The sequence below is a fragment of the Cryptomeria japonica genome, chromosome 1 (genome assembly GCF_030272615.1).
Source record: "Cryptomeria japonica chromosome 1, Sugi_1.0, whole genome shotgun sequence".
Taxonomy (NCBI): domain Eukaryota; kingdom Viridiplantae; phylum Streptophyta; class Pinopsida; order Cupressales; family Cupressaceae; genus Cryptomeria; species Cryptomeria japonica.
The window spans coordinates 301,811,575-301,883,663 of NC_081405.1; the positions used below are offsets into that span (position 1 = coordinate 301,811,575).

Here is a 72,089-nt window from a genome sequence, read left to right on the forward strand (position 1 = left end):
TTGAGTCAACTTTCAAGAAGATAGTGGCAAACAAAATAATAACAATTCCAGATATGCCTCCATATGAGCCAAAGGTCAAACCAAATTGGTGGAATGATGATGAATACTGTGAATATCACAAGAGAAAGGGCCGTAAAATAGGAAATTGTCATCAACTGAAGAACATTATACAAGATCTTATTGATAGAGGAGACATTGAGATCGAGGAACACTCATCTAACCAAGAACATGAAATGTTTAAAGAACCATTCCCAAAACATGACAAGGGAAAAGCCAAAGCTACAAATGACCAAACCAACTATAACAGAGCATCCTATAACTATGATTCAATTGTCAATCACATTTCAATGGACAAATATGTCTCTACCATTATCATCAAGGACAAAACGCCTGAAAATTCTACCCAAAGACCCAAGGTTGTCCTAAAAGGCATCGGATCTTCTTCTGAATCTACCTCTGAATGTAATGTTACAACTCGTTGAGGTAAATTCACTTTGCAAGGTGCTTCAGCTAAAAACACTGCTTCCTCATCAACCAAACTTGAGTATGACCTTGTAGAACAGTTAGGGAAGACACCCACACTTATCTCAATCCTTGAGCTCTTACGCATATCCCCTGCACATAAGGCCATTCTTGAAAAAACTTTGAGAGACACTTTCGTCCCCACTGATCTGAACGTAGACCAGTTTCAAGCCATGGTGGGATACCTTTCTGCTCCACATTCTCTTACATTCACAGAAGCTGACGATGCCTCCATGATCCAACCACATAATGCACCTTTACACATTGAAGCCTTCCTACACAAACATCGAATAAAATGAAACCTGATAGATGGAGGAGCTGGTCTCAATATATGTACTTTGAACAAAATAATACAATTGGGATATTCAAACAAAGTTGTGAATGCTACAAACAAAATTACCATTAAGGCATATGATGATGAAGAGCATTCATCCAAAGGCACAGACACCTTGCCTCTCAGAGTTGGACCAGTTACAAAGAATGTGGTTTGTCAAGTCCTAGACCTAAGTCTCACATACAACATATTGCTAGGACGTCCTTGGATTCATGAGATGAGGGAAATCCCATCTACATACCACCAATACATTAAGTTTCCTCAAAATGGAGTTGAAGTAATAGTTAATGGTGATCCTAATCCATTTATATACTACAATAACTTAAGACCAAAAGCTGAGACAATCATTCCAATTAATAGAGAAGATATCCATTCTTCTACATACATTGACCCTGAATCATTAAAACCTTCAACATGAAAGAAAGGTGAACTTAAAGGTAAATATCAGGACAAAGGCATGGGTGAAAACACTTTGAATCAAACCATGTGCTTACGACAAGTTATGAGTTCATCAAAAGAATATGGATGACCACATCCTTCTAAATGGGTATCTATCATTACACTCAAATGGGACCCTACTATCTTCCAAAAGTGGGGTGAAATGGAAGAAGAAGACTTATACAAAATGGTTTACAAAGACCCTGAAGATGGTACACAAGATCACATCAGCATACCATGTGAAAAATATGGCAAAGGATTCAAGATCCTATCAAAGTTTGTGTATGATGGTAAAAGTCCTCTCAACTTAATAAAGGAAGGTATCATTCAACCTTTGCAACCATAATTGACATTTAAAAAAGAGTGCTCAAAAGGGCTTGGTTTCATATCTTCCAGGGTAAATACTCAAAAGGCAGAAGAAGCATTACAAATCAAGGCTTCCAAAGATCAACAAGAGAAACGCTATTCCACTGACTCTAATGAATGGGAATGGGGTTCAGACAAATCCTCCAACGACTATGAACTCATCGAGACATTCAGAGAACCAGGTGAACCCACAGAAGAAGAAGAATTTTATAGAAAATTCAAAGTTGGTCAAGAAACAACCCTTGAGGATCCCACACAGTCTTTGCCTCTAGGTTCTAGGTTAAAATCATGAAGGATGAGGATACCCATCCCCGAATGCACTTTTAGTGATGACAATTTGGACTCGTTCACGATCAACATAGATGAGGAGAGTGCCAATGATAACCTTGACAACTACCTTGACATACCTAAATATAACTGCATCTTCACCCTTAGTCCCGCTGACTTTGAAAACATTGAAGGCCTTTCCCTTGTTCACCACCAACTTATTGACTGGGACCATGAAGGACCTGTATAGTTTGACACATTCCAAAATGATGAAGCCTTTATTGACTATCTAGGCATACAAGATGATCTTCCACTTGGGGACCATAAGTCAGGATACACTATGAGACTCAATAGTGTGGCATATTTTGGTGAGGGTGTTGGGCCTTCTAGTCGCAAAAATGTAAAAATAAAAACAAATCATGGGTCTTATGGTGAAAACCACATTGTGGCATTGTTTGACCCCAAAAAAGTAAAAAGAAAGGACGTATCTAAGGGTGAAAACCTCTCTAAGGCACCCGAAAATGGAAGGCTCGACATTCTCCTGGCATCATATGAAGAAAAATCATCTATGTTAGTAGAGAAGACCATCAAAACAAACATTGGTACAGAAGAAATTCCACATAACATATTCCTGGCACAATCTCTGACAGAAATAGAAAGATCGAAGTTCATAAGTTTCTTCACAGAGCAACAAATCAATTTTGCATGGTCATATGTTGATACACCTGGACTGGATCTGGATTTAGTAATGCATCATTTGACAGTTAAACTGGGGGCAAAACTAGTGAAACAAAAATTAAGAAAGATGCATCCACAAGTGGCATTATTAGTCAAGGCAGAGCTTGGAAAATTATTGGATGTCGGATTCATACGCCTAATTGATTATCCTAAATGGATCTCCAACTTAATACCAGTCAGTAAGCCAGATCGTAGCATTAGAATATGCACAGATTTTAGAGACATCAACAAATTTTGTCCTAAGGATGATTTTCCATTGCCAAATATCGACCTGATTGTAGATCTCACAGTAGGTCATGCGATGTTATCTTTGATGGATGGATTCTCTGGATACAATCAAATAAAAATTGCATCCAAGGATCAACACAAAACAACATTTACTTGTCCCTGGGGAACTTTCTGCTGGAATGTCATGCCCTTCAGGCTAAAGAATGTAGGCGCTACATATCAAAGAGCCATGACTACTATCTTTCATGATCTCATGCACGTAACTGTAGAAGACTATGTTGATGACCTCTTGGGAAAATTAATAGACAGAGATACACATTTGGACATACTTTTAGTCATTTTTGATCTGTTAGAAAAATACAAAGTAAGATTAAACCCCAAGAAATGTGTCTTTGGAGTAACCTTCGGGAAGCTCCTGGGATCATTGTCTCAAAAAGAGGAATTGAAGCCAATCCAACAAAAGTCAAGGTGATCCTAGAGATGCCACCACCATGAAATATTAGTCAACTTCAATCTTTGCAAGGAAGACTCCAATCCATACGAAGATTCATAGAACAACTTGCAGATAAATGTCATCCTTTTCAGCACTTGCTACACAAAAACATCAAATTCAAATGGGATGATAACTATCAACAGGATTTTTAGATACTCAAAGATTATCTTCTGAATCCACCAGTCTTGATGCCACCAGTTCTGGAACAACCCCTATTACTCTACATATTAGCTACATCAACAACACTGGGGGTACTCTTAGCGCAACAAGATGTTGAGGGCAAAGAAAAAGCAGTCTACTACATCAGTCGTACTTTGGTAGGCTATGAGCTAAACTATACACCAATTGAGCGTGCATGTCTCGATGTGGTCTTTGCTTCACAAAAATTATGACACTACATGCTAACTCATAAAACTAAGTTGGTTGCAAGTATCGATCCATCGAAGTACCTTCTCAATAAAGCAACGCTTACTAGTCGACTAGCCAAATGGGTGATGCTCTTGAGTGAATTCGACATTGAATATGTGGATAGAAAAGCAATAAAAGGACAAGCTATCGCATATTAGTTAGCAGATACCCCCATGATAGATGATGCTCCTCTAACTTTAGAATTTCCAGATGAATCCATCTTGATGGTATCACACATGAAGCCTTGGCAACTGTACTTTGACAGCTCATACACACAGCATGGTGCAGGCGTTGGCATCCTCTTCATCACGCCTCAAGGGGATTCCATTCCAAAATCATATCAATTATTATTTCCTTGCACTGATAACATAGCAGAATATGAGGCATTAACAATTGGATTACGAATTGCAGTTTAGTGGAAGATCTAGGAACTTCATGTTTTTGGGGACTCTCAACTTGTAATTCGTTAAGAAACTGATGACTACCAAACAAAGGATGAAAAATTAATGCCTTACAAAAGAATGGTGGATGAACTAAAGCAACATTTCTTGAAGTTAACCTTTGAGCAGATACCAAGAGAGCAGAATTGAGCCGCAGATGCCATGGCTACTATTGCCTTGTTGATCGATCTACCACAAAATAAAACCCGCTATGAGTTCTTGGTGGATAACCTTTTGGTTCCATCATATGAGATCACTCCTACTGAGATGATATGTGTTGTTGGTCTTGATTCCCAGTTATACGGTTCCATTTCCACATACCTTCATCATAATACCCTTCCTCTTGACTTATCCAACAACCAACGTCACACTTTCATTTGCCAATCTTCTCGATACATCATTTTAGCCGATATCTTATATCGTCGAGTTCTAGATGGAACTCTTCTTAGATGTTTAGAAAGGGATGAAGCTCAGATTGCGTTACGTGAAGTTCATGAAGAGATATGTGGTCCACATTCTAGTGGTCCTACCTTAGCCAAGAAACTCATCAGGACTGGATATTATTGGCCCAATATGGAAAAAGACTCATATCAGTTTATCAAGAAATGTAAGCAATGTCAAATTCATGTAGACCTTATTCATGCACCAACACAAGAACTTCAACCGATTATGACTCCTTGGCCCTTTTGTTAATGGGGACTCGATCTCATAGGCAAGATTCACCCTCCTTCAAATGGCCACAAATTCATCATCACTACCACAGAGTATTTCACAAAATGGATTGAAGTCGTGCCTCTTACACAAGTCACTGGAAAATAGATTGCTAAATTCATTCTCAACTACATCATTTGTCAGTACGGTATTCCTATTTCCATCATCACCGATAACAGACGTCCCTTCAAAAATCAAGATGTTCATGAACTTTGTGATCGCTTCCATATTACCCATCATTTCTCCAAGCCCTATTACCCCCAAGGTAATGGTTAAGCTGAGGCATCTAATAAAACCATTCTTAAAATCCTAAAAAAGACAGTCAATGATGCTGGCCGCAATTGGCATATCCAACTTAATCCCGCACTTTGGGCTTATCGCACAAGTGTTTGCACACCTACAAGAGCCACACCTTATTCACTTGTCTATGGCGCTGAAGCTATCTTGCCTATTGAGGTCAAGTTACCATCTTTACGAGTCTCTTTGCAAAACATTATCAGTGATGAAGACTATAGGGTCTCTCACTTGCAAGAACTAGAACTATTGGATGAATGAAGACAAATTGCTTTTAATCATTTCAAGGCTTATCAACAATGAATGAGTCGCAGTTACAATCACAAGGTGAAGCCTCACACATTTGAGGTAGGTGACTTAGTTCTCAAAGAAAGCCCCAAAAATCAGCAAGACAGAGAGAAGAAGGGCAAGTTCGAACCAAATTGGCTTGGTCCTTACATCATTACATCAACCTATGGATCTGGTGCATATCAACTCTCAACTCCAAATGGTGAACCTTTGAAGGATCCTATCAACAACATGCACCTTCGCAGGTTTTACACATAGCTCTTCAGAGTATCCTAATTCAAAAATACAAAAAAATTAAAAAATTAAAAAATACAAAAAAATTAAAAATACAAAACTACAAAAAAATCATAAAAATAAAAAATCGTTACTTGGTGAAAACCTGGGAAACAGGTGCCTTGTGACACAAAAAACAAAAAAAAACAAAATAAAATAAAATAAAGTAAAGAGAAATAAATTCGTCCAACGGTGAAAACCACTTCAATGGCACCCTAGGCAAGTACCATGGTGAAAATCGGGTCATCAGCGCCATGGGTACAGACATTCCTCCTCCCTCCTTCAGGATTCAATCTCATCCTTTCACTTAACACACACTCACAACCTCTTCATCCATAATAAACTTTACACATTCTCATCATGGCTTGTTATTGATCTACCTAAGATTGGTTAGCCATTCATAATAATCCTTTCTTTTCAACCCTTTCCATCCAAAATAAATCAGCTCCTATCTGTGGCTAAGGAAAATCCTGTGTCTAGTGATGGGTGTGGAACTAAGAGCATCACACGTTCTGAGGAGTACAGTTTCTTCCAATTCTCTTCAGTCTATCCGCACACAATCCGCAATAAAGCAATACTTGCATTGCCAATCCGTAATCAAGTTTTTTCTTCTCCATAATAAAGTATCAGTTTCATGGATTTAGTTAGTTTCAGATGAGACACAACAGCAACAACAAACTTCAACAAATCAAATCTTTCAATAGACTCAGACAACATTATGGTTCAGTGCTATCTATCCTTTTGTGAAAGTAAACATTATGACCACAATCAAATTGACTTATACAAGTGACAAGAGACACTAAACTTGAGGACTACAGTGGATGTTGGTGTCGAGTCTTGGTTTTCTTTTTGATTTTATCTTTTTGGTGACATGTCTTTCAGCTTTTCCGGGATGTCTCTGACTAGAGATTTTATCTCCAGGATGTCTTTGACTAGAAAGGCGAGGATGGGGTATCATCACCTATTTTTTCTTTGTTGTTTGTAAATTGTCTCTTAGTAATGCTATGACTTGTCCAAGGATATGAGGACACTGTGAGTCTAGTGTGAACTGGGTCATTCCTTGTTTGCAACTGTCTGATCTCCATGCAAATGGGTACAATGACTTTCTAGATTGAACTTATGTCTGGATTGTCATAACCTATTTGCCATAATAAAGCTCAATGATGATAACGCACAAGAAGCTCTTTCACTTTAATATCTTCTACCTTCCATCCCCCTTTCTTGATTGACCTCCATCGTCCTTCCTGAGTCCGTGTAGCCTACTATCACATGACTGAGTATAATGACACACCAAAAATGTTTGCATTTCATGTAGTTGCGCTTGCATTATCACATGTTAGCATCTCATACATGCATATAGATATCACAATTACATCATATCCTGCACACAACACATGTTAGCACATCCTACATTCTCATCATATCCATTTGCATTTCATACATTCACACAGGCATAACATATTAAAAACATAAAAGAACAAAAATATTGCATTTCCTCATATACATATTTGCATCCATATCATAAGCATCACATAGGTACACATGCATATAGCTGTCGTAAGGATGAATCATCTCATATATATATATATATATATATATATATATATATATATATATATATATATCAAAATCATATGTGTCATGATACAATGATGTCAAAATATATATGGCTACAATCACCCGAAGGTGTCTACATCATAATACAAAAATGGTATAAAAACTAATACATAGGGAGCCCTCCAAGGCTATGATGAACTCCCTCCCTCGGAGCCGGGTGGTCTCGACAGAGTCTGAGCCCTGGAAGGACCCACCCTAGGATCATCTCTCCTGCCCCCTCTATCTGATGGTGATAGAGGACCCATGACCCCACCGCTAGATGCCTATCTCCTATCTCTTCCTCTAGTGGTGGTCGTCGTCCATGATGGTCTCTAGAAGCTCCTAGCCCACTGATCTGGTGGTACCACTCGATAGTAGATGTCTCTCCAATAGGCTATCTCCTCCCCTACTCGTAGAACATAGGCATATCTGACCCTTGTGTCCTTTGCTGCCTGCCCACCCTATCTACTAACTGCCTCTTAATAACATACGGTGTCCGAACAATCAGATACCTACTCTGGAATACATACGACAGCTCCACTGCATCATCCTCTCACTCCTCATAGTCTAAGTAAGGCCTCCATATCACACTATCTATCTCATTGATAACCCTGCGCCAATACTCCATTCTCCCAATCCATGACTATGATGTAATCATATCATACAAGAGTACATAGCTACGCCTATGTCCTTTGCCCCTGAAGTGTATCAAACGTGTAACCGGCAGATGCTCATATGCCCACACCTGCAGCAATGTCACTTCGCATCCCAATCCTGTTGATCCATGATACACAAATTGATGCAACTCATAATACAAGTGTGCCAGCAGAAATGACCCCCATGCAAACCTGGTGTGCTCAGTCACCAATGTCTCCAGAGTCCTCCCCCATCCCACAACCAACCCTCGTGTCGCCCTATCCGGACAGAGGAATCCACTGATCACTCCTGCCAGCACCGTCGGTAGCGCCAATCCTGTCTGTGTCATGGTCTCCCAAGCCACATGTCCAGCCCTCATCTCCAATCCTGGATCTTGAAACACTCATCTCAGTGCATCCTTGTCTCCCTCTCGATCATAAGGAACTAACACCCCATCAATCGGTATCCTCAGTATCCTATACACATCCTCCTCTAAGGTGACTGTCATCTCACCCATCGTCAAATGAAAAGTGCAAGTCTCTGAGTGCCATATCTCGGCTAATACAGTCAACAATCCCATGTTCGCCTGAAACTCAGGCACACACATAATATATCGCAAGCCCATAGCCTGAATTGCTGCTCTATCCTCGAATGTTAGCTCTGCTCATAAACTCTGAGTCGACAGGAATCTCTCTCGTGACTCCAACATAGGTAGGTCCTCCTGTAGTCAAGCAAATCAACTGTGTCAATCCTAGTGGCATTCCCTGTTCATCACAAAGTGTTATTTTTTTTTTTATCTTAGTGCTTATATCTATCATATGGCACTCTATCCTAGTGGTACTCCCTGTTCATCACAAAGTACTACTTCCTATCCTAGTGGCATTCCTTGTTCATCACAAAGTGTTGCTTTCTATCCTAGTGGCATTCCCTGTTCATCACAAAGTGTTGCTTTGATTCTATCTTTAGGGCACCTTCTTGAGTGTATCCTCTTGAGTAGCTTATCCAATTGACAATGTATGTTCTATCACAAAATTGTCAATTTCAGCCTAATCCAATTGACAGCGTATGTTCTATCACAGAATTGCCAATTTCTATGGTACTCTTTGTTCATCACAAAGTGCCTCGATCTATCCTATCCTAGGGCTCTACTTGAGTGTATACTCTTGAGTAGTTTCCTGATTGGCAACGTATGTTCTATCACAGAATTGTCAATCCCAGCCCTATCTGTTATCCTAGTCTTCCCTAGAGGACCTTCTTGATTGTATCCTCTCAGCAGCTTATCCAATCGACAACGTATGTTTATCACAGAACTGTCGATTCGACCTTGAAGACATAAACATGCATTCATGACACAAATGCGCTTGCATACTGCACATACACGCCTGCTCTGCACATACGCGCCTGAATCACATAGACATGCTTCTGCTATGCATAGACGTGTCTGTCTTTCATAAACACGCCTGAATACACAGACATGCTCGCATCTGACATAGACGCTATTACAATCGTAGACGCGTCTGGCACCAACACAGACGCGCCTTAGCGTTTTTACCCTATTTGACATTTTTCTAAGACATACCTAAAGCACATTTATTACCCTACCTGACTTGCATTTATGACAACAATTAATGCAACAAAGTACAAGGAGGTTTTGTGGTACTCACTGGCTCTCCTGCATCTATTGGCCTCTAATATCGGTGAATGCGATCGAATCTATGCACCAACACCATCGCTGCTGACTGATGATTTCTCTCTGCTCTCTCTGCACTCTAATCTCTTGGATGTGTGGATGACAATGAGGATGTTTTCCCTCGTAGTCTATCTTATAGACTACCCTAGCTCTAGTTTCCCGAGTCAGTATTCTTTATCTCGTGACTTTGTCACTCTATCCTATCCGGTCAGTCTATTCTACCCTTTCTTTCTTATCGAGAGATTGTCTGTGATCTTTTCAGACATTTTCATCCAATCTCTCGAGGGGGCATATTATTCTCATCTTGGGGCAACTTTGTATCAGTTCATCTTATCTTCTTTGAAACAACGCGACAAGCTACATTGTCTCAAAGAGGGGCAAAATGTAGACACCTAAAATTGTCCAGTCTAATTAAATAAATATTTTATTTATTTAATTATTTTAAGCCTAACTCTTCTATTAATTAAATAAATCTTTATTTATTTAATTAATTCATTTACCCTCTTCTAGCCTTATTTCTCATTTAAATAAATATCTTTATTTATTTAAATTATCCTTTCCTAAATTAAATAAATATCTTATTTATTTAATTGATCCCACTTCCTCTATTAATTCAATGAATCTTTAATTATTTAATTAATTCATTAGCCTTTTCTACCCATGACACATGTCATTCATCTCTTAATTCCTACAATACCTACCCTCTCATTATTTTCTTATTTTCTCTACCTACCCTCTAATCCTAGCTGACCATTTATCTTTTACACCTCTTAATCTTATCCCTCCATTTCTTATAGTGTCTTCTATATAAGGAGATGCTTCCTTCATTATCAATCCTAATCACCTAATCAGCTAATCAACCCCCAACTACGCTTTCAAACTTTCACATGTGATCAAGTCTACTTGCAACCACATTTCCGTTCTTTGTTGAGCTCTTGTGCACACATAAAATCTGAGAGCAAATATATCAAACAAGATCAATGGAGATAGGAAGAATGGAGATCCAAACCCTATTGGACATGTGATGGTATATCTTTGTGATTTCATTTGATTTGCATTGTCTTAGGTAATCTTCATATGTGATGGTAGATCTTTGTTGTTGTTAGGCTAGGGTTTTGTGGTTGAATTCATTTAGTCTTTCAATATTGTTGTTTCCATTTTACCATAAACAGTAGCAATATGCTTTCTAAATGCATTTCACCATTCAAGATGAGTTGGCTTTCAATCATCCACAAGAAGCTTGTAAGATGATCTTTTCTCTATGGGACACTGAAATTGCCTTCTTCGGCTTCTGGCTTAGGAACATCCCAAAAGAAAATCTTTCCTTGCATTGATGATTCCATCCTTGACAAGTATTTCAAGCAATGCATCTCATCATGTTCATCTGTCTCATGGATCCCACACTACCCTGCCCTTGCAAACTCAATCAAATGGCATGGGTAAAGTTGTGTATTCAATCTCCAACAAAGTTGAGGAATATCAACTTGTTTCTCATCATGAAACTATTGTTGCTCCATTGAGAAATCTTTCTTTTTTTTGATTTTTTGATTTTTATTTTATTTTCTAGTTTTTACTTCTTTTTATTTTATTTTATTTTTGGAATAAAAAAAATCTTGAAAATCTCAAATTTTAACTTTGGAGTCTCAACTGGTTCCAGCTGTGTGAACTGCTTCTTTTCTTCACAAGTCTACCAAAGGGTAACTTCTAACACCAACTTCTTCACTCATGTATCCACAATCATGTCTTCCTTGAACTTCAATTGTGTCAAGCGTGAAAATGACTCTTCATTGATCTTCCTTGGAATCACCTATTCAAGAGTTTGCATTCGTTGTCTTTCCCTCCTTATTCTATTGAGTTCGGCATGAGGGTAAAAAGATCTAAAATAATCTCTTCAAATATGAGTTGATAAGTTCCACTGATCTCGACTTGACAATGATCACCCCTCCTTCTAGCGCCAATTTTGTTGAGCACGGGAGGAGGGTAAAAAGTCCTTAAAATTATTCCCACAAACAGGAATTGATAGAATCTAGATTTCAGCTGTTTAGGCGTTTATCACGATCATGCCCTCCATCTAGCGCCAATTATGTTGATGTGCTTTTTATGCACATGTGAACACAGAATAAAATACCATAAGTATCTTATCCTCTCTTGAACAAAATATTTTGGATGCTAAATATTTGCTTAAGGATCACCCAAAAAAGACTCCAAGGTTCCGAATGTAGGATCTCTACGTGTGGATAAGCTCATTGGTTTGATGTGATTATGCTAGAATCACAAGGGGACTTACATTTGAATGCCTGAATGCTTGATGTTGGAACTTAGGTCCTATCTACTCAATTGGAAGATAAAAAAAATAGCAAAAGAGGTAAGGTTTGAGAGAGTCTATTCTAATCTTAGGAATGTAGGAAGATGAGTGAATGACTAGATGGAATCCTATTGAGCGAGGTCTCACCATCAAACTGAACAACTTGACACAAGCTCAGTGCAATCTTCCAAGGATGTTTCAAAGATGTTTGAATCAATACCATCAAACATTGATCACCATTCAAGTTAATGCATAAACAATGAGTGTAGAACAATTCTAAATTAAGCTCACATCATTCCAGTTGACCACACAAGGTGCACTTACAATCAGTAAGAGGCTAGTGATATGGACTAGGCAGATTCCACACAAATGCATTCAACAAATTCTCCCATTCAATCTAATTTATTTATCATCTAACATGAGGATCCAACAAGAAACCGTGCATATTGTAAAGAAACAACTCACTTCACCATAACTTCAATGAAAATAGAGTTTATTTACAACTTAGGCAACAATTTATGCCTTCTCCTCCTACTTTACTTTAACTTCTATTCTACTCTCTTAAGACTATCTACTGACTATTAACTACTACTATTAGTGATTTGCTGACTATTAACTATTAACTATTCTCTATTATCTAACTACTCACTATTAGCCTTTACAAATAAAGAGCCTGAGCTTTTATAGTGCTCTCAATACAATTCAACATCTCAGATCAATTTAAGATCAATGGCCAGGATTTTACATTGAAAACCCTAATTAGGGTTTGTTACAACAAACTTCTCCTTTATACAATGAGAAAATTACATTCAATGAACATGGACCAATAGACATTGAGGGTAGGTACATCAAATTTTGTGTATCCATGGGTGAGTCTAGTACATTGAATTAAGACTTGCCGATGTGGACTTCTTTGATTGGTGGAGTAGCGATTGAAATGCCACCTCAATCTTGCACTTTGTAGATGATTTAATTCATCACCATGAAGGGATATCAAGAGATGTCTCTTGATACTCAACATTCTCTAGCTTTCTCAAAGTAGTGGTGATGGGAAGTATTGACGTAGCTAATTCATTCTTTCATCCTCACTTGCTTGCCTTTGGGTGATTGTATGATTTCTCCTTAACACTTCTCTGATCCGTTCATGCCTCCAGGATGTGGTGAGAATCAAGATTCCTCTTTAGGTACTTTGTGCTTGTAAATGAAGCCTTCCCTTTGCATGTTGTTGTAGATCTTTCTCTTGCATTAGTAAATGTTTCTTGTGTAGTCATCTACTTGTGCTCATTCATGAAGTCTCCTTGAGGATATCTTCCTTGCAACTTGATCTTGATATTGACATTTTCTCTTCAAGACACTTATTTTGATCCTCCACCAACGTGATTCTCTTCATTTCTTTCCTCGTTTTCTACAAAATAAACAAATAAGTATCAAACACACATGATTTATAACCTTTTCATATTCCTACTTAATCAAAGTACATACTATAGGTGAAATTCAATCAAATTAGGAGGCATTGTATATATCTTCAAGGAATTTCGCTCTAGACCCTCTCTGAGGTACACCAATTAGGTAAGTTCTCTCTAGGAGGAGTGTGAGGTACATCATTTGATAAAAATCACCCTCAATCATCAACAGGGTACATCATTTTGTGAAACTCACTCCCAATCTCTAGTGAGGTACATCACTTCAAAAATTTCGCTTTGAGGTCTTGGTAAGGTACATACTTGAAAAGTTCGCTCCAAATTCCTTGTAAGGTACATGCCATTTGGCAAAAAAATCGCTCTAGGAAGTGAGTAAGGTACATGAACTTTACTTGATGTAGTGATTATGCTCTATGTCCCTACTAGGGACATGACCTATAATAAAGTTCACTCACTGTCCTTTGAGAGTACAAGACTTCTAAGATGAAATTTGCCCTTTGTCCTTGCTTAGGACAATACCTATATGATCAAAATTCATTGTTGACCTTTGTAAAGCATGTTCTCATCAATTTTTTGCATGTTATTTGGGTGGTCAAGGCCAAGATAATTACTTCGCTCTATGTACTTAGCAAGGATAGGCCCTATATAAAATTTTCGCTCTAAAACCTTGATGAGGAAATGGTCAAAATGAGGTTCACTCTCTGTCCTTGCTAGGGACAAGACCTATTAGCAATTCGCTTATTGTCCTTTCTAAGAATAAGCCTCCTAAGGTAGTTCGCTCTATTTCCTTAGCAGGGACAGGCACTAAAGTGCAAATTTTGTTTTGTGTCCTTGATGAGGACAAGACCTAAAACAAATATTCCACTCTAAGACCTTCCTTAGGACTAGATTCACATGACAATTCACTCTCAGATCGACCTAAGGATAGGGCATAATTTTAAACAAAGTTTGCTCTTAAACTCATCTTCAAGTCTCTCTATGATCAACCTATAAGAAGTGATTCTAACAAAACTCATATTCTAGCTCGCTCAACCATCTTCAAGGAAAAGGCGTGCTAATCAACAAGGACAAGGTCAAGATAGGTAAATATTGCTCTATGACCTCCCTAAGGATGTGACTTATGGTGCAGTTCTCTCTATGTCCTCTCCAAGGATAGGCTTCATAAGGCAGTTCACTCTCTGTTCTTGGCAGGGACAAAATCTATAATGACATTTTCACTCTATGACCCTTCTAAGGACAAGCTCAAGTTTGCTCTGTGACCCTTCTAAGGACAAGACTTATTCTAAACAAAGTTTGGATTAGGACACATTCTAGATCGGTCTAGCATCAACAAGGAGAAGGCATGCAAATGATTTCGCCCAATGTCCTTTGGAAGGACTGGACCTATAATGCATTTTTCTCTCTAAGACCTCCTGAAGGACAAGCTTAAAAGGTGGACCTCGCTCTATGACCTTGCTAAGGAAAAACTTCAAAAGATGAATTCGCTCTATGACCTTAAGGAGGACATGCTCTATCAAAAATCGCTTCATGCTCTATCCAAGGACAAGGTCTAAGTTGATGCAAGATACATGATCAAGTGAAGAAGAACACTCCATGTCCTTGATGAGGATTTCGCTCTATGTCCTTGGTAAGGACAAGATCAAAATAGGTAAAATTCACTCATCGTCCTTTCCAAGGACAAGGTCAAGATGTGAGAAATTCGCTCACCATCCCTTCTAAGGACAGGACCTATAAGACAAGATTTGGTAGGTCAACTTATGAATTTTACAAGGACATGACTTGAAACTCTTTTACCTCGTTGATTTGAAGCATCATCAGTTCAGCCCTTAAAAACATCTATAAAGAAAATTCTCTCTATGACCTTCGGAAGCATGGGACCTAAAACAAAGTCTCGCTCTATGTCCTCTCCAAGGATAGGACTCAAAGACAAAATTCACTCTGGGACCTTGATGAGACACATCACCTTAGTGAAATTCTTGGCCTAAGACCTTGGCAAGGACAAGAATTAGGTGGAAAATTCGCCCAATGACCTTGGTAAGGTACATGACTTGTTGAAAGAATTTCACTCTATGAGCTTTGCAAGGTACAAGAGCTAAATGTAAATTTTTTCCCTAAGTCCTTAGAGAGGTACATGATCTCAAACATCCTTGAATTCAATCCTTCAGTTTCCTTCACTCCACTAGATCATATCCCAAATTTTCATGAAACATGTTAACTTTTACCCTTCAAGAAGGCTCAAGGAAGGAATTTGCTATAACCTTGAGGCCAAGGACGCATCTAAGGCAAGTTTGCTCCAACAAGGGACATGACTCTATGTAGATAGTTTGTTCAATCTCTCTCATTTCCTATACTTTACTCATCTAAACTTCCAATTCCTAAATCACTTCAATGTCCATGTCCAATTAATCTTCAAAAGTGACCCTAGGGAAGACTCCTCGTTCAATCCCTTTCCACTTGAATTGATGAATTCTCTGGCTACTCAAGAAATGTTATCCCTTCAATGGAAAGATTAATAGCTAAGACTCTAAGACAACCCAGGATTGAGCAAAAAGGACTAACCCTAGAAAGCGAAAAGTGGGGGTCCCCATTTGCAATGGGGCAATGTGTGAATAACTCACAACACTACCCTGACTGGTAGAGTGACACATCCTTTAGAGGATCATTTTGCATCATCATAGGCCTTGATGGCGATATTCTTTCTAACATCCACTACATTTTTTGTGTATCCCAATGTTGTTACCAATTGCAACGTGCATATGTTCATACCAACTCCATCATCTATCAAGACTGGCTTGATTCGGTGTTTGTTAATGAAGCCTTCAATGTGAAGTGGAGCATTATGTGGTTGTTGTATGGATGAATCGTCATTTTCAGTGAAAGTGAGGCAATGAGATGATTTAAGATTACCAACCATGGTTTGAAATTGATCAGTATTAATATTGGATGGGACTGACACTTCTTGGAGAGATTTTTCTAGGATTGTTTTATGTGATGATGACAAGCACAAAAGCTCAAGGATGGAAATTAGTTCATGCGTCTTTTCTAGCTGGTCAACAAGGTTATACTGCTTTGGACCATAAGTCATTTTTGATGGCACACCTTGTAGTGTGACCTTGCTACGACGGGTAACTACATTGCATTTAGGATTCTTGGCTTTGATGGTTATCACTGGAATGTATTCAGTATCATCAGTTATATTATTGATAGTATAATCATAGGAGGTTCATGTATAATTGATCTTATTGTCATTGTTCTGCCCTTGATGGGAGGTACTTCCCTTTTCATATGATGGGAGTGGATTTTTGAAGAGCTTAGTACAAGATTTTTAATGTGGTGAAAATGGAGGTTAGTATAAACCAATACGAAATCATGTTACTAAGAGCTTCAACCATAAGCAAAACATGAAGACAAATCCATCCAAAGAATTAGCAAAGAATATTAGTACAAGAAACTAATTAAGAAATAAATAAACAAACATGAATATTACTCAATCATGATGCTCCCTATTCCATGACTCTTCCTTGTCCTCCTCCTCTCCAAGATCTTGTTGCTATGTGAAGTATGTCCTCGGCTGGAGCACTAGCACAAAGGGGATGCCAAACAGAGGATGGGAGATGGTTGATTATGTGAAGTGTGGATGAGAATGCAAATGAAGTATTAATGTCAAATAGCAATTCCAACTAGTGGAAGATCTAAATCATAATACAAATCATTCAAATCTAAACAAAGTAACAAAGCATGGATAACTCTTGTATGTGTGACCCTCAATAATGAAGGCATGAGCTCTATTTATAGGGAAAATTGGCAAATGAAGGGTTGAGATTGAGTTTATTGAGGAAGGGTTAGGATTGCTTGAGGAAGTGGTGATCCTCAATCCATGTGCTCTCCTTCAAGCCAATCACATGTTGACAAGTGTCAACAAGGGAAGTGTAGGCACTTAAATTTGGCTAATCAATTTAGTCAATTTTTTTTTCCTTTATCCAGTTAATTAATTAAATATCTTAATTAATTAAGCCCATCCCTTGAATTAATTTAATTAATTAATTAATTAATTCCCCTTCCAATCCATTGAATTGATTAATTTCCCCTTCCAATCCTTGAATTAATTAATTTCCAATTAATTAATTCCCCTCTCCAATCTCTTAAATTAATTAATCTCCCTCACCTCATTTAAATAATTGAATAATTATTTAAATATGTCACATGTCTCCTAACTTCTAACTACCTAACTAACCCCCTTCTAATCTAACCTCCAATCTAACCTATGGGTTCTAACCAACCCTATCCCCCCAAACTAACCTTATCCTAACCTCCCCTCACATGTGTGTGCACACATATTCCCCTAATTTCCTTAATATTAGGAAATTTGATTCTATTTTTAGGTGGCTTCCTCCCAAATTGAACATGTGTCTTAAGGACATGTCAAGCCCCTTTTTGACATTTGTCCCTCCAAGGGACACTTGTCCTCCCTTGTTGAACCACTTGTCATTCCTTGGATTGCCACTTGTCATCCTTGAGGACAAGTGTTGCATTTTCCAATCCCTTCCTCTCCTCTCTTCTCCTATTTAATCCCCTCTCATTTTCATTCAAATTCTCCACTTTTCATACATTCGTAGTACCATAATGTAGAATTCTATCCACTTTCTCACTACCATATCATTATCATGCAACATTTCATCCATTCTAGCATATCCATATCATCATAATGCCAAATTTCATCCCCATATCCTATCATCAAATCTACATATCCAAAATCCAATCATCAAATCACATCATGGAGCAATTGAGAACTAGCTATGTCTTGAGTGCACATCCGAACATGGGAAAATCGAATCAAAGTTGGTAAATGAGGTTTGCATTCACTTATTTTATGCTTTTATGCTTCATTTCTTTCTTTTTAAACATTCCAATCTTGAGTTGTTTGAGGTTAATTGTGTTGCTTAGATTATTTAGTATTATCTTTCAATCATTTACATTTGAGCATGGTTTACTTCACACAAGAAGGCTTGAGAGGAGAGGGAGACAAAAGCATTAAATGCTTGAAGACTTGAAGGAAGCCAATAAAGGCTTAAGAGGACTTTAAAAGGAAACCATTAAAGGCTTGAAGACTTAGAGGGAAAACATTAAAGGCTTAAGAAGACTTTAGAAGGAAACCATTAAAGGCTTACAAACTTTAAAGAAAGCCATTAAATGTTTGAGTTGATAGGTATTGGGTTAACCTTTGGTTTAGGAATGTGCAAACCATTAAAGGGTGACTAGGCTAATGATAGGGGTTTAGACAAGATTAGAAGGAGGTTAACTTGCAGCGTGCAAGGATTTAGGAATTTCAAAAAATATTTATTTATTTAAATGTGAGAGATGAGATTTAAATAAATGTTAATTTATTTAAATGTGAGAGAGGGGTTAATTAAACAACTATGCTTTATTTATTTAATTAATAGTCAGAATATGATTAAGTGAGTTAAATCAAATAAATTGAATACTTTATTTAATTAATAGAAGAACATAATTTGGATGAATTAATTACATATTAATTTACTTAATAGTTGAATGATGGTTAAATAATCAAATAAATACTGAATATTCATTTAATTAAGTGGATAGATTTGGGTGTCTACAACTGCACAATGAAATTTCTTGCCTTTGCCCAAATTGCACACAATAGGGCAATGAGATATTAAAAAAAATTAACAAACTTTTAAAGGTATTAGACTACTCCCATAAAACTCCTCATTTCAATAGTACCAATTCTTAATGGTAATTTTATTTAAGCTCCTATAATCTACACACGTGCAACAAACTTTATTGTTCTTTAGAACTATTACAATAGGAGAACCACAAGAGGATGTAATTGGTCTAATCCCCCTTTACCAATAATTGTTTAAACTCTCAGCTGGTTTTTGACCTCTTGCATTTCAATAATGCTTTGGCAATGCAGGCCAATATTAAGTAATAGAAATCTAAGTGCTCGTCATTCATTTCATGTGGGCCTTGGGGATTTTGCACTAGGAAAATTGGAGTATAATAATAACTCAAGAGAATCATAATGTCATAAAAAGGGCCGCTAAGTATTACTGTTTCTAATTATAAGCCATGAAATGTTGGAATTTTTATTTAATTAAATAGACTCTTTCTTAAACTTCTAATACTTTGCAATTACATACTTTTTAATACATGAGATGCACAAGTAAATGTGAAACATGTAACATTATATTCACCTCATTAAAGTTCAATCAAGGAATTTATACAAATGCTTGTATAGATGCTTGTACATTTATGTAGAGGATATTATTTGCTGATTAAAAAATTAATCACACATGATATGAATAGATAAATAGAAAATTTATGATCATTTTCTATAACTGAAATAAGGATCTATAAACTTAACATTTCTATCTAACATCAATATACAAACTAAGCAAACTCTCAATTAGTTATTTTCATCATTGAATTAAAGTCAAGGATATTTGATCAAGTAAGTGATTAACCAATATTTAGGGTAATCCACTAACCATTTACTTCTCTTATTCAAGTAACATATCTACTTTATACAAACTTGCTACAATAATCATGATTGGCATGTATTTAATGAAGCATATTACAATTACTATTTTGCAATGTTAGTCAAATCATTTAGAAAATTAAACTTATATTAGATATACCATTAATTTGGTGCGTAGACTATATGATTGGATGTCTCAGGATTTGATGGGTCTCACATGAATAGAAGATCATCCCAATAAGAAAACTAAATGAGTTTTAATCACTACAAAATGCAAGGTCAAATGATACTCTATCATAAGAGAGTATGTTCAAAAAATTAAGAGCTTGAAGTATCATTTCCTATCGCATGTGACCCATGAAGAATTGTGCTCCAACAATATGCCAACACATATATAGATTTTAATTATTATATAACTAATTATGCAATGTTAAAATACATTTAGATTTTACCTTTAATATCCTATCGACATACCCCTTGAACCTCATATAGATACAAGTGCTAGTTACATATGACAAACATATGATTATACATGACACCATCATAAGAAGACACTATCATAAATTTTTGAACTTTGACATACCATACACAATTGCATCTTACTAACATAAAGATAATGAATATAAAAAATAGATAAGAAATTTAAATTCTCGATACTTCCAATGTAATTTGAATTAAAACTAATATAATGATATCAACTTTATAAACATCAATGCCTCTTCTCCCTTTATAATTAAAAAGTGCTTGAATAATGGTTAGATTCTAGATCAAAGAATTCAAAGAATAAAACAATAAATCTAAACTTCACCTCCACCCCTTAAAAAACACTTAAATTTGGAAATTTTGCCTTACCCACTTCTATTCTCATGTAGGCCCCCTTCAATGCGACCATAGCTTTACCCACTATTATTCTTGTTGATCAATCTCTTGGACATTACGTTTTTCATTTAAAATTATTTTGCAGCTATAGTGTTTAACCCGCATAATTTTGCGACGGAACCTCATCAGAAAGAACGATCAACTGGCGTTGACTGGAGCTTAAAATCGCCTTTCATCTCCGTCGCCTGCAACAATTCATTTTTGTTGTTCTCTTGATCTGATTACAGCGTGACAGTAAAAAATGGTATGCAGTTTTAAATAGACGATGCCCATTTCTACAAATCTTTATATGCATTCATTTATTAGTTTAATTTACTATTAATAACAATCTTACTTCAATTTTCCAGGTTTGTGTGGCGTGTCTGTTACCAATTTTTCTGATACCCATTGTCAATCTTTTGCCCATATTATTTGATTTTATTGTGGTAAGGACTTAACATTGATGAAGTTTGTTTTCGATGAATTTTATGATATATTGTGGATTTTACTGTGGCTTTGCTGATACTAAATTCGGAATTTAGGGCAAAATTTATGTCCTATTCGGCAAGGAATACAGGCGGCCAGAACGTGTTCCACCCGCATGCCCGTACAAGCCCGCCAACAAGAAGGTAAGTAATCTGCCAGGGAAATTCAGTTTTCCAGGGTTTGATCAGCATTTTAGGGTTTGCTTTTGCTTTTTGGTAATTTGGGATGAGGTCATGGGATTGTCTTTAACAGTGTCGATTGGGGTAAGCTTTAATTTCATTTTTAAGATTTGTTACAACAATAGTTTTAATCATTTGTTAACAGTTATCGCTCTAGAAAATACCTCATAATCTTTAAACCACATTTTCATCATGTGCGCATTGGAATCGTTGGCCGGCTTATTGCAGTGTGATGTTTCAACCTCAATTGTTCTGTTATGAGTATTTTCCATAACTAGTACACCACAAACTTTGGATTTTGTTTGGAAATTATTGCGCCTTTAGAATTTTGAATTTACCACCTTTATGAGTGTGTTTTTTTCTATGGAAACCCTTCAAATGTTCATTTTTGTTCCAGATTTTAGACATTTCCTAATCGTTGAGAATTAAGTATAACTTAAGTTGTTCACGTATAGGCTCCTGCACAGTCAGGACAAACCCCCAAAGAGCATGAGAAATGGACATTTTTTCAAATGATGAAAGATTTAGCAAGATACAAAAATAAGTAAGTCAAAATGTTGAAACATCCCTGTCTTCTGCTGTGCATGAAGGTTCAGATTGTAGCATGCCATAGAGATCATGTAGGCTTCAAAACTTGCTGGTTGAGCAACTAAATCTCAGTTGTAAGTTCTTGGAACATTGATGGTCATGACTCTTTGGCAAGGTGAGCACAGTATGATTTGATTTGCTCTCGATGCATGAACACTTGTGGCTCCCGTTCTTATAAGTATTCGTAATGAGTGGTGGACAAATTCCTGTCTTAAATGCCTTGCCAGTAGGATATTTGCTTATTTTCTTTACAGGGAAAAGAGTGAATTTCTCTTTGTTAGCATGTTGGGAAAACTGACACTTGACTGTAATTAGATGATAGTATACAAAATGACTAGTTCTAAAACTGACTAGGTAACTTTTATATGTAAATTATCCTACAAGTGACTTTGCTAATATGTCAATCATTGATAGACAGTCAAACTAGATGACAAACTAAATATTTACTGTTGACTTGCGTCAATTGTATTTAATGAGTCATGACCTTTTAAAGGGTGAAACAATGTTTGCAATCAACTATAATGGATGTTCAGGGATGGGCTTAGTTGAGGTTACTTCAATGATGCAAAAGCATGGGCAAATATCAGATTTTCAGTTTACATGGATCTGCCCTGGCTAATTATTGTGTTGACATGTTTAGCGGTGAGAGGCTTCATCATGATCACCACCCATGATCATTGCCCATGCATTTGTCGCCACCTTGTCTTATTTATCATTTGGGCTGACTTAATTAAGGGACACATCCCTTCACATTGTATGGTTGCCTCTCTCTATGTCGCCCCTCTTGTGAAAAGGGACATCCCTTGCTAAGAATCACTACTCGCATATATATATGAAGATCGAAGACTTCATTCAGATGATAATTCACATACACAGTTTGCCTCATTCATTCCATGCTTCAGCAGTTAAGATTTTCATATAGCAGTTCGGTAATTATATCAAGGAGATCGATTTATATTGGGGCAATTAATTCGGCCTTGTGAGTGGCCTCGTAATTGTCTTTGTGTTAGCCATATTGTAATTGATTTATTTCATCATATAAGAGACATTATTGCTGTGTTTTTCTCCCTCAAGTAGGAGGGTTTTCCCAAGGTATATTGCTATGTTAATTGTTCAAATATTGGTTGATTTCTGCTTAATCTAATTCTGATCATAAAAATAACATGGTATCAGAGCGGGTTTAAGAAAGATCGTGATTAGAATTGATTAAGTATCAAATCCTCATTTGTTCTTCTCATTCTTAGTGTGTCTATCCTTGCATCAAAATGGTGAATGGACTCAAGGTCGAAGATATTCTTGATGGTGCCTCTAACTTCACCTCTTGGAAGTTTAGAGTTCTAATTACATTAGAAGAGAATGATATTCTCGAATTCGTGGAGAAGGAAGTGCCCGAACTTGATGATGAGAATGAGAAAACTCAATGGAGAAAGAATGACACAAAGGCCAAGAAAATTTTAATTGATTCCATAAAGGATCACCTTGTGCCTATTATATCCAAGTTGAAGACGGTGAGAGAGATGTTCAAGACTTTGGAAGGATTATATGAGATCAATAATACCAGCAGAGCTCTTGCCTTAAGACAACAACTACATCAAATCAAGATGGCTAAAGAAGATTCAGTCATCTCCTTCTTCATGAAGATCATTGAATTGAAGGACCAACTATATGCTATTGAAGATATAGTTGGAGATAGAGACTTAGTGATATTGGCTCTCAATGGTCTTCCTCAATCTTTGGAACCCTTTATCCAAGGTATCAGTGTAAGATCTAAGCTTCCAAAGTTTGATCGCCTTAGGGCTGATTGTATTCAAGAAGAATCCAGATTGGCTGCAAGAGGGATTGGTCAAAGCTCTCTCAATGAAGACACTCATGTTCTCGCTGCTCAAACTTCAAAGAAGAGAGGAAGAGAAGGGAGAAAAGGAAATTTCAAGAGGAATAGAGATAGGAAATCAGATGCTGCTCCCGATTCAAAGAAGAAGAGAAATCTCTCCTGAATTCAATGCTTCAGATGTGACAAGTATGGTCACTATGCTTGATATTGCCCTACAAGATCAAAGTGACATGCTTCTATGGCAGATGTTGGTGAAGTGTCTCCTCAAAGGGAATCTAGAGACAACAAAGAAGGGTTTCTATTCATCTCTGCCCTACTAAGCAATGTTCCAACCGATAGTAGCACATGGTTGATTGATAGTGGCGCTTCTCGACACAGTACAGGATATAGAAAGCACTTTCAGATTTGGTAGAAAGAGAAACCAACCTCCAAGTCATCATCGGAGATGATGCTTGCTATTTAGTGAAAGGAGCTGGAACCACCTCTCTTCACCTAGATTTTGGTATTCCTCTTCACTTGAGTGATGTCTTGTTCGTACCAGGCATCAAGAGGAACCTTATTTCAATTTCAGCCTTGGAGGACAAAGGATATCAAGTTGCCTTCTCAGAAGGGAAAGTTCTTGCTTGGCCGAAGAACTCTAGCATCAAAACAACTAAGGTGATTGGTGTTCGCCAAGAGAGTCTTTATAAACTTTCCACCAGCCTAGTTCAAGCATTACTGCATGATTCTTCCAATTCATGTGAGGTATGGCATATGAGATTTGCTCACCTTCACTTCAAAGTTCTTCCACCCATGCAAAAGATGGTTACAGGCCTTCCGAAACTCAGTCCAGAGCATGATGGTATTTGTAAAGGATGCGCAATGGGTAAGAATTCTAAAGGTCCTTTTCATAGTAGTGAAAGTAGATCAAAATGTATTTTAGATCTTGTTCATTTTGATTTGTGTGGACCAATGTCTGTGGCATCCTTGAGTGGTTTTTGGTATTATGTAATTTTCATTGATGACTACTCTAGAAAGACTTGGATTTACTTTTTGAAATCCAAAGAATATGAAGAAGTGCTTGAGAAATTCAAAGAATTCAAGGCACAAGTAGAAAATTTGTCCAAGAAAAGGATCAAGGTTTTGAGATCTGATAATGGAGGAGAATACACCTCTGGAGGTTTCTGTAGCTTTTGTATTGAGGCAGGGATTAAGAGGGAGTTTTGTGTTCCTTACAATCCTCAACAAAACAGAGTTGCAGAAAGGAAGAATAGATCTATAGTTGAGTCAGCCAAAGCCATGATCCATGATCAAGATCTACAAACCTTTCTTTAGGCAGAAGCATTCAGAATTACAGTGTATGTTCAGAATCAAAGCCCTCATCGAATATTAGAAAATATGACTCCTGAAGAAGCATTTATCGGTGTGAAACCTAAGGTTAGTCATTTGAGAATCTTTGGTTGTCCTATTTATATTCATGTGCCTAAAGATAAAAGAACGAAGCTAGAACCATCTAGTAAGAAAGGAATATTTGTGGGTTACAATGAATCTTCAAAAGCCTACATGATTTATATTCCAGGACATAAACAGATAGAGATCAATAGGGATGTCTCTTTTGAAGAAGATGTTGCATTCAAAAGATCCAAAGGTTCACACATCGAGATAGATAATGAAGAAAATGAGACTTTTGAAGACACGGACATTGATCATACTCCTAAGATTTAGAGGGAGTCTACTAAACTAGTAGAGGCTATTGATCGAGTTGAGCCCTTGGAACCTATTGATGGTCCGAGAAACATTGTTATAGGTCGGAAGAAACCTCTATGGGCTGGACAAATTCTGCAAGAGGCAAAAAAGTATGCAGCTCCTCGAGGCACCTTTAGAGAAAGCAAGAGACCATAGAGGTTTCTAGGCTATGTGGCATTGATGAGTCACATCATTGATTCTGAGCCTTCCATTGTTGAGGAAGCTTCAAGTCAGCATGTATGGAGAGATGCTATGGATGAAGAATATCAATCTATTATCAAGAATGATGTTTGGGACATTGTTCCGAGACCTGAAGGAAAATCAGTTGTATGTTCGAAATGGCTTTTCAAGATCAAGCATGCAGCTGATGGAAGTATTGAGAAGTACAAAGCAAGATTTGTGGCTAGAGGATTCTCTCAAAAAGAGGGAATAGATTATGAAGAGACATTTGCTCCAGTTGCTCATTATACATCCATTAGAACTATTATTGCCATTGTAGCAGCAAATAAATGGAAGCTTCATCAGATGGACGTGAAGACAACATTTCTTAATGGTGTGATTGAAGAGGAAGTATACATTGAGCAACCTGATGGCTTTGTGATTCATGGGAAGGAGTCTCATGTTTGTAGACTGAAGAATGCTTTGTATGGCCTTAAGCAGGTTCCTCGTGCTTGGTATGAGAGGATTGATTGATATTTGATGGGCTTGGGGTTCTTCAAGAATGATGTAGATTCAAATCTCTACTTCAAGGTAATTGATGGTGAAGCTCTAATTTTGGTTCTTTATGTTGATGACTTATTTATTATTGGAGAAGATCATCTCATTGACAAATGTAAGAAGGAGTTAGCTTCTGAATTTGAGTCGAAGGATTTAGGTCTTTTGCATTACTTTCTAGGATTGGAGTTATGGCAAAGACCCAATGAAATTATTCTAAGTCAAGGGAAATACACCATTGATATCTTAAGGAGATTTGGAATGATGGATTGCAAATCCATGTCTACACCTATGGAAACAAATTTGAAGAAATTGAGTGAGTCTGCAACTAGTTCAGATTTAGTAGATCCTACCATGTACAGATAGTTGATTGGTTCATTGATGTATCTAGTCAATACTAGACCTGACATTTGTTATGCAATAAGTGCTCTTAGTCAGTTTATGTGTGAGCCAAGACATATTCATCTAGTTGCAGCAAAACATATCTTGAGGTACTTGCGTGGCATAGTAGGATATGGTTTGAGATATACTTCCAGTGCAAATATGAAGTTACAAGGTTACACTGATTTTGATTGGGCCGGGAGTGTAACTGACAGAAAGAGCACATTTGGTTGTTGCTTCTGTTTGGGTCCTGCCATGATATCTTGGTGCATTAGGAAGCAAACTTCTGTAACACTTAGTACTGTAGCGGCTGAGTACATTGTAGCATGTGTAGTAGCTCGAGAAGCAGTGTGGCTTCGAAAGATCCTTGCAGGATTGTTTGGACAATCAGTGGAGCAGATTGTTATCCATTGTGACAATCAAAGCTGTGTGAAGCTATTTGTCAATCCAGTGTTTCTTGACAGAACAAAACATGTTGAGATCAAATACTATTACATTAGAAATATGGTACAGAGGAAAGCTATCCAGTTGAGATACATTTGCACTGATGAACAAACGATTGATATTCTCACCAAGCCTCTCTCCAAAGTGAAGTTTGGGTACTTCCGAGACAAGCTTGGAGTTGTGGAGAATGAAGCCCTTGCTGAGAGGGAGTCTTAGCATTAGTGATTTTTTTTGTGACTTGCCTTAATGCATCTTTCTTCATGATGGAGAAATTTGAGGTGAAAGCCCTTGTCCATCTCTAAGACGGAGATGTGGGTCTTTCCACTCTCTAGGAGTAGCCATGGTGGATGTCATGTTGAGAAACTCCATGACAACATCACGTTGAGAGACTCCGTGATGAAGTCTTTATACTTGTGTTTTTCCACATGGGAGTAGCCATGGTGGACATCATGTTGAGAGACTCCATGATGACATCACGTTGAGTGACTCCGTAATGGGCACTTGTACACATGTTTCTTTCCACATGGGAGTAGCCATGATGGACATCATGTTGAGTGACTCCATGATGATATCACGTTGAGAGACTTCGTGATAAACCCTTTCACTAATGGGTGTAGCCATTGTGAGTGTCATGTTGAGAGACTTCGTGATAAACCCTCTCTCAACATGACACTCACAATGGAATGTAAGGAGAATCAGATGGAATGTAAGGAGGGCACAAAATTACGAATTCAAAACCAAAAATTTAATAGTAAGGTTGAAAGTTTTATCTTTAATATTTTATTAATATTGTTTTATTTTTAATAATTTTAATTTAACAAGTGTAAAATATTTATATTAATTTTAAATTTAAGACAATACTATTTAATTTTAATAAATAATAGATTTGACCATATTTATATATTTATGAATTTAACATGGTTTTCGTACCAACAAACCCAAACTAAACCAAACCCCTGAACTTGAACCTAAACCTGAACTGGAACCAGCAACTTAGCAAGCAGCTAATGGAGATGCTTATATTTTGGAATAGGACAAATGAGTGTCCTGTTTGTTAGTTGACTTAGCATTATAGGACAAATGACTTAAATAGCAAGCCAGTTGTAATTTTAGTTATGTTAACAGATATGAATGCCTATCAAATATGAATATCAATATATAAATAAGTGTTTCATGAGAATACAACTTGCTGTCCTGATTAGAGTCAAGTACTGTGTATTTCAAATTAGGATCAGACCAGAATGCACACTTGTGTCTGTGAAAAAGAGAGGCAAATATCCTAATTACTAGTCATTTTAAAGAGGAACATGTCCACTGTTGATTTTCAATTGCATATAAAGAACTTATCAGGAACAGAAGGCAAGCAGTAAATAGAGATGCTCGTATTTCGGAATATGATAAGAGTCCTTTCCATAAAATATCAAACATTTCAAATTAGTCTAGTTCCTTAAATTGTGCACTTCAGAGAAAAAGTGCTCTAGCTTTGACAAGAATTTCCCCTCGTATGATCCAACAATAGCCAAAGTTGTGAATGCCAATATGTTATTTTTATGATCAGAATTAGATTTAGCAGAAATCAACCAATATTTGAACAATTAACACAGCAATATACCCTGGGAAAACCCTCCTACTTGAGGGAGAAAAACCCAGCAATAATATCTCTTATATGATGAAATAAATCAATTACAATATGGCTAACACAAACCCAATTATGAGGCCACTCACAAACTGAATTAATTGCACCAATATAAATCGATCTTCTTGATATAATTATCGAACTGCTATATGAAAATCTTAACTGCTGAAGTATGAAATGAATGAGGCAAACTGTGTATGTGAATTATAATCTGAGTGAAGTCTTCGATCTTCATATATATATGCGAGTAGTGACTCTTATCAAGGGTCGTGCCTTTTCACAAGAGGGACAACATAGAGAGAGGCGACCATACAATGTGAAAGGATGCGTCCCTTAATTAAGTCGGCCCAAATGATAAATAAGACAAGGTGGCGACAAATGCATGGGTGATGATCATGGGTGGCGATCATGATGAAGTCTCCCGCCACTAAACACATCAACACTCCCTCTTTAGCTAGAACCAGAGATAACCACCCTGACTATAGAGAGTCTCCTCCCCTCCCAAATGGTTCCTGATTCATTCATACCATCTACAGATTCTCATTATATGGGGTTGAGGTGCATATAGTCAATAGTCTCTGCACAAGAAGACCAGCACTGAACCTGATGGGAACCTTTCATTGGCAGGCTGGGGAGATAGATGGCTGCGCATGAAGACCGACTATATAATATTTCCAATACATAAATTTTGCCATTAAAGATGACTGAAGAAAGCCAAGTGGATGAAGCGCTCTCTTTGAATTCCCCTGGCAAAGGATCACACATTTCCCATTCCCCCACTTTCAAGTCATGAAGTTCAGAATCGGGTGCACCCAAACGTGTACTGAACCGGTACCTGGATCGGGCCAAGTAGCTGCTGAACCCGGTAACATAGGCTGCTTTTGATATGTTCCCGTAAGATCCTCTTATGCACTGAATAATCAACGGTGGACAAGTTCCTCTCCAAAATAACGAATAATTAGGATCTTTGCCTCTCTTTTTAACAAGATATGAGTGTGAATTCTGGTTTGATCCTATGTTGGAAAACATCTGTACTTGATTCTGATCAGGAGAGCGAGTTGTATTCTCATGAATTACTTATTTAACATGCATATTTGATATGATTTTGTACTTTTCAACATGACTAACTTTACAACTGACTTGCTAGCTTATTAAGTCATTTATTTTAATACTATTTCAATTGACTAACAGTCATTGGCCAAACATTAAGTGGAAAGAAAAGGGAAACTAAATATTTTCTTTGTTCTTGTATCAATCATGTTTTTTTGAAAAAGAAAAAGAAATCATATGCTATGACCTATTAAACAATGAAATTTGAACTGTAAAAAAATGTGAATGAAATTTTAATCCACTACGACATTTGTTGAAATATGGTGCCCAATCAAGGTCATCACTGTGGTGTTCCAAAGGGTTCAATATATGGTTCGATGCTAGTAGATTAATGATATTCACAACTTTGACCATTTTTGGAGCATAGAGTTCAGGGGGAAATTGTTTTTGAAGCTGGAGTACATTTCTCTACAATGTATAACTGATTGGTCTAGACCAATTTGCTATGGATAATATATTTGATATTTCATATTGTAAAACAGGAGTGTCTCCATTCACTTCCTAAATTCTAATGTTGTCTATTTCTCAGATTGAGGGAGGTATTAATCATCTTTAATTTAGAGGAAGTTTAACTCTCCTCCACAATATGAAGATTAGAGATTTTTAAACATTTATTTTACATTTTTTTATTTCTCCATTGGTGTTGCTTGTTGAGAGGTGATAATTGAAGTATGGGTGATTTTATCAATTCATATATCATTATTTCATCCATGCATTGTGGGCATTAAACAAACGCAAAATATGAACATGTCACCAGTAGTATCTTTAGTAGATGTGCTATAACTATAGGAACTTTTGATGACAATACCTAGGAGTAAATATTCATCTAATTGAACTGCTTCTTTGACACTTTCACGGATATTACTAGGTCAGCACTCGGTACTTAACAGGAGGTAGTCATGTCTGTAGATGGGATCTACAGATATCTTGCAGACTGTAGACAAGTAGGGAAATACAAATAGAATCTTATCTATAGCACAGATATTTTTCCATTGGGCATGTAATTTTACTTTATTTTCTATGGAGACCTCTGAGCACTCCTTTGATTTATACATGCTGTAAATACCAGTGTAAATAGTGATTTTTCTGTTATTCAAGGATTTATTCAGTTAACGGTGGGATCAGAGATTGCATTCAGGGAGATTATTCTTTGTCACGAGCAGAAACAAATTGGTTCTTAGTATATCTTTTTTTTGTCTGATCCTTTCTTTATGTTGGTAGACAATAACATAAAAGCTCTCATTTATTGGAGTAATTTTGGAATAAAATTCTGTATCAGATGTATAATTTCAGTTAAACTTTGTCTTATTGTAGACAACATTTTATATATGTGACATTGTCATTGTATGGCCCTTGATCTGTTTTATGTCCTTTTATTTTGCATTTCCTTATTTTGATGCATGTATAGAATATACTGATAGCATCCAACACTTGTTGATGAATTTTTCTGAGAATGTACTGATATACATTTATGATCTTATTTTCAACATTTAAGTATGGAACTTTTCTTCAGGTGAAAAATGGAACATGGCTTGAACAGGTGAGGATACAACAATACGCAAAGATTTCAAGATCAAGAAAACCAAACACTAGATATTTAGATTTCTCCTTAATTTTTGTCATTTTATTTCTCAAACCTTCAACTACTATGATATTTAAATTGTACCTTTTAGTCAATGGGGTCTATGAGGATTTTGATTATAAGTATACCTTCTGGCTCTTTAGGAAACAGGTTTATGGGTCCATAAAAAACTACCTGAAATACTAGAGGTAAAAATTGTAGAAGCTGAAAAATTTCTTTAAATAGACTCTTAGGTAGTACTGCAAGGAAGTTTTGTGGAAGGAGTTCTTGTGAACTAGTCTCAGGCTGCGGTTTGGCCAAGGCAGCATCTTTGTTGTGCTGTATTAAGGTTTGATTGGCATCAGCATCCTTCTAGGAGAGTGGACTATAAGTCTAAATCTCCATTAATGGTGAAATTTTATTTTACTTTTCCTTTTTCTAGAAAAAGGAAAAATGTATAGAAGTTTCCAGATTTTTTCTGGCAATTTTAGTTTCTAGTTTACATTCTTTATATTTTATATGGTACGATGAGTGAAATTTGTGGCTGCATTTTGGGTGCACTTGTGTACCCAGTTTCCCGTTTCGCTAATATATTGCCTTCCACAATAACACAGTATTCAGTAGCCTTGTGTTACCAGGATTCTGAAAATCTTCAGCTTTGTAAAGCATGTATTTAAAAATATTTAATGGTGGGAAAGCTGTTTTTATGCTTTTTCTTTGTACAATTCGTGCCAAATTTCCTGTAGTCCCTAGTATTTAAGGGTGGTTCACCTATTATTTCCTTCAGTTAATACAAGGACTCTGTTTTGGTTATTGGTTTGCCTACTTGCTTTGTCAAATGTCCCTATAACTAGTTACCTTCAATAACCCAGAGGGGCATTTCATGCCTTTTTTTAAACGCTCATTGCCTCAAAATATACCCCACCTGCCAGTGGTGTGTTTAGTGTTGCCATTTTTTTAAAAGGATGACGATACAGTGTTCTCTAAAGGTAGAGGTTTGCGTGCAATAATTTCCCATTACCCAATAAAGAGGGATACATCTGTTCTCCTTGCAAATAAAGCATCTCTGGTGAATCCATCTCTCTGACCTGAATTTGTTAAAAAATTTCACCCTTGAGAATGAAAAACATGGGCCTCAAGTAAAGTTCTACCATCTTCTCTGTTTCATTGTCTGTGACATTTCTAATATTTTTATGGTGTTATTTGGAATTCAGAACCCATATGAATGGTTGAACTACATTGCTTTAATAAACAGCTAGATTGTATTTCAGTGAGCCTCTGGTGTTGACAAAATGTTTCAAAGGAACCCTTTCCTCATGAATTTTTGTAGAGATTTATATTCTCGGCAAAATGGGCATTCCTGGTAAGAGTCTCCTCTTTACTGGATCATATCCATGGTAGAGTTTTCAATGGCCTTTGCGACAGTCACTAGCTCATCCATGAGATTTCATTGTACTTACCGAAACAATCATATCCTATGTTAAACTTGTTCTCTTCCTCGTTTCTTTTTGCATTAATGTAATTTTTTTTTTCTCCTATATTATTTCATGGAACGTGACATGCAGAATAAAGGGTTTGGGAAATTGAGTAACAACTTGTCCACATTGAAAATCGATTTTTTCTTTCATGGTTTCTTTAGGAGTGCTGAAAAGTATTTCCTTAAGTGTTTTGTTTGTGTTAGTGGTGACCATTTTGTACTTGGAATTTTATGTATATTGGTTTGTTTTTGCAGGTAGAGCCTGGATCTTGTACACCAGATATTGTTGCTTCTGAAAAATTGCCCGAGAATGGCAAGGAAAGTATTAGCAAAGAAGAATGAGTTGCCTAAAGTCCTAAGGATATGAAGACACATGTATATGTGAGATGAGACTGAATTTTTATGTACACTGAAAGGTGGCATTGAAGCATTTTATGGATTTTATTTTGGTAGTTGTATTTGAACCCTTTGTACCTTTCATCAACTGTGCTCCCAGTAAATCAAATGGTAGTCAATTGTGATTCTACTAAATGCAGTTCTTGTAGTTTGAATCACTTGCTGTCTATACCAAATGTATTGCCTCTTTGAGTGCATGATCTCGTTGTTTTTGGGTGGTGTTTAATGCATGCTTGATCTCTTGGCTTTTGGGTGGTAGTTGATGCAAATTGTATATTGAGAATTCTTCTTTGTCATCTATTAATGCTATCATTCCACCTCAACAAATTTGTATTTGAGTGATAATGTGCTGTAATATATGGTTATGCTTACCAAGTCTTGAATTTTTAATTGCATGACATAGCTGGATATTAATATTACATGTGATGTTAACTGCAAATATTGACGTAAGAACATTTGGGAACCTTTGCAGTACCTAGAATTTTTTTATTACATATTTGGTATTGTAACATGCACTAATCTATGCAAATTAAATTACAACTTTTGAAATAGAAAGGAAAGGAAAAACTTGCAACTTCTTTTTTATAATATCAAATTGAACAGATACTTGAATGCTAAACAAAAAACTTGAAACAAAATAGAGATATGATCTATGAACATATCTATTTTGATACCAATGAAAATTCTAATGTTTCAAATTAAAAGAGTAGAGAGGTTTAGAGGCTACATTTTCCCAGATGCTCAATCTTGATCCGTTACATATCTTTACCAATGATTTGAAGGAGGGAAAGTATCATTAGGGTGCTTTTTTGTCCAACCACAAACTTATTAGTCTCGTTATCCAATTGGATTGGTTCGACCTTTCACAGGGAGGTAACGAGAAGTTGAACTCATGCCATTTGAGAGTGGTCTATAATCTTTACATAGTTCCCTAATTGGTTATACACTAAAGGCTACCTCTAACTAGTATGACTTTTGATTGGGATGTATATCTGGATTATTGAATTGATTGATGCTCTTGAAATGAGCACCACCTTGGCCAAAGGTTTTCATTTAGTTACAATCATGCTAAGCGCGAAGTCAAAGTTCCACCCTACTCGACTGCTACTTGAGGATCCGGGTCATAGGATCATTTATTTAGTCTTAAGTTTTAGGTTGACCATTATTGCAACCATTTAGTGACCATATGCTACTTAAGAATAATAATAATAATAATAATAATAATAATTATTATTATTTGAAATATCAATTCCAAGGCTTAAGAGGTGAAACCCTAAATATCTACTTAGACTATAATAGGGTTACCTGACACAACAGATTGATGAAACAAGGTCAATGAGAGACAACTTGACTCAACTTGCGATTAGGGTTTTTAGATGGCATGAACTCTCTTTTATTACCTTCTGACTTGTGATACTTCCCCTTCCTTCTCAGAGGATGACGATCTCCTACATCGATTTGACCAATTCAAATAGTTAGCCTGAAATCTTGTCATAACTCTGACATCGCAATATTATCAACAAAAGTATATCATATTAAATGTCATCATGTTTAATATCAAAACATCAATGTAAAAGTTTTGAGTCATCATTTTATTGTACCGAGCACAAATAACATTATTCAAATATAACATGAAACATCTAAGACATGAGTAATATTGCGTAATTATAGCATAGAAATATCTAGAGTACAAATAACATTACTCAAATATAACATGAAACATCTAAGACATGAGTAACATTGTGTAATTATAGCATAGAAACATCTAGAGTACAAATAACATTGCGTAAATATAGCTTAAAACAAATAGGGCTCAAGTGGGATGTAACAGTTATGTTCTTGAGTTGTCCTTGCAAAACAAGAGGTGAAATCGGGATTCCGCTTTGCACACATGGTATAAATTGAAAATAAATTTATTTTTACTTGCCTTTCTATAGAAATGTTTTGTGCTCTAGGTGCTACTTTGGTCAGGAAAGTGATCGATGTAACTTTTATCAGAGGCTTTCTAACAGATACCCCGTATCTTTAATTAATTAAGATCTGTAGCTTCAAGTAGATTGATGGTTCATGAATTTGAAAGTTTATTTTGAACGCCTAGTACTCTGCCTGTGGCATTTGACCAAAATAAACATTGATAGGCATTTTACTTTACAAAATCAGGTTATGGCGAAAGACACTTAGAAAATATTGGAATTATCTCAGTTAAAATTATAATCAACATATTAAAATGTTGCATAGGTGAATGATGGAAATTCAGTCTGACAATTTTTTTTCAAACAAATTCACTTTGCACAAAATAATAATCGTTGCATTTAGGACAGTTCGAATGAATGATATGATGATCAATTTTTAGAATATATAATTTATATTGTCTACTCAAAGTAGACGACATCACATAATTATTTAGCTATATGTGCTAACACATCCATGATTAACAGTTGAAGGGTCCAATGAGATTTTATTCCCTTTTTTTGATTGGTAAGTGAGGACATCTATTGGGGTGCTTGTGAGACTCATACATACCTCAAAATTCAGGAAAACAATCTGAAAAATACGAACTTTATCAAAGAGAGTTCCACCCCATGGAAACAACATGAAAAGAAAACAAGTAATCAAAGTGTGCGTTGAAAGCAATCTCCTCCCCATGTGGGAAATGAGTGATTCGCAGTGCACCAAAATTTTTCTCCAATTAAATCCCCGACTTCTAGACGGAACCTCCGCGCTTCCTATATTCTCCTTGTTTGTTTTAGAGGAGCTCCATATCTGGTTTGGTTTCCCGAATTTGGACGAAGCAAGATCTTCTTTCCTCAATTTTTGTGACCTCACACATTCTATTGTGTGTTCTTTTAAATTCTTGTTCTTCAAGCGGACGAAGCAGTGAGTTATTCAGAATATTGCTGCCAAAATTCAAAAAACTCTTTATCATTCTGAGGTCCCTCCACCTTATTGCCAGTTGAAGATGATGTCTGATGCTCAAAGAAACGGTTTCTCCAAATAAACATTGTTTCCAGACTGTTAGCTTTTGGAATCCATTTTGACAGAGAAAAACCACGACCTTATACCACACAATCTTTTCCAACACAAAATAGAGCCAGAAACACTGCAAACTGCTCCACAAACCAACAACATACTGAACCTGCAAACAACTGTGAATCTTTTACACAAGGGTAACATATACGTGAGATTACTCTCAACAATCCTTGGCTACAGACTTTAGATCACTTGGAAACCATGAGCCTTCCACTCAGAGAGTCTCTCTCTTCACTGGTTTATTAGTCACACAAGCAATGAGAAAGGAAAATTAACATAAACTGTCATTCATTGTGAATGCTCTTTGGCTTATATAAAAGTTGGGGCACAAATTCTCATGTCCAAAGAGGCTAAAATAAATATTCCTCAAAAGATATTTTTAAATATTCCCTTTCAAAATAGTCCCCATAAAGAGTTTTCCATAAACATCTTTAGATTGATTTATTTATTTATTTTTGGCTAAAAATGGACTGTAACTCCTATTATGACAACCTATCATAAAAATTGTCATAACTATCATAGCTATTAATGCCTCTTGAGTTGGCTCTAGTAAAATAATTATAAACTTTTATTTGTACAAAATATATGAATCGAGCTTGGATAACATAAATATTAAAATAAAATGTATCCTATAACTGTTGACTTATTATTTTTGGTCAATGGGCACTTGCTATATTTAGTAAGTATTATTTTTGAATTAAGGGACGTGACAAACTCTTAGGACATGACCAAGCTCAACTAGCAAAAGGAACCTATGCGAGAATGTGATTGTTGTCACCTAGTTGGTGCCATGGGTAACTAGCAAAGCACGAGGAATAGTAGAACCATCTTTAGCAAAGGGAAATCGGGAGAGGTAAATTTAAACTTGGTACAATCAAGAGAGCGAATTGGAAACATGTTGACATTATATTTGAGAGATCTCAAATAAGAGGGACATAATAAGAGGGACATAATTTTGTAAGCTATTATTTGTAGATCCATGATAAGCAAAGGGCATCGATACAAGAGAGTTTGAGCCTATAATGGGCAGTAGATCGGGAAGGCAATAGGAAAATATTGTGTTCAAAAGATGCTTAAATGAGAGGAACATGGTTTTTATATCATGTATGTAATATCGTGATAAATATTTAATGTAAATTTCACATTTAAAAAAAATTTAATATAAGGAAAGTTTAGTACAAAAAATAAATGAGAGGGACATGGTTTTGTAATCTCATGGTTTAGAGGCACATGGTTTATGTGACACCACTTAAGAATTTGTAAATTTGTTTCTATAAAAGAAAACACATGATTAATTGTTGAGGTTTGGCTTATGTGACATTTTGCTTGTTAGCTAAGGTTGGATTGAGCATCTCTTGGATTGAGTCACTAGTACATTTGGGGCTGATTTCTAACAGCCTATCGTCGGAATTTCGACTATTTTTCGTCAGACTGCCGACAAATGAAGCCGTCAAAAACTCGTCATCGGTAATTCCGACGGTGCCATCTAATGTCGGAATTCTGACATCTTGAACTCTTCTGACGACGGCCATGTTTGCTCATCCGGCCAAAGAATGTCGTTGGGCATAAAGCATCCTCATCTGAACTTTGACGCCTGCCAGGAACTTGCAGCGACGACGATTACAATGAGCATCCAACAATAAAGTGTCGTCGAACATACAACATCCTCGTCGGATGTTTCTTTAATTGGCGTCGACATTCCGACTCCTGCCAGGAACTATGCACCGACAAGGATGCTGTTTGTCCGACGGTCTTGTCGTCGGTGCAAAGTTGAGACGATGTCAGAATTCCGACGGTGATTAATTTAAAAATAAATAAATAATACGCATGCCAATTACAGTGGTGCTTGTTGGTTCCCTTTTAGCATGTCCTACTAGATGGACCCAGGTAGTTCAATTTCAAGTATACTGGGATGCATTTCAAAGCCATTTGGAATCCCACATGAAGCCACATTGATATTTTATCGATAAGACTTCCTATGCACTACTTCATACAATACAAAATTGACTTGATTCTCAAATCTCTTATTCCAAATATATCTTTAACACATCATTTTAGGAGAACAAAATCAACACAAAGTCCAAAAATTAGTAAATTCAAGAAGTATCAAGTCAAGTTCATCCTTGTGGTAGTCTAATTATGTTTGCACCCAAGAAAGGCGACATATGGTGACTCTACATTGACTCTTATGTCTCAAAAATATCTCAATGAAGAACATGTATCTCTTTCTACACATCAACAATCACTTGGATCATCTCTAGGCACACTAAACCAAATCAACATATCATCAAGTTTCGATCCAATAATTTTTTTTTTGGAAAACTATATTCAAAATGTGAGGACTCTATGAATGGATGGCTATGCCTTTTGACAGTTTCTAGTGCTCTTGTGACACTCGTGCTTGATAAAATATGTTATCATTGTCTACATGGATGACATCCTAATCTTTAACAAGATCTTAAAAGAATACATGCTACATGTTGCACAAGTACTAAATACACTACATCAATACAAGTTGCAAGCTAACCTTGATAAATGCATTTTGGCACCACACAAAATTAACACCTTGGTTACATAATCAACCACACTTGCATTCATGTTGATCCAGAGAAAATCAAGGTGATTAAATACTAGCCTATCCCATACAATATTGGCAGAACATATGTTACACACTGCACATGTACCACATATGCTATGCCAACACAAGTTGCAAACTAACCTCAACAAATGAAATTTTGGCACCATGCAAATTTAGTTACATTATCAACCACTCTCCCATTCAAGTTGATCTTGAAAAAATCAAGGTGAAATGATACTAGCACACCCATGCAAACTCAAATAGTTGCATAGCTTTCTCAAACTTGAGAACTTCTATAAAAGGTTAGTCCTTGGATTTTCACACGTTCCTTGATCACTCAACAAGGTTATATGCAACAAGGCAACATTGCTATGGACTCCACAAAAAACATGCCTTTAATGGCCTCAAACAACACCTCTACTTTGTGCTAGCATTTACTCTAGTGAATATTGCAAAGTCATTGGATATTTAGATTGATACATTTGATTATGTACTAGGCATCATGCTAATTTAGCATGGCCAACCTATTGCCCATCACTCAAACTCTATTAATGATACCTTGTGGCACTATTCAACTTATGAAAAGGAGCCTTGCACCCTCATACAAGTCATCAAACAATGGTGCCACTGTATTCTTAACAAAGAGACTACCATTCAATTGATCATCGCCCACTTCAATTACTAAACACAAAGTAAATTGGAAAATGTGTGGCATGTGAAGTGGATGATCTATCTAGAAAAATTCTCTTTGGCCATTAAGCATTTTAAGGGGCACAACAAGGCTACAAATTAATGTAGTCATTAATGGTATTCATAATGCCAAGGGTGGTAGGTTGAGAGGGGTAATAAAAAATGTCAGGAATGCGGTTTGAAGGTAGGGGTTGGCAAAAGGGATCGATGATGACATGTACAACTCTAAAGTACCAAATGAAGAGATGAGTGAAAAAGAAAGTAATGTTGCAACCCTTTGGAAGAATGAGAGAGAAGAACAATATCATCAACAAGTAGATTAGCAATAACCCCTCATGTAATAATGAAGGCATCCAACAAAGAGCTAAAAACATAAAGAGAAGTATGAAAAGAAAACTCATTTGGCACCCAACAATGAAGGCATGAAACTACCTTCAGAATGAGAAGCTCTGTTCTCATTTCAAACAGATCTAAGCATAAAAGCTTCTAATTAGCTTGGCTATTTGAAAGCTATGGCTAATGCAAACTATTATTCTGTGAACATTACAAAGACCAATAGTTATATAGAAGTTTGTGGGGAATCCGACCTCCCTCGAATGCCACCTACATTCTGCAACTTGGTATGAAAAAATTCTATTTTAATGGTGTACTTCTTGAACCTGCAACAACATTTACTTTTTCTATAAGTGTATGCCATGGCCATCAAATGACACGTAGTTAAAACAAGACACATACTAAGTAAATGATACAATACTTGATTCTCATTACCTAGTTATAGTAAGCATGAGTGAGAGAGAAAGGAAAGTATGCAGGGCAACTTGGACTTAAAGCCAATAGGAGGCATTCAGACAAAAGGAGGACTATTGTGACAATACTATTCTTAAGCAAATCTTGAAAAGATAACACAAATACTAGTTTCTAGAAAAGGGATCTGCTCTGCAAGTAGCCCACAAAAGAAAAGCATTCAACTAACATCAAGATCAAGATGAAAAAATCTAGTGTTTTCCTTGGTTTCAGTGAAACTTGTGATAGACGTCAAGATCACACACGAGATGCATGTATCTAAAGGTTGTTTAATGCCATTTATAACCCACAATTTGACATGGTATGGAAAGCCATTCTTACACTAAGGATTAGAATGGTCGTCTTCTTCACTTAGAGATTGTTTCTAATTGTTTGTGATTATAATACTAATATTATGTGAGACTATGAAGCACCCTTTCTTTTGGATTTGTGCTCATTTCTTATTGGGTGAGATAGATTTGTAATTATTTGATCTTACTGTATGTAATATATGAAAATAAGATTATTGGTAATTATTTTTTTATAATGAACAAGAATGTGGTTTTTTAATGCTATTAGATAGATATAAGTTGAAAAATGAATCTAAAGTTTGAATGCCTCAAGAATATCAGGGGTCTTTTGGAAAATGCTTTACATTGAATCAATCATATATATTTGAAATACTAGTGAATGCATATGAGTATGTAGTCAAAGAAGCTCCACCAACTTGTCAATGTAGATGTTATAGAGGGTTGGAGATAGGACACCCTTGTTTGACCCCAATTGTTCTCCTCATCAAGTTGAAAATATTGTAAGCATGAAGCTGCCCAAAAAATTTCATAAAGCCTACAAGCAATGCTAATGAGAGAATCCAAAATGCTGACATCATGTTTTTGTTGGAAAAGCCAGTGTCTCCCAATTGAGTCAAAGTCCTTCAAAAAGTCTATTAACAACAAAAGACTATGGAAGAGCGGTGGTGAGCCTTCTCAACAATAGCCTAGAGTGTAAATATGTGGTCAATGGTTTGATAATCTCCCTTGAAGCTAGCTTTCCCACAAGCTCGAACATTACCTTTCTCTAGGTACTCATAAAAAAATTGCATGTCTAACATTGTGGCAAAAAGTTTGACAAATGTATGACCTATCATTATAGTCCTATAGTTGCTAGGATTGGAGAGTTTTCGAGAGCCATGAATATAATGAATTTATGTTGAAGAAGGGCTTGAGGGAGTAAGATTTTGTGAGTTGGTGTGATTCAAGGGTTGGAAGACCTCAAGATAGATTTGGGCAAGGTGAGAATGACCTTTGTGATGTATGTCAATGGTTGTATGGGACTAGGGAGTAGGAGTGAGTCTTTAGGGTATTGAAGCAACTTGAGGGGCTAGTAGGCTAGTGAGGGATTGGGGTTTGTTCCTTATTGAATAGGTGAGTTGGGAGAAATATCTCCCTAATTGATTGATATTGGTGGATGCTCTGCATCGCAATGCTCCAAGCTTTACCTTACCTAATTCTTTGTTGCTCATTGAAGCTTACACAAATGCTACTGAGGATGTCATGGGAGCCATCTTGTTATAAGATGGTAAAATACTATTCAAAGGTTTTATTTTCAACAATGAGGGACTATATAGCTTATGATAGAACTTTATGCATTAGTCTAGGTGATGATAAAGCATATAAAAAATAGTATGAGAAAGACTCAAATTATGGGGAATACAAATAGCAAGAAAATACATGATCATTGAGGGAAAATCTAAGATTGGTTGACAAATATAAGATAGCAACCATGCAGATCATACAACAGTGATAAGGAGAATGCCTAAATAATAGTCCATATGAATCACCAAGTAATAGCAACATATAGTCATAATAATCCTTACACAGAGAAACCATGGAGTCAAAGAACACTGTCCAATGTACAATTATAGCAGGATAAGAACTTTATATCCATCTATTCTATTGATACATTATCACTATTATCATGGGTCTGAGACAATATAAAATGATCAAAATATACAGTTATTAGCAGTCATAAACTGTCTTAGAGGATTGGCAAAGAAAAACATAGGTGTTCTCCTCATAGAACAGAGAGATATGAAGCAATAACGAGATGTGAGGTAACAGTTATAAAATTTGGATGAACTCAAAGAGACATTTACAAATACAACCTACCCTTTATAATACCTAATTGAAAAAAATGGATGCAATGCAAGTCCTTGTATCAATAATGTCTGGTAGATAGTAAAAAACTAGAACAATAAATTCCATATAAAAATGGTTAGACTTAAAATGATAAGGAAAATTTAAAAATGCTAAAGAAAATGTCAAGTAATAAAAAAACTTACAAGGATGAGGCATATTCATAACTTTTGCAATCCCACCCTGGATATCAACACTAGAAGCAACTCATACTGTTAGTGTACATACAAGACAATATGGGAGTTCATTATACCCAGCAACTTGTGGTGTTGTTGTTCGTGTTGGCTCTGTTAGATCCTGCAATTAAGATTCAATATACATTATTCAATAAGATTAACTGTGCAACGTAATGAAATATTGAAAAGTGTATTATCTTATCGAGCTTCGGTTGGTTTCAAGAATAGTTTAATATTCTCTACTTAACATGGCCAACCACGTGAAGGTGGAAGCTCATTTGGCCCCTCCCCCCCCTAACATCACTCTAAATTCCCCGTTAACATCTAACATTCATTCATTCATTCTTTCTACCATTAATAAAATATAACATTCATTCATTAATATCACATAATGTTCATTAACACATAAAATTGATTAACATTAATTAACACGCAACATTCATCAATATTAATTAACATATATCATTCATAACCATTCATTAGCACATAATTACATTCATTAACACATACAAATCAGTCATTATCAAATAAGGTAGATTACAATCATTTCATTTTTTGTTTTTTCTTTGAAGCTATGCAAAGAATAAGTGGAGCATCATTTTCTTCATCATTTCCCCCCTCTTCAGTTGTTCTGCCCTTTGCTCGTGATCTCGATTATGCCTAGTCCTATATTGAGGACGAGGAGACTGAAGTGAAGGGGGGTCCTCTACAATAACAAAGAAATGGGTTAAATTCAAAATATTTTTTAATTATTGTTACAAGTATTTCATTAATTTAAAGAACATAACTGTTGCGCTCTTTACCTGATGGGGCCACATCATTTTGTCTAGCCTCAACCTCAACATGCTGAACACCCTCTAGATCCTTTGGAGTTGAAATACTAAAGATTACATTAATGCTGAACACCAATTGCAATTAAATTTGTTTAAAGGAATAACAGTGGTCCTCTTTACCTGATTGGGGAACATCACGTTCCTGATGTTGTGTACCCAGAGCATGCTCCACTTGGTCACCGCCGACTACATGCTCTAAAATATTAAACAAAAAGGTTACATTAATTACTACTCTAATTACAAATTAAGATGTTTAATTATATTAATAATTACATAAATAAATTTGAATAGCAAATGAATACCTCCACTACTAGGACACACATCTAGACCTTCATGTGCAGGTGGTGTTTCACGATTAGCAAATTGCATTCCAATGTCATGCACATTGTTATCATTGCTTGCTTATTTAAAACAAATATAGTCACTTTATGTTGGAACTCAACATCAATTAGATTATTGGTAAAGTATTCAATTTGAAATAATTTTCATTTAGCTTATTTACCTATGTGATGGATGCACCAGAATCTTGTGTTTGCCCACTCAATTCTCGTAGCCATTCAACCACGACTATATAGCCTTGTTGGTAGGCAATTCTCTTGTCATCTTTTGTGGGCGCTCTATTGAATTCAGAGCCATGCATTTTTTCTTGGAATCGTGAACTTTGCTTGCATTGTTTGATTAAAAAAAAATCGTTTGCAATTTATAAATATTTTGATGTGATATTTCATTTATAGATACTTACAATTCATGTGGCAAGTTTCATATAACCACCAGAGCCGAGTTTGTGTTGCTCGTGCTTTTCTTGTCTTTCCTTGGTTGCCTTTGACGTGTCACTCAATCTATGAAAAGTTTAAAATATGATAGATTATATAAATAAAAAGAGTAATTAATTAGTACATAATTACATTATTAATAGTATCCCATACCTTCTTTTGGCATCTGGTGGTGTATTTCATTTTTTCCTTTCAATTCTCTCCTTGGCATCCAGAATCAGGTCCTTCCACTCCCTCTCTGGAATCATGGGGGACGCTTGTACTTTACGTTCTTCTCTAAATGGGTCCTGTATTGGTCCCTCACATACTTTAGATATGTGCCAACTTTTTCAAGGAGCTTGGTTTTGTCGAATGTGTCATTTCCAAACCACTCAACCATACGGTTTGTCAATTCATCTTTTAACCTTTTTTCTTGGTCATTCCACCTTTTAAAGCAAAAAAAACCTATTAGATTCATAAATGAACTGAAGCTACATTTATTATAGTTCAAGAAATGGATCAAAGGAAAACTATTCTAGCAATGATATGAAATAGAAATAGTGGATTAGGGTTAGTTCACATATGATGTTCCACCTTTTACGTATGGTGGGCCCAAATATCTGCAATGAAATGTCATTAAGATTTTTATAAAAAATATCATTTCCTGCAAAAAATTCATGGGATCATTAGTCCAAAATGAGAGATCAGAAAGTAAATTACAATTAGACTATATATAATAATAATTTTAAAGTACCTGGAACCTTCTATATCTTTAAGGGAATCATTTCTTTGTCGCTCACCACCAATGTGGCCTGCAACGTTCCCGTACTAGCAATACGAGAAGATTCAGGAAATGATGGTATGTTATCAGCAGTAGTCGCCTCTGGCACATCCTCATGTGCATCTCCTGCTACAGAAAATGAATCCACTATGAAATGCCCCCAAGAAAGAACGCTTGAAAGGAAATAAACACATAACAAAAGATAGAGTGAAAGAGGGATCTACCAATAGTGGGCGGGCCAATATGATGTGCAGTAGAGGATGTCTACATGCTGCATGTTGCCGACATTGCAGTCGGCAATACAGGCGGGGCTAACCTCTGATGAGGTGCCAATGACATTTGCATAGGAACATTGACAACACCTGAAGAATAATACATTAAATATATGAAAAGTGCAAGAATTATAAACAAGGATGAACCTTTATTATGAACATTGACAGTATCAAGTATGATGTATTTTGGGTACTCAAAGTGATAAGCCAATAAAATCGTCATCACCTGAACTACCTTCAATACCCTGATCATGGCCACCATGTTAATGAGGACACATAAATTGTTGTAAAAACAACACATACATATTTTAGTTAATGACATAAAAGAGTATAAAATATAAACCATTATTGAACTTTTGTTATAATTAAAGCTTTCATTACTACTTGCAAGTTTTCTGTTGTCCGAATCAATTTTTGCACCCTCTCTTGTATCTCATCAATCTAAGGCTCCACGTATGCCAAAGCAATAATCTCTCTACTAATTTTTCTAATAGACTTTTTTATCAATTCTATAGGGTTTGTGAATTTCGCAAGGTCATCATCACTTAATCCTATTGAGTCCACATCCCTAGAGAGGTTCTTAGGTACTGCAACTCCCTTTCCCTTTCCCTGAACATTCGTCTATGACAAGAATATCAATAACAATTACAAAATTACTCTAAAACACTCAAAAAAAGAACATAATAATGTAACAGTTTGCTTCTATCTAATTTGTCCAATTACAATGAGGTTTACCTTCTCGGTACAAGTGTCGCGACCTAAATCCCTGTCTGTGCTATGTGATGGATCCATGTCGCCTCGTGACAAAGAAAAAATATAAAAATATTAGCGAAATGAAACCAATAGACTTAGCAAAAAAAATTCATAATAAAATGGTATATTGGAGTCATTAATTGGAGGTTGGTTAATTTAAATGGTATATAGTGCGTACCACCCCCATGATAGTAGCTTTGTTTGTATCTATACAATTCAAATTGTAATTGATTAACAACTCTTCCCCCATACTTATTGATTTTATCGTACATATGAATACATGATTTCCCTCGCGTGCCTCAAATATACAATTGGGTTGTTTATTAGTTGGCCCAGGTCACACACTATTTATTAAACCTGCAATACTCCCTGTTGCTTTTGGCCTTCCATCAATGTATACAGCCACTCATTTACTTTGATCATTATCTTTCTGTTGTATATAATTTGCTGACAGTGCATACCTACACATACTTTTTTATATCGATCAGTTTGCATCCAATTATTGTAATTGTAACAAGGTTTGACAAACTCCATCAATTCAACAACTTTGTTGTAATGAACCTTTATGCCGTCCATGGAAAATAGGCCCAAACCATGTAACGACGAAGGTGCTATGCGATAGATCCTATTGTTAACATAAAAAATGGTGTTTATTGGAGGAAGTTCCTTGGGTACCCATTTTTTCTGTAGATGTTTTTACCTCAAGGGCACCTCAATGCCACCTTTGGTCTTATCATCATAAGAACATGACCCCCCTTGAGCAAGGAAAAATTTCATACATTTATTGAATTTTGTTCTAATCTTTTGACCTCTAGTTGATCTTCCTATTGTAGACCTACTACATGTCTCACTTTCATTTTCTATTCCTGCATTTCCCTCACTCAAGGAAGACACATCTGACAAATACCTATTTGGTGGTACCTGCACTCCATCAAATGAGAGAGTTAGTTGGTAATGAGAGAGATATTTTGGAAATGAGGGTAATGTTGATGAAGAAGTCGACACTAAAGTTGATATTGAGATTAAAATTTGAATAAGTCCAATTGGGGCCTCAAGTGTTGATAACTGTATTAGATTTGCTACTAATGTCAAGGTTTGAAAAATCGAGGAAGTTTGTTTTCCAAGTAATTTTTTAAAAATAAACTATTTCTATAGGTAGTATTGACTTATACCTGTTGATCCATGAGACTGTGAAGGATCCTCGTCAAAGGGGTTCAGGTTCCTGTACATGTAATTCGATTATCTTATGTTAGCTAAAAATTTCATAGTACACAACATGAACAACACGAACTTTGTAGACAAAAAGAGTATTAAATAAAAAAAATATGCTGTCATCATAATCATTGTAATTTTTTTAATTCCTTACCTTTACTTTATGTAGACTATGCAGGATCCTCAACTAAAGGGTTGATGATGTCTATAGTCAATGACCTATTCCCACCAAGGGTGGCAACATCACACAAAATATATACATGAAATCAACACCATCAATTGAGCATCATAAGCATTGCATTTGTAATTTAATAAACAATAAATACATATGTATCATAAGCATCATAAGCATCACATATGTATCATCATATATGTAATTGAGCATCATAAGAATCACATGTGTCATCATAAACATGTAATCCATCACATATGTATCATAAATCACCATCCATCACATAGGTAATAAACAATCCACATTCTATAAATAGACACAAAGTTCAAAAAATGTCACATGTATCATCATAAACATGTAATCCATCACATATGTATTTTAAATCAACATCCATCACATAGCTAATAAACAATCCAAATTCCATAAATAAACACAAAGTTTTAAAAATGTCACATAAATAGTGACTCTCCCTATCTCTATCTCCTTGGGGTGGCATAGTTCTACTATTAGGACCTGCTAGAGGTGGAACATGAATTAAAAACATTAAAAGGTGCATCATGAATTAATTATGTAATGGCATTAGAATTCAAAACATAATAAATTAATTATGTAACCATATAAGTCAAATAAAATTTTATCAAGAAATCAATATTAAATAGATAATATACTAATCGCATACCTCATACATTTGATTCATGTCATTGATCATCTTCTTCATCCAAATCATCATCATGATCATCATCTCCATCATCGCCATCATGATCATGATGATGATCATGATCATCATCACCACCACCACCACAACCACCACCACCACCACCATCAACATCTTTGTCATCACCATCACCATCACCATCACCATCACCATCACCATCACCATCAGCTTCTTCTTCATCATCATCATCAAGTAACCGTCGATCGTGATCACCATCTACATCATCTTCTACTCCTTCGGCATCTTCTTCTTCTATCAGATTATACTTTATCAACCTTCCTCTTGGATCATGTCTAACAACAAATGATCAACTCGGTTTATGTGGAACATTTGAGTAAAATACCTGCTCACATTGGCTTGGAAGAACATAGGGCTCATCCCCAACTGGTTCAAACGACCTTGTATTAACCATTGTAAAACCATTATCATGTTCAATAATAGTTCTATCAGGATCATTTTTATTCAATTGTAGCCTGTACCATTTGATGACGAACAAAACTAATTTGAAGGAATTAAAGTCACACTCAAGTATATCATCCAAAATGCCATAGTATCGATTTTGAGACTCTTGAGGATGCATGTCTTTTCTCGATGAAATATTTGTCACCTCAAAGACTGCAGTTATCCCAGAATCACAAGTTTTCTTCGTGTCATCCAACTTTTTCATGCGAAATTTATGACCTTTGCAACACATAGCGTTGTGGTGTTTGACTTGCAATATGTCAAACATGTAAAAAATATTGCATTGTGAGTTGATAAACATATGGGTGATTAATAATTTTATACGTACCTGTTTATCTCTTAAACCATATGCTAAATCAATTTCCCTTTGCGTAACATTGGAATCTCCATTACGATGAGCTTCTTTAACCAATGAAGCCACACCTTCCCATGTTAATGTGTGACCAGAATGTTGACAATGTTCAATCCATACCATTTTCCAATCAAGATTGTTTGCAATATACAAATGTAGTGCATCCCACTCTCAACCAACTGTACAAAAAATAAATAGACGCCTTACAACCGATTTATTTTGAAGATTAAGAATTAATTAACTACAATAAAATCTTATAATTACCTCTCACTTTCCTCAATCTACATTTCCCCGTCAAGTACTCCCCTTCGAATTAGTTAATGGGGTTGGGATCCCAAATGCGATCCACGTGGATCTTTGCTGCAAACTTAGGAAGATATTCAGAAATGTACACCATAGTTTGGTATACCATATATCCCTCCACCATAGAACCCTTAGGATGTTCTCTTTGTCGAACCAAAGCCTTCAAAAATTTCAAGTGCCTCTCAACCATCCACATTGACCTAGTGTGTACAGGTCCACACAATTCAATCTCCTCAACTTGGTGTATGAGGTAGTGTTCTTGTGCATTGAAAAAAGACGAAGGTAGACATTGTTGCATTTCACACATTAGATGAGGAATTTTTCTCTTCCAATATTTTATATCTTCTTTATGGATTTATTTACATGACAACCACCTACAAGATATTCAAGACGCAAAAATATATATTACATAACAAGTAAAACAAATCACAAATATAATATTTATACAACGAACTGAACAAATATCACTACTTACCTCATGTATTTTCCAAGATCATATATGACTTGCTTGACATTATTGTCGAAGTGGTCTGGGAGAGATAGAGGTAGAACGTACTGCAACAATTATAAAATTATCTTTTCATTTTTTTCTAACATAATACAATGAAAAGTACATGTGCAGTATGAAAATATATTGTAAATACACAAGAACATGAGTTGCCTTAATGACGGTATGCCAATCATGCGTTTTCATCCTTGACCCAAATTCACTTTTCTTTGATATGAGATTGTTTATGTTCGCATCAAATCCTGTGGGAAATCGATTTTTTCATATGACTTCTTTTATAGCATTACTTTGCTGGTCCGTTAATAACCAAGGAAGGTCACTTATATTAATCTGGTCTTCATGGCTATTTGATTGAATGACATTTTTCATTGCATGATTGGATTCCTGAATGTCACTGCAAATTTTGACAATTTTTTCTTTGTCATGCCTTCCATCCAATATTTTCCATAATGTCTCTATTATATTCTTTCCAATATGCATAGTATCAAACAAATGCACAATTTGTAACTTCTCGTAGTAGGGCAACCTACTAAATTGTCAGGGATACCTTTTTAGTCCCTTAGGAAGGTGATCATTAATGCCTTGATGACCTTCACGATCATCAATCACACCATTAATAAACAAAACATAATAGAAAAGATATTTTATGACATAAACCATTAGATGGAATGGCATTACCTTGACGATTAATTCTATTATATTTCGACTTCCACAGGTGAGGTGTCATTCTTCGTGGCTTTGATGTATTCTCTTCTTTCCCATTGAAAAGATGTTTTTCAGTATTTCGATACTTATGATTTTTGTGGAGAAAGTGCCTATACTCATCAAACACCTTCTTTCCTAAAATTTTTGAATGACGAGATTTCATCTTTGGACCACAAACTAGACATGCAAATTTTCCCTTTGTTTGAAGACCTACAAGATAATGTATAATTGGATTAAATATGTTAATTTTTTTAATTATAATTATCATGCACAACTTGAACACTATAACATACCATAAAAATGTGTTAGCCCTAGGGCATTGTGTATTGTCCATACAAGCATCACATGGAATTGAAATTGTCTTTGTCCTATTGGTCTAGAGACGTCATACATAGTGACACCATTCCATAACTCTAGCAGCTTGTCAATAAAAGGCTCAATATATACATTCATATCTTTAACTTGGTACTTACCTAATTGAATGAACAAAAACATTACATAATTATTATGACCATTTTACTGCAATATTTATAATTAAATATAGATGACTATTAAATGATAAAATACCTAGAACAATCATTGCCAACACTATGTGATCCCTCTTTATTGACATCCATGGAGGAATGTTATTGTTGATAACAAAAATAGGCCACACTGAGTAAACAAATCTTATCTCTCCAAATGGATTGACACTATCCACTGCCAATGAAATCCTGAGATTACGAGGTTCTTCTTTAAAGTGTGGCCACTTTTCTTCTATGTCCATAAATGCTGAACCATCCCCAAGCGTTTGAATAATGTCATCTCGACTTCTATTGCGTGCATGGTAATCCATAAATTGTGCCAAATAATCATTGCATACGCGAAATAATGGGAATATAATGAAGAACCTTGCAAGGCACCTTTTTTGTTATTTGTTTTGTTCGATATCTACTGATTTGACATTTAGGGCATTCAATTCAAAATTCATGTTGCTTGTTATATATAATATGATCATTGGGACAAGCATCTATTGCTTGATACTCCATTCCAATATCTTTTATAATGTCATATAATTCTCGGTATGAGTGAGGTAGAATATTTGATGGTGGTAACAAAAACTCACCTATCAATCTACAACAAAAAATTATAATTTGTTAATATAAAGAATATTAATGGTACATGATTCACCATTTATTAACTATAATGACATATATGACATACCTTAACATACGTGAGATTGTTATGTTGGATAAACCATTCATAACCTTCAAGTTCACCAACAACAATACAACAAAGAGAAGAGTTGTCTGGGAGCCTTTGTAAAGGGCCTCAGATACCTTCTCAAGTAGAGGTAAATCATGAACAACATCAAGGTCATCTTCATCATCATGATCAATTGCGCCATTACTAAATGTGTCATGGATCAATGTATTTGTACCATCATCTTCCATGGGATCATTATCTCTAGCTTTGATATTCACACCTCCATGTTCCTCCACTTCGTAAACCATATTCTCTGGGCTGTGTTGATCCATATCATGTGCTCCGGAGTGCTCGACCTATATTAAATTAATAAACATAAATAAACAATGATCATGATCTCATCATCAAGTGATTTATTATGTATATAAATTGTTAAAATGATATAATGAAAAACTTACCAATGGATGATAATCATGTCCCCCTTCAATGTGACCATGTAGCCTACAATGTTTCTTAGCTGTTTTGATCAAAAGTCTTCTAGTCTTTAACCCCTTACAAATTTTGCAGGGACAATAACATTTTTCATCACCTTTTCTTTTCAAGTTAGACCACAATCTAGCAATTGTCTCCTTATTTTGTTGTTCGTTGATATTGTCTCACATGGTCTTTCTTCATAGGAAAAAAAATCGGGCTATAGAACTAGTTATATAGAATTTGAAATGTTAGTTATGAAATCATGTTTCAATATAATATACCAAATTAAATTACTTGAACATAAAAATTATGTAAATTGAACCAAAACCATTTAACTCTTCTTTTCATCTCAAAAAATATCGAATGGCTTTGTGGTGATTTAGAGTAGGTGATATGCTAATGGCTTTGTGGAATGCAATCCTTGTATCATATCTTAAGTTGACTAATGTTTAATTGGGGTAATCCATGAGTGTCTAATGTGAATTCATTATCAATGTTGTGAAGTCATATAGAGTATGGTGATAGTCATCCTTATAGGATCCTCTCAATACTATCCAAATCACTCTAAAAGGAAAGTAACTATCCATTCCCATGCTCATGCATACTTACATGACTAATCTTTCCCTTGTGTATCCTAAACATTGGAGAGACCTTATTTGACTTTCCTAATCAATGTGGTTTCTGTCCTAATATGAAATACTGAGTTCTACCCTTGCCTCTGCATAAAACTTCTCACATCATGTTTCTTCAACAAAAAACACTATTCCGATCCCAATCTTCCTCAATACCCTCAATGGAGGGGCATATATAATGGTTTCAACATACAAAGTCAATGATCATACAGTCCATTCTTCTAGACACCCTTGGATACATTACTTGGCTTTTAGGCTTGGGAAAACTAATATGAATTAAGCCAACACCATGAGGATAGGGTCATGTATCATGGAAACTAATCATAATACGTGAAGACGGGGTTCACACCTAAGTGTTGGCTCTCAAAAATGCCACACTTCCAAAATTTTCAGTCTCAAGACTTCTCCTATTGGGTCAACACTCATTGATGGCCACAAGGCCAAATCAATGTATCTAGGCTTCAAACTCATTACTCTAGGCTTGGAGGACCCTACACAAGGTCTATGAACACTCACTTGGTATTAAAATAGAAAGATCCTTCCTCTAGAACTTTGTTTGCAATACACACATCATTGGTAATCATTGTTATGATGGATGGTCTATTAGGATAGTTAATAAAATGCTTATTCTTTTTCCACCCTTTGAAACTACAACAAGGTATTTGACTTGGCAAGGTCCTGACACATCACTTCAACACCAAAAATTAGGCATTTCAACCTTTTGCCTTCTCAATGAATTTTTTTGTTGTCTTTCACTAGTTTTCTCAGTCTGATACATAGGCATATCATACCTTTCATGGCATCATCACATGCGCAAACATCCCCATATGTTCTTGTAAGTCTAATATATTAAATACATTTCACCTAGCACTATTTGGTATAGATTCTTGTGTCCTATCCATATAGAATGTTTTCACACTACACTATCATCCTTGACTCATGTGTATGATGCAGAGGTAGGGGCATGTATAATGGTTTCAACATACAAAGTCAATGATCATACAATCCATTCTTCTAGACACCCTTGGATACATTAATTGGATTCTAGGCTTGGGAAAACTAATATGAATTGAGCCAACACCATGAGGATATGGTCAAGTATCATGTCAACTGATCATAATTTGTGAAGATAGGGTTCACACTCATTGATGGTCATTTTGCAACTCACCTTGAGTCTACATGAGTTGCATAAGCTTGTGATAAGTATGGATGATTGTCTCCTTCCAATATGTAGTCCTTTCATATATTAGGTGCCTACACACTATGTTGTTGTTAAGTATTGATGTAGTCTTAAGACATCTCATGATTCCATTACATGTCCACACTTGGGTTTACAAACACAACTCTGTCAAAACAAAAACAATATCACTAGTAAAACTATGACTGTGACAATTAATACCCTTAGGACAATCATAGAAATTTAATCTATTTCATTTGGTTTTGATCCAGAAACCCTTTTGAAGGTTGCATAGGGTCCCCTCACCCATCTCTTTGTCATCAACCACTTCAAAATACCAATCGCTTGGTCTTCCCATCAAATTCTTCACTCTTATTGCCTTTTACTATCTCATACATAGAGATATCAGACAGTTCTCATGCCCAAACACGTACCAAATCTAATTTGGAGCCCTGAACACAACATAATATGATACATAGAATTAAAATAGGTCTTCCCACACATTTGGGTGAATTTATATTCATGGGAGACCAAACTATACATTATTTACTCTTGGTAAACACTAGGCAGGGTTTTGACATTTTTTGGAAAAACTATGACATCTTCTTTAAAACACAATGAAATTCAATGCCATAAAATGATAAAATGAAGTTAACTCACTTCTCTACCACATCCAATTGACTTCCCATCAAATTATGATGATTTTCACAATGAAAAATGAAGAGAATCAAACCAAAACGTCGAAAAATGCACATAAAACCCCAATTTCATTAAGCAAAACTCTTGGATGGCATGCCAAAGTCCTATTTATTCCAATCCAAGTGGGTTACAACCTCAAACCACCATAAAATAAATTTCCAACCATATTTTTAAGAAGTTGCTACAAGAAATGCAAAAGTTGTGATGGCAAAATGACAACTTTTTTCCCAATGGACCTCAAACTTTCACAATTAGGTCACAATACATGAATATTTGAATGGTATGGCAGCTTCCAAAGAGGGTAAAGCTTTCACACAAATTGAACTGACATAAAGATTACAATAAAATATTTATTCAAATATGCAATTAACAATCTCCATGCAGATCAATCCTCTTCACATTTAATGTCTCTCCCCAATGTTTCAATTTTTTAGATAGTTATTGATTTGATCAAACACATGGCAATTATATTTATGGTAGAGTTTCAAAAACCATTACGCTTTGATGGATATCATACCCTACTCTATGGCTCAACCTTTCATCTTTTCTATTCTTGTTTCTTGCATAGCCTGTTTCTATATTGTGCCACACACCATCTCTACAGCCTTCCAAAGTAGTGTTATGTTTGCTCATTGCCCCTTTTACTAAACTCTATAAACTGCAATCTTGTATTTATTTTTAATCGATGCTTTCCTACATTGTTTGATCTGCCATATTGTTAGAAATCTCCTCTCTATCATGCTTTGATGGATGTCACATCCTATTACAAAGCTCACATTTTGGCACCAATAGAAAGGATATTAGCAAAGGTTGTGGAATATGGCTTTTACATCTACCAATTGTCATTCCATCTTGTGCATATGGATTTGACATGTAGATGAAATAAATTTGATAAATAGGCCATATGGTGGATGATAAGTGGAGGATGTAAGTACTAAAGGTGTGGCACTAGTGGCTTGGGTACATGAAGGTGACTAGAGGTTGTGGAAGGAGAAATGGTGGAAGTTGGATCTATGGTAGAGGTGGGTGTAGATGTTATTTACGCATGATAATGTTAAGATAATACTCATAAAATAGATAGGAATCCAACTTAAGGCCTTCTATTTGTTAATAAATTTCTCTACCATTGAGCTACTGCCCCCTTTCTTACCATTCCATTGTTGGCTTGAGTGTAGATTATTTTCAACACCCATTATAAGACACATTATAGGTTCTTGGGGCTTCTAACCTAGCCTAGCTTTGATAACATTTTGAGCTACTACTCATGGACTAGTTAGGTTACTAAACTATGACCTTCTATTTGTTGTTAGAATGCGATATATGACTAAGTATTAGAGGATCATACTATCTTGGGTATTATGCTTTTGTGTCTCTGACATGACTCCTAGTAACTATATAAGGATCTTACTAGTCTTAGATCTATGCCCTATCTTTTTGATATGGTTCCTAGTGAGAATATATGAACCTTACTAGTTCTAAATTTCATAACTTTGTGTTTTGCATGAGCCATGTGTGTTACCAATGTTACTCATATTACTCACTTTGTACTTCTCTTTTATCTCAATATTGTAGATTGACAATATCATGTCTTGGGAGCTACCACCTTTCCAAACTTGTAGTCATCTTGACTCTTCAGTATATTGGTGAAAGAATATTTGGTTTCTCCATATTTTCCCAAGAGTACATGAGCATAATTTCATACTCTTGCTAAGAGGGGGCTAAATATTGCATCATAAGTTGTATCTCTTTATAAATATACACTAGGTTTGGACTCACTTTAGTGGTTGCGCCTTATTTATGCCTAATTTTACTTAGGTTTTAGAATGTTTCCATAAATTTGGTTCATTCCCTTATTCATGATGTTCCTCATGGCTCAATTTTCTAGGACTAGGGTCTTGGGAACCCTTATTCATGGAAATTGGACCTAAAATTTGAAAGATGAATGTTGGATTCACAAATAGTAGGAATTTCCTCTCCAAATTTGGACTTTTCCAAAATTTAAATTTGAAAAGGTGCAAGTTGCATATAGATACAAGTCTATTTCTTATTTCAAACCCCTATCAACTCCAACCCACATCTACCAATTTTTCAATCAAGCAATTCAAATCAATTGAGCATAGATCTATAATCAAGGAACAAGGCATTCAAAGATACAACTTTGTTACATCAGTTATGATCAACTATATTATGTTTTTCCATAATGAAAGCATACACTAACATGTTCTAGAAACATTAAGGCTTGTGTGGAACTTCATGCCAAGCATTTCAAAATTGAGGTATATTTGTCAAATTTTTATTTACATTTATGGTTAGCCTCTTTCCTACTAAGGTCATGCACTCTTTTTACTCATCATAGCCCCTTTCTTGCTTCCTCAGTGGTGTCTACCATTGGTTCTTAGTCCTACAACCGCCATGGTGAGTTGTTTAAGTTCAATTTTGTTGGATTCCTTAGTTTTTTAGTTTGCTGCAATCGTTTTTTGACTACCAATCCCGTAAGATGGTAAGATTGCAAGATCTCTCAGGATTTTTGAGCCCCCTCATGAAAATTTAGAAACCTTTTTGGATTTCACAAGACAAATCCTACTAAATTGGTTTCCTCTACTTAGCCGACAAAACTTATGCATCCAGTGGTTGGTGTTTTGAAATGGTCGACATGTGAGCTCTGATCAAGTTCAAGATTCGGCTTCCTCGGGTGTTTCAAGCTCACAAACTTGATGTCTTCTTGGAAATCCGTTACATTGGTCTAGACATTTTTTAATTTTGGGACTAATTTGCTATAAAGTTGAAGGACAAAACTAATAATGATGCAGAAGAACAAGATGTCCTCCTAGCAATCAAATTAGCAGTCGTATATGTATTGAAACTTGACCATAAGTTCAAAGAAAGTTTTAGCAAGCTAGATTCTACCTAGAATGGTGAGTGTGTCATTTGATCTTGATAGGGGTTTCCAGAGGTGGACACGGAAGCCTGTGCGGGATTGATTACACAAATGAATTGCCCTCTTTTTTTTTTTAAGTAATGCTCGTTGTTGTCAAAATTTCGACAAATGCGAGCACTTTAAAAAAAAAAAAACAAATTTCATTGCTAATGCCTTCTCCGTTGAAAGAAAATGTGAAATTATCGTCAGAATTCTGACGAATTTGGGCATTTTTTCAAAAAAAAATCAAATTTGGTCACAATATACCTTCTCCGTCGGAATTCTAGACCAAATGTATTAGTGATCATCTCTTGTAGCTTGCATATGTAAGGAGGAGAATAGATTAGAATGTTTAGCTACATGAGTTTCATTTTCTTATTGACATGGAATGTAATTAGATTGCTTGATGCTTGAAAACTTCACATGGAGACAATGTGTTTCTTAATCTTGATCTTTGGAGTCATGAGAGTTTTTTCAAGGTAAATATAGTATCATCTTGATAGTATGTTTTTCTATTCTTTTCCATTGCTGTTTTTGAATATATAAGCATAATTTTCTTTATTGGTGTTATGTGGAAATGTTATATTATTGTTGCAATTTTTTTGTTTGGTATTAGAGCCTAGTTGTCAAGCTGGGGGAGAAATTATCCCTGGTATTTGTAACCCTCGGTAGGAATAGAATCTTGTGTATAATTGAAGCTATGGCCTTACATAAAAATAATAAAGAAATTTTTATGTTTATTAGGTCTCTTTATAGAGTTGAGTTGTTGCACATTTGGGGTTTTATGGAGATTTTGTAAGTGAGTTTTTGTTTGGGCTCTTTTGGTAAGGGTTTTGGTGTAAGATTTTGTTAGAGAACACTTAGAAAAAATGGACCTCATCATTGACTCTAAAAATCCCCAAAAACTTATGAATCAATATAAAGGATAATACCCTTTCATAAAAGAAAATTTAAAACCATTTTTAGGAATCTTTTATGGTCATAGTATATATATAATTTACAAAATCTATGTTTGTATGCTTAGTTGTCAAACAATCATTGGTAGGCAACATATTTGCAACTTTCTCAAATGAATTCTCATAAAGTGGACCCTCGTAAGCCATATTAGGACCCAAACTCAACATATCTTCCAATGCTAGTGAAGAACACCAAAGATGTACCTCAAGAAAGAGAACAAACCTTGTCGGCCAAAAAGGTGTCAATTACTCTAAAAAACTAACACTAGATTGAATTTGACACCAACTAGACTACCCAACAACATGTATAGAGGTGTTCCATGAACCCACAACAACATCCTCATATACTTCTTTCACATTGTCCATCAAAAAATAGTTGCCAAAACCAAACTGATAGAAAATTCTTCATTACCATAATGCCAGGAAACACAGTCATGAGATAGGTCATCAATAGACATAATTTTAGAAATCATCACCTAAAATTTGAATTGAGACACTGCAAAGATGTTATAAAGATACCCTCCAAGCCACATTAATAGAAACCTCAATGCAAATCATTCTCCAGCCTAATCCTAATTGGTCAACACATTGCTAACATACTGCCTTTATGAGAGACATCAACTGCAACATGAGGGATCTAAAAGGATGGGAGTGTTGGCAACACAAATGAAGGAAGAATGAGAGGTGGGGGAGGGGTGAATCAGTCTTCACCGGATCTACAAACTTAACCACAAATACTGATATGATAAACTGCAGAAATGGTAAAGATAAGAAAATTGAAAGCACAACATACAACATCGAGATTTTGATGTGGAAAACCCGATTAAGGGAAAAATCACGATGGGAACCTACCCATAGTAAGATGATACTTTGCAATGGTATGTGAAAATGTTAAAATGGGGAATGCACATGCATTCAGGCACACTGCTTGGAGCTCACTGCTCAAAAGATAATGACCTCGAAGGCTACAACCCTCAAGGAAGTCTCACTGACTTACAACAAGATTCAAACTACAATCCAAAAGAAATGAACTAAAAGAATAACATCTCCAAATGCCTGATTATAGTTCCGGTTAAGCACAGTTGTCTGCTCAGAAACACCAATCTCTCCTTAATCACAAAATTGAAATATGAATCACTTGATCACACATACACCACTCTCTGATAATGCAAACACAACCTCAACACCTCAATTACATAACAATATCACCTATATATAAATCAACCTTGATAATAAGGTTGGCTAAACCCTCAACTCACAATTACAAAATTATATCAGACGATACAAAGATCAACCACTAGACCAATATAATGATTTACATGACACAACATGGACCTAATTCAAATTCCAAAATGCTTAACTCCACTAGAAATCACCAAGAAAAACTACAACATGCTACACCACCAGAAATACCACATAACACAAAAATCATCACTGGTTCATAGAAACCATAAAAAACTCACACAACGATCAATACAAATAACTATAACAAATAGGACATGACTAGGAAACACTAGCAAGCACGTTAGAATCATCAAAAACAACTACATCAACACCACTTATCAAATCTTGGTCTGTCAACGTCTGAAAGCTCAAGAACATAGCCAATCAACAACTATCACACAGAAAGATAACTTGTAGAGTGCCAAATCATGAACCATCTAAGATAAAGATACAAAAGACCATTTCAAAAAATCTCCCAAAATCCCAGCTCAAGGTCTAACCACACCAGAATATACCAAAGGAAATTCTGAGCTCTGCAAAGCACTAAAGCTGCAAAACAAAACTACAAAATTGGATCATAAGATATTCTCAATTTGCAATAACTGGAGAAAATCACATGAATATGTTGACATCAATGACAACAACATATCCTAGTAGAAACAAAGACCAACAATATCCCCCTTTGGTATTGATGGCAACATATGAATGTGAAAAAAGTCAATGCAAAGATCGAAGATATCTCCAACAAACTCCCCATAAGATCAAGACATATAAAGCAATTTTTCACATGATCTCTCTCCCCCTTTGACTAAAATGCCAAATATCTCAAAATATAAAATCAAACTCTCTCTCCCAAAATAAAAACATGAATCAGGAATCTCTCCCCTAAAACATATACTACTCCACCAAAGGAGCAACACCAACTCACCAATCCAGATAGAAAGATAAGATTTTGAAATCTACCCGATTGATGCAACTCAATGCATCTAGTTCTCAACAGGAGGGGTAGATACCCCTAACTTGTATCTCAAATAGACAAGTGTATCTATAGGCAAATGTTTAGTGAAAATATTAGGTATTTGTTCCTTTGTAGGTACATACTCTAGCTTCACTTTCTCTTCACTGACTTTCTCTCTCAAGTAATGATATTTGATTGACACATGCTTAGTCTTTGAATGTTGCACCAAACTATTTGACATATTAATAGAACTAGAATTATCACAGTATATAATAGTAGGCTCACCATAGATAATTCTTATATCCTTCAACATTTGCTTCATCCAAACTACCTGAATGCAATTACTAGCAACAACAACGTACTCAACTTCATCAGTAGATAAGGATACTGAATCTTGTTTCTTACTAGCCCATGAAACCCGTTTCTTACCCAAAAAGAATGCTCCACCGATATTTCTCTTCCAATCATCTACATCACCAACCCAATCAGCATCAGGGTAAGCACATAACATGGAATCATCATTCCTCGGATACCACAAACCATAATCCACAGCTCCCTTCAGGTATCTAAATATCCTCTTCATAGTAGCGTCATGACTTGGTTTTAGATCAAATTGATATCTAGCAACCATGCACACAACATGCATAATGTTTGGTCTAGTCTGAGTAAAATATAGTAGTCCACCAACCATAGATCTCTACAAACTCTGATTACATTTGGGAGATTCATCATTCTTAGACAATTTACAACTAGTCACCATAGGATTTCCAACTGGTTTGGAGTCATCTAACCCAAAATTATTTAGCATTTCCTTTACATACTTAGTTTGAGATATAAATATACCTTTTCCAGTCTTTGAAATATGCAAACCTAAGAAAAATTTCATTTCACCAATTATAGACATCTCAAATTCTTTTTGCATATCATCGACAAACTTTATGCTCAAGTCATCATCTCCTCCAAAGATAATATCATCAACAAAGACTTCAACAATAAAGATATGATCATTCTCTATCTTAAAGTACATATTACTATCCGTAGCACCTTTATTATATCTCAATTTCAATAAATACTTATCTAATCTATCATACCAGGCTCTAGGGGCTTGCTTCAATCCATAAAGAGCTTTCTTTAGTTTACATACCATGTCTCCATCATTTGATAATGAAAATCCATCAGGTTGTTCAATGTAGACTTATTCCTCAGGATCACCATTCAAAAAGGTAGATTTGACATCCATCTGATATACCTTGAAATCTTTATAAACAACATATGCAAGCAATAGTCTAATAGCTTCAAGTCTGGCCACCGGAGCAAAAGTCTCCTCGTAATCAATTGCTTCTTTTTGAGAATATCCTTTGCAAACCAATCTAGCTTTATTTTTGATAACTTCACCGACTTCATTCAATTTGTTCCTAAATACCCATTTAGTACTTATAACATTCTTATCCTTAGGTCTAGGCACAAAATCCCATGTGTTATTATTTTCAGTCTGCTCTAATTTTTCTTCCATAGCTCTCATCCAATTTTCATCTTTGCAAGCTTCAACAACATATTTAGGTTCAACTTTAGAAATCAAATATACTTCTTCAACAACTAACCTTCATCTAGTCATTACACCTTTATTTTTATCACCAATAATCTGATTTTCAGATTGATTCAATCTTACATACCTCAGAGTCTTCTAATTGTTCTGATTTTTAGGATCCTACACTTCTTCACCGACAATAACAACATTCGAGTTAACTGTCTCTACCAGATCAATCTTGTTAGGTTCTTCAGTTTGAATAGGGTTTAGAACAATATGTTGACCATCATCATATCCACATGCTCTGATCTCTTTCCCAAGGTTCTCATCCACCTTCAAATTTGCACTTTCCACTATCTTTCTTAGTCTTTTATTGTAGCATTGGTAGGCTTTTCTCTTTGTTGAATATCCCAAGAAAATTCCCTCATCACTTCTAGCATCAAACTTCCCTAAATCCCCATCTCTCTTGATATAACATTTTCTACCAAATACTCTGAAATATCTCATAGTAGGAACATGACCAAACCATAACTCATAAGGAGTCTTACCAGTATCACCTTTACTATGAACTCTATTGAATGTGTAAACATCAGTGCTAATTGCTTCTCTCCAGTAGATTTTTAGAACATTTCCTTCAATCAACATAGTCCTTGTAGCATCTAAGATGGTTCTGTTCTTCCTTTAAACAATTCCAATCTGCTGAGGGGTTCTAGGAGCAGATAATTGTCTTCTAATTCCATGCTTCTCACATAATAAATTGAACTCACCAGAACAAAATTCTCCACCTTTGTTAGATCTCAAACATTTCACCTTCAGTCCATATTCAGTCTCCACCTTTGCTTTGAATATCTTGAACTTGTCCAATGCTTCTGATTTCTCCTTCAAAAAGACAACCCACATCATCCTGGAATAATCATCAATTAGAAACATGAAATATCTATCACTTGCACACTTCTAACATTTGTAGGTCCACATAGGTCAGTATGCACAAGATATAGAAATCCATCAAATGTATACTGCTTTCTCTTGAAAGAAATCCTTGTTTGCTTACCCAACTGACATTCTTTACATACCGGATTAGCAAGCTTAACAATCTTAGGTAGATCTCTAACAAATTGTGTAGAACGGATCTTAATCATTGAGTCAAAATTTACATGACACATTCTCCTATGCCACAACCAACTCTCATCAATCTAAACAATTAAACAACTTTTCTCACTAACATTTAAATAAAAAATGTTACCTTCAGTCTTAGTTCCAAATGCAATCTCTATATTAGAGGCACTTAGGATCTTGCATTTTCCATTCTTGAATTGTAGATCATAACCTTTATCAACTATCTGTCCAACACTCAAAAGATTATACTTCAAAACTTCAACATACAAGACATCATTAGTGTTATTCTTACCATCAAAAGAAATAGAACCTCTCCCATGGATCACACAGGCTTTGTCATCTCCAAATCTTCCTATTCCACCATCATATCTTTCCATACTCACCAATTTGATTTTATCACTGATCATATGATGTAAACAACCACTGTCAATCACCCATTCATCTTTCTCTTCAACTTTAGTAGCTAAAGCTTTCTCCTCAACAGTATAACTAGTGGAATCAATAGGTACAGGTCCATCTTCTTTAATGGCAAGAAATACAACTTCATCCCCTTCAGATTCATCATATGTAACACCTTCATCAACAACATCATAGCAATTCTTTTGATTTCTATACTTTGAGTTAGACTTGTAAGGCTTGTCATACTTCTCACGCTTCTCATATCTATCATTCCTATCATGCTTATCAAACTTATCACGCCTATCATACTTAGCCATTCTCTCCGGGCATCTAGAAGGAAAATGTCCTATCTTATTGCAAGAGAAACATTTCAAAGGCAATTTTCCATCATACTTACCAACTCCTTTAGGCAATCTCCGGGCAATCAATGCTTCAAGATCATCCAGTTCTTTTTCTTTCTCTTCCATCTCTCTTCAATCTCTTTCATATCTAGATATTCTGCACTCATCAGGATCATACTTCTGCTTTCCGGATATAGATGCTGATGCTCTAAATGCTATCTCAAACTTTCCATGCGATTATCCAAACTTGATCAGCTCAAATGCAACAATATTTCCAACCAACATATTTGTTGTTACTGTAGTCACACTCCGGATCTCATCAATAGAAAAAACCTTGTTCTTATAAGCAAGAGGCAAAGATCTCAATAACTTAGTAATAATTTCATCTTCTTCAAGGGTTCCACCAACACATCTGATGCCTAGGACCAAATCATTCACCTTAGCCATGAAAGAATGTATGTTCTCATCATCTCCCATCTTCAACATCTCATACTTTCCTTTCAAACTCTATAACTTAGCAACTTTTACTTGTTTATCACCTTCATACAGGATTTCAAGCTTCTCCTAGATCTCATGTGCAGTCCGAAGTCCCATTACATTTGTCATCTTAGAATCAGTTAGGGAACTATGAAATAATTCCTTTTCTCTAATATTATGCTCAACTTCCTTGATCTCACCAGCAGTAACCGGTCCATTCAGAGGATCAAAATAGGCATTCTTTGTAATCTGTCAGTAATCTTCTCCAAGACATTTCAAGTGCACTTCCATCCGATTCTTCCATATAGCATAATTACTTCCATCAAACCTCAAACTCTCCTTCTTAAAGATAACACCTACAGTTGCCATCCTAGATCTCCTCAAGTGGTTAAGCTTTTTTTGGAGGATCTAGCTCTAATACCAATTGTTGGCAACAACAATGAAGCAAGACTGAGGGGGTGGGGGGGTGGATCAGTCTTCACTGGATCTAAAAACTTAACCACACATATTGATTTGATAAACTGCAGAAATGGTAAAGATAAGCAAATTGAAAGCACAACACACGACACCAAGATTTTGACGTGGAAAACTCGGTTAAGGGAAAAACCATGGTGGGAACCTACCCATAGTAAGATGATACTTTGTAGTAGTATGTGAAAATGTTACAATGGGGAATGCACATGCATTCATGCACACTTCCTAGAGCTCACTGCTCAAAATATAATGACCTGAAAGGCTACAATCCTCAAGGAAGTCTCATTGACTTACAACAAGATTCAAACTACAATCTGGAAAAAATGAACTGAAAGAATAACATCTCCAAATGCACAATTACAGTTCTGGTTAAGCACAGTTGTTTGCTTAGTAACACCAATCTCTCCTTAATCACAACATTGAAATATGAAGCACTTGGTCTCACATACACCACTCTTTGATAATAAAGACACAACCTCGCCACATAAATTACATGACAATATCACCTATATGTACAAATCATCAACCTTGACAACAAGGTCGACTAAACCCTCAACTCACAATTGCAAAATTACATCACATGATACAAAGATCGACCATCAAACCAATATAATGATTGACATGACACAACATGGACCTAATTCAAATTCCCAAATGCTTAACTCCATCGGAAATCACACCAAGAACAACCGCAACACGCTACACCACCAAAAATACTACATAACACGAAAATCATCATCGGTTCATAGAAACCATAAAAAAATCACAAAACGATCAATGCAGATCACCAAAAAAAATAGGACATGACTAGGAAACACCAGCAAGCACATTTGAATCATCAGAAATAGCTACAACACCACCACATCAAATCTTTATCTGTCAACATTTGAAAGCTCAAGAACACAACCAATCAGCAATTGTCACAAAGAAAGATAACTTGTAGCACACCAAATCATGAACCATTTGAGATGAAGATATAAAAGACCATTCCAAACAATCTCCCAAAATCCCAACTCAAGATCTGATCACATCGGAATATACCAGAGGAAATACCGAGCTCTGCAAAGCACCAAAACTACAAAATAAAATTGGAAAATCGGATCATAAGATCTTCTCAATCTGCAATCACTGGAGAAACTCATAGGATTATGTTGGCATCAATGACCAATAATCTCTAATAGAGAGTGAAACATACACATAACATAGACATTATATCCAAAACCACAAGATCATATCTAGAAAGGCAAAGGAATGCGAAGCATCTTCCAGATTGCATTCAACACATCTTCCTATAAATCTCACTCTTCATCAACTTTTAGATATGAGGATGCTAATTTCTCACTTGGGAGCAATAGAGAAGATACTACAATAGTCTATAGTATGTACAAGGGAATCCATAAACCACCACTTCATCATCATGTTTGTAACATTCACACCATGTCTAGATCTCCTGATAACTGAAAACCATCAGATTGCTCTATGCAAACTTCTTTCTCTATATCACCATTCAATAAGGAATACTTGACATCCATCTAATATATTTTGAAATTATTATATGCTGTAAAGGCAAGGATCATCCTGATCACCCCCATCCTCGTCACTAGAGAAAATGTCTCCTCAAAATCAATCCCTTCTATTTGTGAATAACCTTTATAATCCACTCTTTCTTTATTCCTTATTAATTCTCCTTGATCATTTAGCTTGTTCAAGAACACCCTTTTTGTTCCTATGATATTCTTATTTGCAAGTATAGGGACTAATTCCCATGTCTAATTCTTCTCAATTTGATCCAACTCTTCTTCCATTGCTTGTTAAAAAAATAATGTCTCAACCTTGCATATACATAACCCGTTACTATTTTTAGTAGGTTTTCATTTGATATGGTCTGAAATTTTTCCTAAAGTTTCAAATTGGCTAGATAATTATTCCAATAATTTTTTATTGCAAGATAATGTCTAGATTTGAAGGTATTAAAGTTTTAATTTTTGAAAGTTGTGAATGGAAGTTTCAAAGTAAATTTTGAGGGATTCAGAGGCTCTAATATTGCCCTAAAGTTTCTATATCTAGCATAGTGTTTTATATATTGATAGAAAATGTCATGAGCTTTTTGTCACTTCAAACAGTTCGTTAATCAGACACCTGGTTCAAAAGTTATGGCCTTCAAAATTTAGGTCTCTTGAAAAAAGGAAATATAAAAAACTTGTCAGACACATAAATGAGTTGTAAAAGGGAGATACACGTTTTGATGTGTGTTTTGACACATCATAGGGAATTTAGGATTTAAGATAATATGGTTGCCACTTTATTGGGTGACTTTAACCCATGATTTTATAATAATGTTTGACGGTTTCATGTATTGTATTTGTTGTGCCCCACCCTAACTCATCCTTCTCCTTGTACATTTATAGACCCTATTAGCGTAGCTTAGTTTACTTTATGATGATATTCAATGGAATTATACTATGTGCTAACTCTATTTATATTTTAGAAGCTTATGATGATACTTGTTATTGATGATCATGATATGGTGGATTTATATTAACCATCTCTATATGCACTTGCTATGTTAGATGGATTATATGAATTATGGATTTGATAGCATTATAATTATGCTAACCCTACTTCTTGATTATATGTGATGAGTTAGTATTACGATGTGTTTATTTATTGTGTGACTGTTTTCGTGAGTAGGGACGTTGTTATATTACTCATTGCGAGCATGATATGCTGCCGCGATTCTCTACCACTTGCATGTTCATTATGATATATATGCATTAGACATGTTGTGTTTAGCATTGATGTAGGTTTGTAGGTACCAGACATTGACTCCACCTAGATTCACAGGTTTGAGCGTGTATTTAAATATCAATGACAAGTTGTCAAAGATGGCATGTGTTCCCTTCATATACTCTAGGCTTAAGTTGTCTACCTTGGTCATCAGTTGTCTTGGCGTGATTCACCATGTTAACCAGTGAGTTGTGGTCTTTTGATGGGTTGTGAGTATGTGGTTATTTATTTAATTAATTAATGTTTGATTTATATAGTTTATTGATGATTAAATTAATTGGTGGATTATCATTATAGATTCATTATTATTTGATCAATTTATTGTTTAATGTTTATTTTATACTTTAGTGTTGATTAATATTTTATTAATGGTCTTTATTTAACTATTTATTTATAAGCTGTGGTTATTTATATCTATTTATTTAATTTATTATTTATTAGCCTTTGGGTATTTTATTTAATTGGCTTCAATTATTTATTAGCTTTATTTAATAGCCTTAGTTTATTTCATGTGGGCATGGTTTTGTTTATACATTGATAAATAATGCTTGTAACATTTTATTGATACTTGGTAAATAGTACCTTATAATATTTATTCATATTCTCTTGTTACTTGGTATTTGGTTGTATAATATTTTCTACCTACCATTAATTGTTATTGGCTCAATATGTAGTGGGGAAATAAAATATTATATGAGGTTGGGAAGGTAAGTTTTACTGGATTTTGGATTATTTTCATTGGCCGGTTTGGAGGCTAGGGTTTTTCAATTTAATTCTTTTTATTCAGCAGCTTGTGCATTGTGTTGGGTTACCATTCTAGAGATTTCTTTACATTTTGGATTTTGGAGCTTGGAGAATTTTGGCTTAGCTTTCTTGGATTGGTTTTGCGCTTCATCAGATTTTTCTTCCATCACTTCTAATCTCTAGGTTGGAGGTTCTTACCTTTGTATTTTATTTTCAAAATATTGTTTGCATCGTGTCTGTAGAAAATAATGTTTTCTGGGTGTTTGGGAAATACATTTATATTATATAGTTTGGGTTTTTATTTATTCTATGTGATTTATATTATATAGTTTAAACTTTAGTTGGGGGAAAAATAATCTCTTTTCATTGGTTGTGAGTTGTCATGAATGGCCATCACTGTGGATTTGTAACTGGTAATGTTGGGTCTTTGTGTGTTGTTATCTCCTTTAATCTAAGTTGATGTGGTCTGGAGATCTTTTATTTGGTGTTTATGAGATCTGGGAGGGATTTTTTCTCCCTCTGTGTATTTTTCATTACCGGACATTGCTGGAAGTCATCTTTTTTAGTTTTGCAATGAGTCTATGTCTGGCTTTGTAGTTGAGAATTTAATATTTCATAGTCATTTGTGAATGTGGATTTTTTTGGGAGAGTTTATTGGAATAATAGCGTCTCATGTGTCTCTGTCTAAGACTTGTTTCCCCGAAATCGTGATTGTTTTGATTTGTGAATTCTTTCATTGTAGCTTATGGATTGAGGTTGTGTTTATTCTATTAATTTCCTATTGTTTGGGTGTCACTTTTAGGATTGATTTCGGGACTTAGTTATTTTTCTACAATTTTTAAATTGAATTCGTAATTTGATCTTTTCCATGCAATTTTCTATCTATTTCATATGCGCTAGTGTTGGAAATTTGGACGAATTGATTATGTGTTGTGTTCACCCCAACAATAAGAATAATAACTCTAATTGAAGTCTCAATCCGAAGTTTGGACATTCATTTGGTAAAGTCACTATTTCCATGACTAGTGTTCATTTGATTGTCAACCCAAGGACGTAGTACTTGAAATGGGTCTACACTATATATGCACTAAGTTCTTGCAACATCTATTCTGCATTATTGCAACAACTAACATTATGCAAAAAAAGGTAAACAAGAATGAAAACTATGGAAAGGATACATGAAGACTTGTGCATAAATTCATAAAAGCAATGCTGGATAAATTCGGTATGGATAAATAGAAATTACTTTGTTCTGGCTTGGCTGTAGGAACAGTCAGTGGATCTGTTTCCAGTGGCTACAGGAACAGTCAACACAAGAACTTCTACTGCAGCTAAGGAATGATCTAATTTTAATGAACACATGAGATCACTCACCAAGTGGGCCCCCTTGGATGAGTGATACTAGACTTCTTGAAAAATAACTCTTAACAGATCAAAATAACATAACTTTATTCATTGCTTTCTGAAAGTGATTACATAGTTTTAATATGAAAAAGAAACTCAAGAATGATTATAAAAAATCCTTTGCTCTATTCTTCTCCCTTCTGTCTAACTAACATTGAGAAGAAGAAGAGCTCTTTATTAAAAAGAAATAAACTACAATAGACCACACAAATCACGCCCAAAAGAAGAGGTGGATGATTGACCGATAAAGAAGATAACTGGAGCTATGCTGCAGGAAATGTGGATCTAAACCAAACCACAGTCTTTGCATGTCGTGGTGGTATTTACAAATTCAATGCCCACTGAAGTTAGACATTGGTAGTGTTGCTTGACTGCTCTGCTTATGCTGTACCTTGCACTTTCTCAAGTCCTCTATAGTTTGATCTTCAGTTATCTCTTACGTATCTTTCCTCTCATCAGGTGTGATAGGAGAATATCCACCATGACATCATTTATTACCTGCACTACAACAAAGATAACATACAAGGACATACATAAACATTTTATTTAATTAACACATCTAATAATTCACAAATGATATTACCCTAAATAATCCACATGGCAACATGAATAAATCACATGGCTACAAGAATAAATGGCATGGCTAAAACATGATTTAATAAGTTCAAGCTTAACATATGGAATACATATAGTCAACTTCCAATACATCACTACTACTATGCAAACCAAAAGATAACAAAAATTGAAGAGTTCTGAGGATAAAAATATGACAAAGTCTCAACTCATCATGTTGCATTGAGTGGTTGAACTTTGATGATGATCAAGAGATTTGTCTCTAGTATATTCTGATTGGTGGAATTGGTTTGGTTTGGTCATTCATGTTATTCTGATGCGTGTCACATTCAGTTGGTTCATGATTTAATGATCTAGATGCTATCATTTGTTCTAGTAAGCCTTTTGGTTATCGGTAAGGGTTTTACCAGAAGAGCTTTATTGAAGATCTTTTGATGGATTCAATAAGTGGTACTGGTGCGGCTTCTAGAAGGTTATTAGGATGCTGATGGTTATCATGTTTGTGTTTTAGTTGACCGGTGGTGTTTTGTTTGGCTTATGGGGACCTATTTTAGGCCCGGTCTTATTCTGCTAGGTTATGGACCAGTTTATGTAACATGTTGGTTGATGCTCCCGATGCGTTATCAGTTGGATTTATTGATTGGTTTATGTTGTTTCGATCTTAGGCCGACTTGGTTTATAATTGGTTTGCAAGATTATGTAATGAATTTATTGTATCATCTTTTAGGTGGCTGACCTAATTGTTTAGGTCTTGGGTTGGTATAAATATGATGTAAGATCTCTTTGTAGACCATGGTCATGGGTTATGGGATTATCTATGTGCGAATAAAGTTGTAATCATATGCAGAAGGTTTGGTCGATCATAGGTGATTGAATTGGGTTTGTGTAAGAGGTTTAAGACCTCCAACTTTGATCTTTACCAGAACTATACTCAAGCATAGGAGATGCTATTCTTGCAGTTCATTCTTATTTCTGGATTGTAGTATGGATTTGTTTTGTAGTCAATGAGGCTCCTTTTGTGACGAGAAGTGCACTCTAGGCTGTTGGCCTTTCTGCATGTGCATGCCCCTTATTGTAATCACATACTTACTATAAAAGTATCATCTGATTGTGGGTAGGCTTCCCAATGTGGTTTTTCCCTTTACCAGGTTTTCGACATATAAATCTTGGTGTTATGTGTTGTGGATGCATGGTAATTGGTTTATGATTTATGTTTGTGCTTAATTGACATATTTTCTATTCTGATATTTGGTTTATGCATTCCAATAAAAGGTTTTGTGTGCTTAAAGTTTCATAATATGTTAACAACTAGTTCACTCCCCCTCTTAGTTTTTCACTGGTTAACCAAATAATTGGTATCAGAGCTTGGTTCTCTGTGCAAAAGCTTATCCACTTGAGGAAGATCCTTTGGTGAAT

At 35.6% G+C, this 72,089-nt stretch overlaps 1 protein-coding gene across 2 annotated transcripts; it reads left to right on the forward strand.

Annotated features, from left to right (window-relative positions):
- Window positions 1–20,824: 20,824 nt before the first annotated feature.
- LOC131026891 (uncharacterized) lies at window positions 20,825–33,719 on the forward strand. 2 transcript variants are annotated; one of them, XM_057956893.2, is made up of 5 exons: window positions 20,825–21,073; window positions 21,177–21,254; window positions 21,351–21,437; window positions 31,416–31,442; window positions 33,196–33,719. In XM_057956893.2, the coding sequence occupies exons 1-5, from the start codon at window positions 21,071–21,073 to the stop codon at window positions 33,280–33,282; spliced, it is 282 nt and encodes a 93-aa protein (XP_057812876.2). In that variant the 5' UTR covers window positions 20,825–21,070; the 3' UTR covers window positions 33,283–33,719. The 2 variants fall into 2 exon arrangements, with proteins under 2 accessions (XP_057812876.2, XP_057812877.2); XM_057956894.2 differs by lacking the exon at window positions 31,416–31,442 and having other exon boundaries at window positions 20,840–21,073.
- The last annotated feature ends 38,370 nt before the right edge of the window (window positions 33,720–72,089 follow it).

What these genes read in the sequence shown, in the direction of transcription:
- LOC131026891 (XM_057956893.2), top strand. An exon ending in ACAAGCCCGCCAACAAGAAG is followed by an intron (nt 21,438 to 31,415) that starts GTAAGTAATCTG and finishes ACTTTTCTTCAG; the next exon opens with GTGAAAAATGGAACATGGCT. An exon ending in ATGGAACATGGCTTGAACAG is followed by an intron (nt 31,443 to 33,195) that starts GTGAGGATACAA and finishes TTGTTTTTGCAG; the next exon opens with GTAGAGCCTGGATCTTGTAC.